Source organism: Oncorhynchus mykiss, chromosome 10 (assembly GCF_013265735.2).
Source record: "Oncorhynchus mykiss isolate Arlee chromosome 10, USDA_OmykA_1.1, whole genome shotgun sequence".
Classification (NCBI taxonomy): Eukaryota; Metazoa; Chordata; class Actinopteri; order Salmoniformes; family Salmonidae; genus Oncorhynchus; species Oncorhynchus mykiss.
Window position 1 is genome coordinate 57,394,560 of NC_048574.1, and position 53,593 is coordinate 57,448,152.

The window sequence follows — 53,593 nt, forward strand, 5'->3', positions numbered from 1 at the left end:
AGGCAGCTTTAATTTGCATACAAAATGTAATAACACAATCATATGCTCTGATGTACACACACAATTGCCTTTAGTACAACTGAGCAAGGCACATTAAATGCAAAGCTGCATTCTCATTTCTAACAAATAGCTCCAGTGGCAAATGTGAGTGAGGTATGGCTTCCTCTTCCTTCAGTTGGATTGGGGTCAGAGTCAGACTCGTGTCTCTGACCTACTGACGACACCAGCTCCCCATGAATATGCTTGTTACTGGTTTATTTCCAATATATTTTATATAAAACACAAAATCTAGCTAAATGTTTATCAAATCCATATAAACAATTGCTTGATTTAAGCGAATTGGAGTCAATTTAGCCCTGGTCATGGACCACAGTCCCACTGCTCTGCAGTCTGATCTGAGTAAAAGCTTGCTCCCTGTTTTGCACCTAGGGGCCAATTACAGGAAAGGACCCAGGGTACAAACATTCAGTTAGCTCTGGCTGCGTGGCCCTTACACAGCTTTATCGACTCTGTTTACTTGGAGAGCCACAGAAGTATAAAACGTGTAACCATTGGTGCTTTAGAGACAAAGATGGGTGAAGCTAACGCCTCATTGGGAAAGAGAGGAGTAAACGAAAGGTGGCCAATTGGGATGTCACAAAGGGGGTGAAGGAGTAACTCAGCAAGAGTTGATGTGGGTATTTTTCTTCCTCTTTCAAGAATTTACTTATCCCCAAATCCCTTCCCATGCTTACTGATAACAACAGGAGAGGGTCTTAGAGCTGAGAGAGTGTTGACTCAAATATTATATCCCGTTAATATGGGATATAAAAGGATAAGGAGACCCCCCCCCCCACCCCTACACTTTACCCATGCGGTCAAGAAAAGGTTCGGGTTAAAATGTTTAAAATTATAAAACTGTAAAAAAATAAATGTATATTGAAGCAAAAGTGTGTCGCTAAATTATTTCTAAAAGTTTTGATTAAACCCTGAACATGTACCTAATTTTAAGTTATCTTTTACCCCTTGGAGCAAAAAAACAACAAAAAACAACCTAACAAATACATGATGAGGTGGCCGAGTGGTTAAGGCGATGGACTGCTATCTATTGTGCTCTGCACACGTGGGTTTGAATCCCACCTTGTCGGTGGAAGAAATTTTAATGTAGGTGTTGTAGCTAAATTACTAAGTGTAAATGGCAAATAATGGTATCTCTCTACTACCTACTCTCCCTCAGGAGGCTGAAAAAAAATTCTGCTTGGCCACTAAGTCACTCACAAAAGTCTACAGATGCACCACCGCATTCTGTCAGGCTGTATAACCGCCTGCATTGCCAGCAACCGCAGTGCTCCCCAAAGGGGGGTGCGGTCCAACGCATCACTAGGTGCACACTGCCCGCCCGCCAGGACATCTCCAGGACCTGTGTGAATCTAAGTGTGCGTTCTCTAATTCTCTCCTTCTCTCTTTCTTTTTCTCTCTCGGAGGACCTGAGCCCTAGGACCATGCCCCAGGACTACCTGACATGATGACTCCTTGCTGTCCCCAGTCCACCTGGCCGTGCTGCTGCTCCAGTTTCAACTGACCTGAGCCCTAGGACCATGCCCCAGGACTACCTGACATGATGACTCCTTGCTGTCCCCAGTCCACCTGACCGTGCTGCTGCTCCAGTTTCAACTGTTCTGCCTTATTATTATTATTCGACCATGCTGGTCATTTATGAACATTTGAACATCTTGGCCATGTTCTGTTATAATCTCCACCCGGCACAGCCAGAAGAGGACTGGCCACCCCACATAGCCTCGTTCCTCTCTAGGTTTCTTCCTAGGTTTTGGCCTTTCTAGGGAGTTTTTCCTAGCCACCGTGCTTCTACACCTGCATTGCTTGCTGTTTGGGGTTTTAGGCTGGGTTTCTGTACATCACTTTGAGATATCAGCTGATGTACGAAGGGCTATATAAATACATTTGATTTGGTGTCACAGGAAGGCCAAGAAGATCATCAAGGACTTCAACCATCTGAAGCACAGCCTGTTCACCCTGCTAGGATCTAGAACAGTGATTTCAAACCTTTTTCGGTTACTGTACCACCAACTGAATTTTTCTCCAACAGGAGTATCCCTTAAGTACCCCCTCGTGTGCATTTTACCAGTAAGTGTATGGTGTCATGAGTCTTCTCAATTACCCCATGTAGATAGGCCCAGTACCCTTGGTTGGGAACCACTGATCTAAAAGACGAAGACAATACAAGTGCATCAAAGCTGGGAACAAGAGACTGAGAAACAGCTTTTATCTACGGGCCATTTGACTGTTAAACATTAATCACTAGCTAGCCTCCGCCCGGTACCCTGCCCTGAACCTTAGACACTGCACTCTACCCTGCACATTAGACTGCTGCCCTATGTACATAGTCATTGAACACTTGTCACTTTAATACTGTATTATTGTCATGGCTCATCCTATTTTTTTTTTTCATACAAAAACATAACATAAAAATACAAAAAAACACTGAAAACAAATGAATACATGATTGACAAGATTGGATATGATTAAGCTAGAGTTTGATGATATGAGAGTGCAAGAGACAGACAGAAAGAGAGAAAAACAAGATAGTATCAGAGAATGAAACAGAGGGTAAGAGAGATATGTTAGGTTGAATAAGGGAGCCTATAGTTACCCTACAAATTACTGACTGGAATGAATCAAATCAACATAAAAGTGATGACATACTGTATGAATAACTTCTGAATCACAGATGTCTGTGTTCATGATGCGATGCTGCATAAAGCAAGCTCAAATTGTAATTGTTCTCTTTTTGTGTTAAGGGCTAGGGTGACCACATTTAAAATGTAGGACAACAGGATGATTTTGCTGGACATTCACAGGACAGTCTCACCTACATGACATTTTCTGAGGAGGCAGCACCGACAGATGTAGCCTATTGAATGAATCTCATTATACACTGAACAAAGATATAAAAACGCAACATGCAACAATTTCAAGGATTTTACTGAGTTTACAGTTCATAAGGAAATCAGTCAATTGAAATTATTTCATTAAACCCTAATCTATGGATTTTAAATGACTGGAAATACTGATATGCATATATTGGTCACAGCTACCATAAAAACAAAGGGGCGTGGATCAGTAAACCATTCCATATTTGGTGTGACCACCATTTGCCTCATGCAGCGCAACACATCTCCTTCGCATTGATGGGTGGTGACATGCTCAATGGGTGGTGACATGTCTGGTGAGTATGCAGTCCATGGAAGAACTGGGGCATTTTCAGCTTCCAGGTATTGTGTAAAGATCCTTATGACATGGGGTCGTGCATTATCATGCTGACATAGAAAGTGATGGTAGAGGATGAATGGCATGGTAATGGGCCTCAGGATCCCATCCCATCATGCATTCAAATTACCATCGATAAAATGCAATTGTGTTCATTGTCCGTAGCTTATGCCTGCCCATACCATAACCCCACCGCCACCATGGGACACTCTGTTCACATCAGCAAACTGCTCGCCCACACGACGCCATACACGATGTCTGCCATCTGCCCGGTACAGTTGAAACCTGGATTCATCCCCGAAGAGCACACTTCTCCACTTCGCCAGTAGCATTCAAAGGTGAGCATTTGCCCACTGAAGTCGGTTACGACGCCGAACTCCAGTCAGGTCAAGACCCTGGTGAGGACGACGAGCATGCGCATGAGCTTCCCTGAGATGGCTTCTGACAGTTTGTGCAGAAATTCTTTGGTGGTTGGTCTCAGACAGGTCTCAGACAGGTGAAGAAGCCAGATGTGGAGGTCCTGGGCTGGCGTGGTTACATGTGGTCTTCCAAATTCTCTAAAACGATGTTGGAGGAGACTTATGGTAGAGAAATTAACATGACATTCTCTGGGCAACAGCTCTGGTGGACATTCCTGCAGTCAGCATGCCAATTGTACTGTGGTGTTGTTTGACAAAACTGCACATTTTAGAGTGGCCTTTTATTGTCCCCAGCACAAGGTGCACCTGTGTAATGGTCATGCTGTTAAATTAGCTTCTTGATATGGCACATCTGTCAGGTGGATGGGTTATCTTGGCAAAGCATAAATGCACACTAACAGGGATGTAAACAAATTTGTGCACAAAATTTGAGAGAAATAAGCTTTTTGTGTGTATGGAACATTTCTGGGATATTTTACTCAGCTCATGAAACATGGGACCAACACTTTACATGTTGTGTTTACATTTTTGTTCAGTGTATAATATGCATCCTCCAATTGCAACGTCTGCCTATTCCTATACATATTCTCTTAAGAACAATATAAAGCCTTCCTATATTTTGTTTCATTCCACTCACATTCTGCCTAGTGGCGCGTGCGGTTGAGTTTTGGCCACATGAGAAAACAATTGTGACTATTCAGCTAACCATTCTAAAATCTCATTAGAAATTAGGTGGTGTATTTGTGTAACAGTAACTTCCTATACAGTATTATTATATTTGTTTCTGTTATGTAGAATACTAATGAATCATCATGTGATCTTCCAAGGCGCTGATTCAGCTTTGATTTAACCTTACTCACACCATTGTAAGAAGTGGTGGAGAGACACTCAGGATGGAATCTAGTGCTGCTGGAGCACACCCATCTTTTAATATTGTGGGGTGGTTTTGTGCTCTATGGAACACTAGTCAGATTGAATAAGGTAATACAAATCTGTGGGAAGATCATTGGAGAAAGCCAGGAACCCCTCAGGGACATCTATATAAAACAAGTGATGAAAAGGGGATAAAAATATCCTTGGGCATTACACACACACTCAGGCATTGTGGACCTTCCTCCCGCTAACCGCAACCAATCAATCATGTCCCGCATTAAATCAACAAATTCAAACACCACTTATTTAGAAAAAAACAATGATTTGTCCTATATAGACGTTCCAACCTGTCTCTTGGAATCACGTTGCACTTATATATATATATATATATATAACTTGAAGTAAAATATATATTCGCCTACATATTGTATATTCCTGTTCCCTATATGTAACAATCCCTTTATTACATTGTCACTATCCAACTATACCTAACTGTCAGCCAGTATAACTTGGTTAGTATTTCACCTGTATGTAATATGCCATGTTACATCGCCTGTTTTGTACCCTTTTGGTTTAGTTATAATAAGTAGGTCTACTTTGGTTGTTGTCTAATTAGTAACACCAAATATGTTATATATGTGGTAACACCCTTGCCATTGAGGCCTAAAATGGCCGCGGCCGCCATGTACCGCATCCAATACGGCTGCCGCTTCCAGTTGTTATTATTGTCATGTGACCATTCCAAGATGGCGGCTCCCATTGCCTAGTTTATTTTAGCATGCTAACAGGAATGCTAACGTTCTAATTTATGCTTGCCTATGTATGGATTTATACTTTTTTGCTTACACTGTTCATAATGTTTTAGCCTTCTGGCTATATTAGCTTATTCCCTTCTTTAAAACTATGGGTCCACCTTACCCGGGTGGTGCTCTCCTGTCACAGAGGTTTGAAGCAGAGTTTTCAAAGGAAAAATGCCTCTCACTCAGTAGTGTTCGTCATTAATCCCCATTAATTGAAATAGGCCTACCATGGACATTGACGTGACAAACAGATATAAACCCTTCAAAGTAATTACCTAGATTATAATGGTCCACATTAACTATTATTTAGATATATGCTATAAAAAAATGCTATAAAAAAATGGTTTTATCAAGTAAAAAACTTGACGTGAGAAATGCATAGAGATTAAAATTATGTTTGATATGGCCTGAGGAGTATAAAGACCGTACTGGTTGCACTTCAGGAAAAAAAATCGCGTGGGTTATATTGCATGCAATTACTGAAATTCACAAAAGATGCGACTCCGGTGGGACTCGAACCCACAACCTTTGAATCACTCCTCAAGTGCTTGACTAGAAGTCCAATGCGCTATCCATTGCGCCACGGAGCCACCTGTTGATAAATTACGCACTACCTAATATAACGTTGCGGTGTTTTGTGTGTGTACACTCGTTACTAACAACGTTACAATGGTCGCGTCATATGTGAAGGAAGACAAGTTTATTATTATTATTACTTTTTTGGTGAAGGAAGACACGTTTAGATGTCGAATGCTGTTTGTGTACATACCATAAACAACTCAGTTCCACAAAAAAAAGATGAGTGCATTGTAAGTGAATAAAGTATAATCTACATTAGCCCAGATAATTTTGCTGTGGTATGCATTGAGTAACAATAATGCAATTTGCTGGTGGATTCTGGCCGAGATCTGAAACAGTTTAAGTTTAGCTTGCCACGGACGAGTTTTGCAGTGCAGAACAAAAAGGGACAGCTATTTCGCGTTGTCAATAGAGAAAGAATCACATGTTGTTTAGTGAAATAAGCGAATATATGGCGCTAGCTGACATTGTAACTATATGAACAGCTGGCCCTGAGACGAGGTTAGAGATTTGTTAAAATAACATACGTGGCTAGATGAAGCCAGAGCCCGGATAGCTCAGTCGGTAGAGCATCAGACTTTTAATCTGAGGGTCCAGGGTTCAAGTCCCTGTTCGGGCGATATTTTTTTTACCTGCTAAATATTGCTGGACAATCTACATTTCATTAGCTAGCTAGGCGGCTGAACGAACATTTTTCACTCACATGCGTGAGTGTTTACACTAATTTGTTAAATTCACAAGGTTCGTTTCTTATATTTGAAAATAAAAAAAGAGAACCGCACACTCTAGGAGCTCAGATGCAAAAATGTAATTACCAACGTTTCGACAGCCAAGCTGACTTCATCAGGGTATAATCACAAACACTGCGGGATGACTCGTTTATGTAGTGTCAAAAGACACAGGTATCTGTAATCGTGGCCTAATATCATTGGTTAATTATCAAATATTAAAATGGCATACAAACAACAAATTGATAATTGGTAATTACATTTTTGTGTGCGGCTCTCTTTAATTTTCAAGTTTACTCCGCTAGCCAGCACCTCGCCCAAATAGGTGTGCGTTTATTTTTCTTCTAGATCGTTTCTTATATTTACCAGTTTGAAAGGCCTCCAAGCTGTAATTATGTAATAGGGTCAATAAGAAATAAAGAATAGCAGTCTACTTTCACATTTGATTGGAATATCACTTTAAGGGCCCTCTGGTGAACGTTTCTCGATGTGGGGCTCATCTGGGCATTTCCCAAACATGCCACTATGTGGAGACATAGACCATGTACAGTCTTGTACTGTTTGTCTTTATGGGCTGACCCTTTTCAGTGCTCGACTTTCGCCTGCATAAAGTGGGTGCCCATTCAACGTAGCCTAGAATTACGTGTCTATTACTTCTGAACAAAATAACTTTGTTCTCATAGGCTTACAATGTCATTTTAACAGTCACTAAGGTTATATTTGGTGGTGATCTTTGCAAAATTATTTTGGATGTAGCAGTTGGGAGCTAGAACTCTAACGCTCATTGACAGTCTGTAGCAAAACATTTTACTTGAAGGTGACGTGTTTAATTAAGTATGCCGTTTATTTGCAATGACACGCATATTAAGCAGGACATTCATACAAGCCTTAACATTAGATGCATGCTTTTTTTGCTTCAGTTCTATGAACTCCCGTCTTCTGCACCAAACTTGCAGTAGTCACCCTAGTGTGGCAATGTTTGCAAACACAGAAAGTGGTCTATAGGCATCTTATTTCCAGCTTCTCTGATGGAACAGTATTGCTATTTTTTGGGAATCCTGCAACACAGTCTCATCGATGCATGTGTAAGTGACAGGCAAGGTTATTGAATGATAAATGAATGATTCTAACACAATATATGCAATTCAGCATACCCTTCTATTCAAATCTATTTATAGTAGAGTGCATACATTTTAATGTGGCCTTTGTGGGAATCGAACCCACGACCCTGGTGTTGGTAGCTCCACTTTCACAAATGAAATGAGTGAAAAACCATCACAAAACAGTTGAGTACAATAGAAATACTTTTAATTTGATGTTTTATCACAGGCATCAACGTTAACAAGAATTTAAAAAAAAGCTGATTTAATTCTCTCTCAGTTCAGTTCATTTCTCTCGCTCACTCACACGCGCATCCCCATACACACCCAATGGACAAAGAAAACACTGACAGATTCTGCTGGATTAAAATCATCATCAACCCTAGTAGACATCCTACTCTCTTCTGCACAAACATACGATAGTGCACGCACACGCTTCAACTGGGGTTTTCTTGATGTCTGGAGTCACTTCTACCTGGACAATGCGGAGATCCTGAGAAAGGGAGAAGGTTTTATTGTGTGAAAGTAGTGAACAGATAGGGTTACAAAGTAAATATCAGGTCGTCAAAGAAAGTGGTGTCCTAAATCCAATTCCTCCCATTCTACATTTTAGTCATTTAGGAGACGCTCTTATCCGCTAGGCTAACTACCGCCCTCATTCTTTCTGAAGTGTATGACAGAAATTCCACCTCCAACTGGGACGCAAACTCACAACAATCAACACCTTAACACAGTGTACTCAAAAAGCGTCAAGGCATTGTGCATGTGAACTTGTTTAACCCCCCCCTGCCCCATGCTTTTCAAAACATTGAATGGGGAGGGAGGAACAGCACACTTCTGGATAATTGAAAGTGGGCAAAGGACACGTGAGACTGTACTCACTGTAACTTCTCCTGCAGCAGCTCCAGCCTCTGTCGGTCTACGTAGCGCGAGAAGAGAGAGAGCAGGTTGGGAGGGGTGAAGAGAGGAGGGGACAGGGACGAGGGGGGCACATTGAGCAGCTCCCTGGTCACAGAGAACACCAACTCCGTCCTGTGAGAGAGATGAGAGGGAGGGAGGGAAAGAAAGAAGCAAAAGGACACAGACAAGGTGGAGAGAGTTAGTACACTGCAACCACAATAAACAAACCTTAGTGTTTTGAACATTAAAAACAAATATGTTACAGGTTTGTAGTTGCTGTGTGTGTTTCCGAACCCTGTCGCTAGGTGGAGACATTGACCATGCATCATTAGCTATTACCGGTACCTTGTTTTTATGGAACAATTCTAGCTAATATTGATAAAAATGTCAAATCTAACAACCATTTTAAATTTTGCCAATCAAAAAACACACACAGGTTTATGAATTAGTAAAAGGAGGGCTGTGCTCACCATCGATTGTCATCCATGAGTTGACAGTTAAGGTCGGAGCTTTGCATTCGCTCTCCTTCACTCAGGATCAGGTAAAGCAGCGTCACACCAAACTGGGAGGATGGAGAGAGGAGAAAAGGAAAGAGAGATGGTAGAAAAGGAGAGATGGGGACAGAAAGTGAGTGCACTGACTTCATGCCATCATGGGCTTATTTATCATCATTGAACCTTAACCATCATCACTGATAGACAGAGAAAGGTGCACTATTTTGCATCATTCTAACAGCAGGCAGATTGTATCAGTGCAGGTACCTTATTTTGCAACACTTTGGACAGTTGACCCTCGCTGCCTTGCAGCTCCTGCAGCAAGTCTGTGAGGGCAGCGCTAGATAGGGAAGAGATCACCACAGCAACGGGCTCCACCAACCAGCACAGCGCCTGGGGGAGATGGGAGGTGCAATTATAGACCACTTATGAGCATTATATACATCTACGTAGGTGAGTCTGTGTGGGCTTGAGCATCTCATTGAGAACAATCATTTTTTGCAATAAAGATCCGACGCTAACCAACTGTGTGTGTGTATGTTTGCCTCCATCTATACCTGGTCCTGTTTGTCTTTCTTGGCCAGGGCGTGCAGGTTCCGGGCAATCCCCATGACAACGGTGGCAGCCTGCAGCGGAGGCAGGAATGGGATGAGCCTGGAGATGAGGCGCTTTCCCTTACGCACCGACATGATCAACAGACACTGCTCGTCACTCACTCTGCGGGATGGGAGGGGGGGGGACAGTTGGAGGAGGGGGGGGGACAGTTGGAGGAGAAGGAGAGTGAGTCTGTGGTGAATATTAATGATGGGGGAAGCAAAGCCTTTCGGGACAATTAGGGGTTTCCGCCAAATAGTGCCAGGAGGAAAAATGTTGACTGAAACTTAAGTGAACATTAGTGACTGCTGGTTCGCTGATGGAGCGGTAGAGATGCAGGGTATGGGGGGGTCATATTGTCACCCCCTCCTCTCCTCCAAATAATTCCAAATCGTTCCCTAGCCCCTTCGCCCTAGGCAATTGTGTACACTACCGTTCAAAGGTTTGGGGTCATTTAGAAATGTCCTTGTTCTTGAAAAAGCTAAGCAAATTTTTTGTACGTTAAAATAACATTAAGTTGATCGGAAATACAGTGTAGACATTGTTAATGTTGTAAATTACTATTGTAGCTGGAAATGGCTGATTTTGAATGGAATATCTACATAGGCGTACAGAGGCCCATTATCAGCAACCAACACTCCTGTGTTCCAATGGCACGTTGTGTTAGCTAATCCAAGTTTATCCTTTTAAAAGGCTAATTGTTCATTAGAAAACCCTTTTGCAATTATGTTAGCACAGCTGAAAACTGTTGTGCTGATTGAAGCAATAAAACTGGCCTTTAGACTAGTTGAGTATCTGAAGCATCAACAACTGCTCAAGCAGAATAGGAGTTGATGCCTTCACACAGCACACGCGGGCTGTCCAGAGCAAAAAGAAGTGCTCGTCAATCCACTCGCTGTGCTTATTTACTTTAAGGGAAGTGAATTACAAAAGTAAACCTTCAATAGTGAACCTACTGCTGGCTGCTGATGATAGACTGCAAAAAGAACGCTAAAAAAATCCCCACCTAGCATTCGTTTTGACTAGCCTACTGGAGCCAGATAGACATCTATTTTCTGGAACGCATTAAAGGGGCAACGTCTTATTTTGAAATGCAAAACAATTACCTTCTCAAAATGACATATTTTAGAAACAAAATTATTGCAACTAATCCAATGTAATGACACTGCTTTTTCACACCATAATAACAATATGTAGCCTATTACTAGCTATATAGATATATATATATATATATATATAGAGAGAGAGAGAGAGAGAGAGAGAAAGCATGCCAACCCATAGGCCCTGCATGACCTTAATGCATTTTAACCACACCAAGTCCAGGGCCAATAGATTTTTGGCCGACTGGCCAGAAGGGGCCAGTGACAAAAAAAAAAGCTAACCTGTTGAGTGTAGGGGGCAGTATTTTGATGTTTGGATGAAAAACATACCCAAATGAAACTGGCTATTTCTCAGGCCCAGAATCTAGAATATGCATATAATTGTCAGATTATGAAAGAAAACACTCTAAAGTTACTAAAACTGTCAAAATATTGTCTGTGAGTATAACAGAACTGATATTGCAGGCGAAAACCTGAGGAAAATCCAACCCGGAAGTGCTGTCGTTTCTGAAAGCTCTGTTCCATTGCCTGCCTTCGCTCCATTTAAAGGGATATCAACCAGATTCATTTTCCTATGGCTTCCACATGTTATGAACAGTCTTTAGACAGAGTTTCAGGCTTTTATTTTGAAAAATGAGCGAGAAAGATCACATCGCGTCATTGGATGGCTGGGTGCCAGCAGCGTTTTGCATGCGCAACAGCTTGGAGCAGACATTTTCTCTCTCTCTCCTATTGAAGAAGGTACAGTACGGTTGAAATATTGTCAATTATATATTGTAAAAACAACTTGATTATAAAAAAAACGTTTAACATGTTTCTACGAACTTAACATGTTTCTACGAACTTGGTATGCTTTCGCCTAAAAGCTTTTTTGAAATCTGACACGCCAGGTAGATTAACAACAACCTACGCTGTGTTTTGCTATATTGCACTTGTGATTTCATGAAAATTAAATATTTTTAGTAATTTAATTTGAATTTGGCGCTCTGCAATTCAGAGGATGTTGACAAAAATGATCCCGCTAACGGGATGGGTGCATCAAGAAGTTAATGTTGGACCTTGCTCACCTCGTCTTCCCACTCCTTCCCCTTGAGGGAGCTGTAGAGTGTGGGTCTTGTCCCCCCCACCCACATACCCCATCCCCCAGTCTCACCTGTCGTCCCACTCCTTCTCCTTGAGGGAGGCGTAGAGCTGCAGCGTGTGGGTTTTGTGCTGCTCCAGCAGGGCCTCTCTCTGCTCCTCTGGCGTCTGCATGAAGCGCTTCTCAAAGTCCTGCACCTCCAGCAGCAGACTGTACATCTGATGGAGGAATAGAGGGGGGGAGGGAGATCACGTTAGGGTCCCCAGAGTCCGAATCTCGAGTGTTTTAGGGGGATACGTGGTAACATGAATAGTAGTGCAGCGCTTCATAGAGAATATAGGTAGTAGTAACAACTGGTTACAAATTTGAAAGAGAGAAAAAAAAGAATATATATATATATATATATATATATATATATATATATATATAAATAATATATATTTGCACACTATAAACGCTCCCAATAATTTTACAGGAATCACCAACGTTTAGGCACATAGTAACTGCTAGCTAGCTACACAAGAAGGTACTAACACAAGATGGTTACAAAGAAATAATGGAGTGTCTACAGATATAACACATGTTAAGAGTGAGAGCACTGCAGATGGTTCAAAACAGGCAGAGGAAGTTCAAACCAAGGTAACATATCATTAATACAACCACAGAGCTGTAGAGACAAGTCATTCTCCCCTTCCTTGTCTTTACCTTCTCCACAGTGTAGAGGATCTGCCGCCTCTTATTCCACACCTGTTTCTCTCTCTTCTCCTGTGTGGGACAGAGGGAGCGGTTAGAGGTGAAGAATAATGTACTTCTGCAGTGTTTCCCAACTGGGGGAACGTGTGACAGAAATGTGCAAAAAAAAAGAGGAATATATATGAAATTGGATGTTCAAGTTATTCCAATCTTAATAGCCAGGAAAACATTTACTGAGGTCACTGGTGTGGAATCTCTAGTTTATTTTATATTTATAGGCCTACTTTTTAAACTTCGGTGCGCATTGCTCGGCCCGCCTGTTGACCCTCTGCTTCACGCTAGTGGCTCACCATTTTAGTTAACAGCTAGCTTTGAGCAGAAACTAGCTATGGCTCAATGGCTAGAACGCACTGTTCCAAGCAGCAGTAGCAGCACTAGCGCCAGCTCAAGTGAACCCGTGGAAAAAAGAAAGTTCACAAGTCAAAGAAGTGTAAATTTCATGAACAGTATGTCCTCTTCGGTGTCACCTCCTGTATCCTCTGCGGCGACGTGCTCTCAAATAATAGCATGAAACCAGCCCATTTACTACAGCACATCAGCACCAAGCCTCTTTCCTGTGTGGATAAGACCAGTTTTCCGTTTTCAAAAGCGGTCAGAATTTAAGGTAAGTTGAGAAAAATGAAAGAAATCGACCAAAGCATTGGAAAGGATTCATATGCTATGTCGCTACTTGTTGCCAAGTCAAAAAAGCCATTCGCAATAGCCGAGGAGTTAATTTTGTCTGCTGCTGTTATCCTCACTGAAACTATGATCGATAAGACAGCAGCTGACACACTGAAGATAGTGCCATTGTCAAATAACACGGTGTACTGTAGAATCGATGACATGGGCATTGATATTGTTGATCAAGTGGTGCGAGAGTTAAATTCCTGTTCATTTGAGCTGCAGTTAGATGAGCGGACGGATGTCAGTTGGGAAGCCCAGTTGATTTGCGTTTGTGAGATAGAAACATTTCGGAAATTAATGAGCACCTTCGGTCCAGTGAGAAGCTAACGGGGAGAACTACAGGATGAGTTTCACGTTATTGACAGCTTTTTCTCAGAAACCCTGTGAACATGTGTGCACGGATGTCGCGGCATCAATGACTGGGAGAGTAAAAAGATGAATTGCCCGCATAAAGTCAAGCCGGACATTGAATGGAATCGCTATGAGTCACTATCAAAAAAGGCAGTGAAAGTGATGGACTTTATCCAGTCCAGTCCCATGACTGCTTGGAAGGCTCCGCGGTGACAGTGGGACTGAGTACCAGCAGCTTACTGCGTCACACCGACGTCCGTTGGCTATCCAGAGGGAAAACGCTAGAGGCTTTTTGAGCTGCGGGCCAAAGTGATCTTCTGTCTGAGCACTCGCCCTTGTGGCCGTGTTGGAGGACACAGACCGGGTACCCCGCCTTGCTGATGTGTTCGTATACTTTTTTTTACAGGTGAAGTTGACAGAGCTCCTATGGTGCAAATAGTAAGCTCACATTTATCCAAACTAAGTAAGTTCAATTCCTACTTCCCCGACATTGAAAACAAGTCTGCTAAACTTGACTGGGTGAGTAATCCTTTCATGACTGACAGCACCAACAGTCCTACCAGACTGCAGGAAAATCTTCTGTATGTGTCCTCAGACCGTGGCCTGAAGATGAGGTACTCGGAGACAACACTGTTCTGGTGTGATGTGAAGGAAATGTACACAGAATGAACTGCTGCCCTTTGGCTCTGCAGGATTATATGAAGTGATATTTTCATCCATGACCCTAATCAAGACCACATACAACAGACTTGACTTGGAGAAAAGCCCGATCACTGCCGTTGTCACCAAGACTGACAAAGATTATGAGTGAGAGACAACGTAAACTTTCCCATTGATTGGAGATGTATTGTATTGGGAGTATGTGTATAAAAGGTGATCTTTGTTTTTGTATAATTTCTCTGGAAAAAAATGTAAGAATTTATTTTTATTTCACCTTTATTTAGCCAGGTAGGCAAGTTGAGAACAAGTTCTCATTTACAATTGCGACCTGGCCAAGATAAAGCAAAGCAGATCGGCACATACAATGACAGAGTTACACATGGAGTAAAACAAACACACAGTCAATAATACAGTATAAACAAGTCTATATACGATGTGAGCAAATGAGGTGAGATAATGGAGGTAAAGGCAAAAAAGGCCATGATGGCAAAGTAAATACAATATAGCAAGTAAAACACTGGAATGGTAGATTTGCAATGGAAGAATGTACAAAGTAGAAATAAAAATAATGGGGTGCAAAGGAGCAAAATAAATAAATAAATTAAATACAGTAGGGAAAGAGGTAGTTGTTTGGGCTAAATTATAGGTGGGCTATGTACAGGTGCAGTAATATGTGAGCTGCTCTGACAGTTGGTGCTTAAAGCTAGTGAGGGAGATAAGTGTTTCCAGTTTCAGAGATTTTTGTAGTTCGTTCCAGTCATTGGCAGCAGAGAACTGGAAGGAGAGGCGGCCAAAGAAAGAATTGGTTTTGGGGGTGACTAGAGAGATATACCTGCTGGAAACAGGTGGGAGATGCTATGGTGACCAGCGAGCTGAGATAAGGGGGGACTTTACCTAGCAGGGTCTTGTAGATGACATGGAGCCAGTGGGTTTGGAGACGAGTATGAAGCGAGGGCCAGCCAACGAGAGCGTACAGGTCGCAATGGTGGGTAGTATATGGGGCTTTGGTGACAAAACGGATTGCACTGTGATAGACTGCATCCAATTTGTTGAGTAGGGTATTGGAGGCTATTTTGTAAATTACATAGCCAAATTCGAAGGATTGGTAGGATGGTCAGTTTTACAAGGGTATGTTTGGTAGCATGAGTGAAGGATGCTTTGTTGCGAAATAGGAAGCCAATTCTAAATTTAACTTTGGATTGGATATGTTTGATATGGGTCTGGAAGGAGAGTTTACAGTCTAACCAGACACCTAAGTATTTGTAGTTGTCCACTTATTCTAAGTCAGAGCCGTCCAGAGTAGTGATGTTGGACAGGCGGGCAGGTGCAGGTAGCGATCGGTTGAAGAGCATGCATTTAGTTTTACTTGTATTTAAGAGCAATTGGAGGCCACGGAAGGAGAATTGTATGGCATTGAAGCTTGCCTGGAGGGTTGTTAACACAGTGTCCAAAGAAGGGCCAGAAGTATACAGAATGGTGTCGTCTGCGTAGAGGTGGATCAGAGACTCACCAGCAGCAAGAGCGACCTCATTGATGTATACAGAGAAGAGAGTCGGTCCAAGAATTTAACCCTGTGGCACCCCCATAGAGACTGGCAGAGGTCCGGACAGCAGACCCTCCGATTTGACACACTGAACTCTATCAGAGAAGTAGTTGGTGAACCAGGCGAGGCAATCATTTGAGAAACCAAGGCTGTCGAGTCTGCCGATGAGGATGTGGTGATTGAGTCGAAAGCCTTGGCCAGAACAATGAATACGGCTGCACAGTAATGTTTCTTATCGATGGCGGTTAAGATATCGTTTAGGACCTTGAGCGTGGCTGAGGTGCACCCATGACCAGCTCTGAAACCAGATTGCATAGCAGAGAAGGTATGGTGAGATTCGAAATGGTCGGTAATCTGTTTGTTGACTTGGCTTTCGAAGACCGTAGAAAGGCATGGTAGGATAGATATAGGTCTGTAGCAGTTTGGGTCAAGAGTGTCCCCCCCTTTGAAGAGGGGGATGACCGCAGCTGCTTTCCAATCTTTGGGAATCTCCGACAACACGAAAGAGAGGTTGAACAGGCTAGTAATAGGGGTGGCAACAATTTCGGCAGATAATTTTAGAAAGAAAGGGTCCAGATTGTCTAGCCCGGCTGATTTGTAGGAGTCCAGATTTTGCAGCTCTTTCAGAACATCAGCTGAACGGATTTGGGAGAAGGAGAAATGGGGAAGGCTTGGGCGAGTTGCTGTGGGGGGTGCAGTGCTGTTGACCGGGGTAGGAGTAGCCAGGTGGAAAGCATGGCCAGCCGTAGACAAATGCTTATTGAAATTCTCAATTATGGTGGATTTATCAGTGGTGACAGTGTTTCCTATCTTTAGTGCAGTGGGCAGCTGGGAGGAGGTGTTCTTATTTTCCATGGACTTTACAGTGTCCCAGAACTTTTTTGAGTTAGTGTTGCAGGAAGCACATTTCAGCTTGAAAAAGCTAGCCTTGGCTTTTCTAACTGCCTGTGTATAATGGTTTCTAGCTTCCCTGAACAGCTGCATATCACGGGGGCTGTTCGATGCTAATGCAGAACGCCATAGGATGTTTTTGTGTTGGTTAAGGGCAGTCAGGTCTGGGGAGAACCAAGGGCTATATCTGTTCCTGGTTCTAAATTTCTTGAATGGGGCATGTTTATTTAAGATGGTTAGGAAGGCATTTAAAAAAATATCCAATACATTAGTAATACATTAGTATTATAGTAATACTTAATTCGCAGTTAAAATGACAGACTAATATTTATATTCAACATAATTTAGTCCATTTTACACCTAATCTTGGAATCACGGCGGTCGCACGCGCATGAGGGGGTACTTCAGGCAAGTTTATTTAGAGGTACAGTACCCAAAAGTGCTTGGGAACCACTCTACTACAGTATCCAAAATAATAAATGTTGTCCTGACTCCATATCAATGTAGGAACAACTGACAGTATGATCTGGAGTAGCGAGAGAAAAACTATATAATAAGAACAAAGCGTGATAAGGAACAGGGAACATACTTCAGAGACAAAAACAGCAGGAGATAGAATGGCAGAACTCATGAGACACAGGAGTTTAGAGAGATTGTGGTGTGTGTAGTAAGTACCTCGTCATCAGTGCGACTGGTCACCACTGTGTCGATCATCTTCCTGGGGTTGTTGACGCTGGACACAGTCAGCTTACCCAGTGAGCCTGCAAACTGCACTGTGTGGGGGGGGGGGGGGGGGGGGGGGTGGACGATACACACGTATGTTACAGATGCATCCTCAAAACACACAAAGGTGATGAGTATTCATTTAAATTTTAAATCAGACCTTGGTTAAAATAGTATTGGTTTTCTTTCTAATACTATATTGAGCTTGCCTGGTGCAAAGGAACCAATGCAATAGTCCCGAAAGTGCTAACCCTGCCCATTTGGTACACCAGGTAGTGTGCCAAACGCTATTTAACTGAAACAAATATATACTTTTGATCCAGGTCATTGATCATGTATCCTCCGAGTTTTCTAATAATGATTAATGAATTACCTGGTCTGTAGGTGTGTTCCAGCTTGGCCACCTGGGGGGTGATGAGTTTGGTGGTGTGCTCCTTCCTCACGCCGTCTCGGTCTCTCTCCTGCCTCTTCTCCATCTTCTCAAAGTAATTCTGCCGGCCAACACAAAATTGGCATCCATTTATTTATACATTTGTGCAGTTAATCAGCCGTGGACAGGGACAACTACTGAAAAAAAAAGTTTCCTTATCATAGAAATCCAATAAAAAAAATGTATTAGGATAATCCTAACTATTTATTAACACTCAATTAAAAAGGTGGAACTCTGACAACAAAGGCCAGCGAGACCTATCGGTCTCCAGAAGCAGGTGAACAGGGATTGGGGTAGACAGCCAAGTGGAACTAATAAAGGATCTGAATGACAGGATTGGAACAGTGGTTTCCCTGGCATACATCCTGATCTCGTTTATGACATGCTCCCTCCTTATCGGTCCATCTAGGCTGGTAGCGATCAGATAGAAATACAATGTGTAGAACCAACATGCTTTTCTGTCCATGTAAGGACGGGTGTCAGCTACATAAATTATATGTTTATTTAATCCCATTCTAGGTTGGTCAGTAGGACAGAAGGTGACGGAACAATCTGATAGAAACAGATTGTGTAGAGCCGACATGCATCTCTGCAAGAGGTTGTGTCTGGTTTATAACTAACATTTCTATCTGTCTTGTTCAGAACCTCACGCCCCTACACTGACCTGGGTGGGGTTCATTAGGGAACACCGTAGAAAAACGGCTTGCAACTAAATGACAATGAGCGTTAATTGGACAAAGTCTAGGTAGTCCCAGTTTCAACCCATTTTCTTCCATTGGTGCCTAGTGAATAAAACACTCGCTCATGTTCTTTAGGGCACACAGAATACATTTTTTTTTAAAAGTTAAAAGATTTCGCACCAGAAAACAAAAACAGAGACAAAGTACTCGATCCCAGTTTCAGTCCATTTTGTTCCGTTTGGTGCCTAATGAACAGGACCTTGACTTTTTCCATTGACTTGGCTGTACTGACCTGGTAGTAGTAGTCATCCAGGTAGGGATCAGTGCTCTGCAGCTGCATCATCTGGATCTTGGCCACCCACTCCTTCTCCCTCTGGGTCATCAAGTTACTGTAGGGGTCTCTGCTCCGCCAGTCCCCCACACGCCCGCCACGCTCACTGGGGAGAGAGATGATAGAGGGGGCAAAGTGAGAAAGAGGCTCCACAGCTGCAGGTTAGTTGAACATAATGCATTAGCAATTCAAGGAAATTTGTGAGGCAATGTATGGCAACAGCACTGTGGATGTATATGGAGATGCGGATGCTGGGACAATTCAAATTATTCACACACACTTCAGTCTACATACCCTCCTCTACTCTGCATCCTCTGGGTGAGCATGCGTCGGTGCTGGGGGTGCAGGTGCGTGGTGTTGTGCCGGATGATGGGACAGGGTACGTGGTTGTGGTGGGGACCCATCCTGTGGGGAGGGGGCTGGCCGAAGAAGGGCCTGAAGCCTCCGCCGCCAGGCAGCAACGGGGGGCCCTGACAGCCCCTGGGGAAGCCAGCAACCTAAGAGGTGGAGAAAGAGAGAGAAGGAATGAAAAAAATAGAGGAAAGGAAGGGAGGCTGGCATTGAATGTGTGTTGTGGAAATTCACCACCATGGACTCAAACTCAACGTAAATGAATCAATCTTTATTAACACGTCCGGAGAAGTTCACAAACTCAATCCAAGCTTGATGAAAACTCTGAAAAGGGCGTTCCATTTCAGTCCTTATATACAAACAGGTTATATAAGCATGATTTATTATTAACGTTGGTTCCTGCATGTGACTGACAAGGCTTCTTCTCTTAACGGGGACCGTGAAACTGAGATACTCCTTTTGGTTCCCAAAGCAATGTTCTGGGCGTCCTGCCAATTGGTCTGAGGTGGTCACAGTCATCTGCACCAACCAAGATGGAGTGAGAGGAGATTTCAATTCAAGGCTCTCTCTTCAAACAAAATGTTCCCTCACACGTGTTTATGCAAACACCCATTTTACATAACAGTATGTATAAGTTCACAGATATGTTGTACATGTGAATCATTTTTGCTCATAGGGAGTGTGAATGGGGTGTATTCCCTACGCACCAAACGGAAGCAAAAGGTCTGAAATAGGGAGGGACCAAATTACTGTTGCAACAATTTTTTCTACGGTATGCACTTATGAATGAATACACCCTGGGTGGCCTAAATTTTGAGTGAGACGGCTCAAGGGGAGTGCATTCAGGTGTACAGATGAGAACACAGGTGAGTGTTTAGTCCACTGGGGAGTTTAAATCAAATCATCTCATAGCATGTATATCTTGGTGGGGCAAATTCCCAAAACTTTTTTTTTAGATGCATACCAGCAAAGCCACAACACAATACATTCATTGGACCATAACAGTGACAAACAGTACCCACAAATTGTTAGGGCCTAAATAAAGCTGTCCCAACACCTTACCACTGTTACACCTGGCTATCAGCAGAGCCATGTCTGGCAGCGAAACTGTTCCTTCAGCCTCATTAGCTGATTTGGTTGACTTCCTTAAACAAATGTGGTTTCTACTGACAATTGAGATGTACAAAAAATGGCATAAAGGTGCGACGAGCGAATAAGAGGAAATCCGTCATTTCGATTAAGAAGTTAATGAGCGAGCGAAGACAGACGTAGTCAATATAACTATTTGTTCCGCACTTTTGAAATGTACTGCGACAGAATTCAGAACATGGGCCGTTCTTACAGTGTTCTCCCTGTACACCAAGTCAGAACCGTAGGAGAAATAAAGGGGGCATATAAGCTGACAATGAAAGCTCTTACAATATTTGACGATGACATTTCTCAAAAACAGGCTATAGGCTACATGTGCACCACCAAGTCAGAACAGTAGGCTAAATTATGAGGGGAAAATGGACCAAATAATTAGGGTGAGGCACACGGGCTACTAACAGCTTACTACACAACATACACTTAGTATTAGTTTCTAAGCTACGGCATGAATATCTTCCTGGCATATTACATCATTTATGCAGCAACATACAATTTTGTCATCAAAGTCTGGCATTCTCTGGATTCATGGTGCTTTCAAGACAACTGGGAACTCGGGGGAAAAAACAGGTCGAATCATGACGTTAGTGATCTTCAGGCCGAGCTCTAGAAAGAGGCGCGAGATCCCGACTTGGAATTCCAAGTTGGATGACCGCTCAAAATGTATTTGCCCAGTGGGAACTCGTTTTTTCCCCCGAGCTCCCAGTTGTCTTGAACTCACTGAAGCCTGAGATTTCCAGTTGTTTTGAAAGCGACAGAAGTCATGTTGAATTGACAGCATGGCCAATGTTGAATGTTTTCCTTTGAAGCTTGGGAAACAGACCCTTAAATCCAGACTTGGACCACACATCCACTCCACTGAATAGCAGGCTAGTGGTTGAATAGCAGGAATGTTTTGTAATCTTTATGTCCAGTGGCCAATGAGCATCGATACATTTTTATCTATATTTACTCTTCATATGACAAGGATTATAAAGGATGCCAGTAGGTTGTCGACTTCATTCATGATGACTGCTAACTTGATAGCTAATATTTTGAAAGTATGACGTTGACATGATCAGTCCAATCAAAGGTAAAGTGATTTGATGTCATTTTATCTGTGGTCAATACCTTGAGCCTTCTTGGATGGGCACTTCTAATGTACCTATGGCAGCACCCAAGGGGATTGAATTTACAAGTTCTCCCCATAGAGTTTGCAGTGACAGTGTCCCCATGAGTGACAGAACACTGAGCCAATCACGGTGCAACGAGAGAACATTACCAACCCCTACGCTCCATATTTTCCGCTGGCTGCCCCACCACAACAGAAAGCACCAAGTTAGGCAGAAACACCTGTATTTTGGAGTTGCCTTACTCAAGAAAGGAAAAAATTGAATGTTTGTATGCAGCTTTATTAACTCAATGATAATATATATATATATATATTTTTTTACATTGTTTGCAAACTGATATGTGACACATTAATGCCAAAACAACATGCTAAACTCTGCCCCACCTGACCTGAATGACGGGTCACCACTGGTTGAGTCTCACCTGAGAGTTGAGCATCTGGGCACGTTGGATCTGGGACAGAACGGGACCCACGCCGGCCGGGAATGGAGGACGACAAAGAGGAGAGTTCTAACACAGACAGAGAGAGAATCCAACTCAGAACCAACACTGACCTGGAACCTGCAGTGAGCTAGAGAGACCATCCATGAGCCAAGCTATTGAGCCAAAACCAAGGTAGCCGCTATGGAATAATTAATATTTTGTATTTATTTATATATCCACCCTCACGGAATTACCTGACCATGAAAAGTCAACCCTCATTCAACAATTGGTCAAAAACACCACAACAGTTCAAACAACCAAAATAAAACTTTACACTCCTCAATGTCACATGCCCCACCTAATAAAGCAAGGGAGGGCCAGAGAGCTAGTCAAAGGAGAGAGGGAGGTAGGGGGACTCACAGCCATGTTTAAGAGGGTATTGGGGGAGATGCGCTCAGGGAAGGAAGGGGGGTAGCGGTGTTGGTGGTGGACCGGGGCTCGCACATGAACGGTGGTGGGGTGGTGGATCTGCAACACACACAGGAGAGAGATTCAATACAACTAATTAGCCTATAACTGTACACAGAGAGAGGGTTATCTCTGGCTTTGCAACAGATAGAATGAGAGTAGAGGCAGAAACAGGATGATAACAGCAAGCACTAATAGTATAATAGTGGTCTCAAACTTCATGCCCGTGGGCCTCCATAGTGTGACTCGGGGGCCAGATGTGGCCCGTGAACTGGAAGTTTGAGACCACTGGTCTAATAATTATGAAAGGGAAAGGGGGATACCTAGTCAGTTGTAGAACTGAATACATTCAACTGAAATGTGTCTTGCGCATTTAACCCAACCCCTCAATCAGAGAGGTGCAGGGGGCTGCCATAATTGACATCCACATCTTCGGCGCCCGGAAAACAATGGGTTAACTGCCTTGCTCAGGGGCAGAATGACATTTTTACCTTGTCAGCTCAGGGATTCGATCCAGCAACAGTAGTTACTTCTGCAGAATAATGCCATATTATACAAAACTACATTGAGAAGGGCAAATAACTATTTTAAATATAAGTGGGAGTATTCTGCATACAGAGAGATGAGATAACAGTCCAGAATGATTACTAAAAAAAGGGAGAAAGGGACGAATTTTCTCACTGACCTGCTGCTGATGATTCATAGCATGACTCATCGGCTGCTTGGGCGGAGTCCCGATAGGCACAGCCCTCACTGGTGGGCTTCCAATCACGGGTGAGGACGAGCGAGGCGGGGGGGCCCTTTCCGAAAAGTCCCGCCCATCTTCGCTCATAACTGGCGGAGGCCGATTGGGCAGCCCCACCTCTTTGATAATGGACATAAGTGGACTGTCCTGGAAAGAAGAGAATTCAACAATCAATAAAATTGCTTTAAACTAGACCTGGTAAGTCGTTCAGAGTGCAAATGTGCCAGTTATATTGTTTTTCATGTACAGTACAGGGCCACATTCAGCAAGGTACAACGTAGCTAAACCGTTGTGCCTTGCTGAAAACCGAAAAGCAGTTCTTATTTGACAAATTCAGGAAGTACATCCCTCTTACAAAAACAGTCTTACCTCCATTTGAGTGATTAGTCCAGGGGTGACGCTCACAGGCCCAAATCCCATGTTGTTCTCCCAGATATTGTGTGAGTTCATCTAAAAGAGAGAGGCAGAGGAAGAGAAAGTGTCAGAAGGCGCCAATCCACTAGCGATGCATAATATTCGTCCCTCATTGAACCAGCTGATCATTCCTTCTCCAAACCCTATAACGCAGTTCTGCAGCATATAGAGCTACAGAATACTAGATCAGTGGTTCTCAAACCTCTCCTTGGGGACCCCCAGACATTTCAAAATGATGTGGTAACCAGTTCACCTTATTCACCTAGTCAAGACCTTGATATTCACCTGTTGCATGGGGGCACCCCCTCGGCGTAGGAGGTGCTGATGCTGCTGGTAGCTCAGCAGGGAGGGATGCAGTGGGCCCGGGGGCAGCCCTGACGGGGTCAGCTGGTGGTGGGAAGGGAGCTGGGAGGGGTGGTGCTGCTGCTGGGGCATGGAAGGGGGAGGAGGGAGACCAGTGGACCTGTCACCAGGCCCGGCTGGACCACCCACGCTGGCGATGGCCGGGTCCGCCCCGAGAATCAACATGGCTAGGGACTCGGCTAGGTCGCCTCCCCCCCTCTCCTCCAGGCCCGGAGGGGGCATCGAAGAGAGGGAGTGATGTGGTGGGGGGAGGGATGACGGGTGGGGGACGCGACTGGCAGGAGGAGGGAGTTGAACGGTGGAGGAGTCTCCACCTCCCATTCCACCCATCCCTAGTCCCCCTAGACCTAAACCTCCAAGTCCGTCGTTCTTTCGTTCTTCGAGCTCTGCGAGCCGCTTGTGCTCCTCCTGCCAGTCATCATCTGTAGGAGGTAATAAGTCATTCCATTATTACAGGTGTCATCCAGGTAATAAAGACTGACTGACAGGAGGTTCTAACAACAATAAATCTAGGACAAAAACTTTGTCTTGACATTTCATAACTAGATCATTTTGTTCATAAGTCCACGGGACAACTTATTCGTTGTCATTCTAAATGTCCTGAATAATGGAAAGGAAAATACTGTTGGGTGTGAAGCAATAGCCTACACGATTGCACACAGTGGACTAGGCGACGCACAGAAACATACGAAAACAGCCAGCAACCGTTAAGCACACCGTCAGAACGTTGTCTCGCTGATGGCACCTCAAGGTTTCCATGGGCTTCTTATCAGCCAATTGATAAGACTTTCCATAGTGGTTCCAATCACTAGTAGCGTAATAGTACTCCTCCAATCTATAGAGGGATATTCAGTACGTTGCTGACAAACAGCATGTTCAAGGCCCTCGAGCGACTTGGCCTGAGTAAGCCGCTGTCCAGAATATCTAATATAGTCAAAACTGATTCATTTTCTATCTGCACAGCGCCTTACTATTCAACGTATAGACTTATGCGGTTAGAGTCGTTTCAAGGAAATAATATTGTAGTTTTATTATATTGATCATTTGATTCTAGAGCAAATTGAAATAAAAGGGTATTTAAAAGGTTTGAGTTGTTTATTGTTATTGAAATGTGTTTGTCATGTAGCCTAGGTTTATTTGTTATTAGTATGTTTACAGATTAGATTGTTCAAGTAAACTGTCCAACCCAGTAGGATTTATTCTGTCAACACCGTAGAAACTAGATAGAAGCCTAGCTATAGTAGGCCCATAGTCAGGTTTAAACCAGTTCCCCAACCAACTGTTCTACACACACTAAATCGCAACATTTCTATTTCTATAGGCTAGCTAGTTATGTTACAAAGAGTGTCTATAAAAATAAATAAAATAAAAAATAAATGTTTTTTTTTTAAGTTGGCCTTTAACCATCCAAACATTTTACATGATATTCTGTCCATATAAACACGGTTATTTTAGGGCATAAGTGAACCAATTTCAGTAGGCTATATACACTGCTCAAAAAAATAAAGGGAACACTTAAACAACACAATGTAACTCCAAGTCAATCACACTTCTGTGAAATCAAACTGTCCACTTAGGAAGCAACACTGATTGACAATACATTTCACATGCTGTTGTGCAAATGGAATAGACAACAGGTGGAAATTATAGGCAATTAGCAAGACACCCCCAATAAAGGAGTGGTTCTGCAGGGGGTGACCACAGACCACTTCTCAGTTCCTATGCTTCCTGGCTGATGTTTTGGTCACATTTTGAATGCTGGCGGTGCTTTCACTCTAGTGGTAGCATGAGACGGAGTCTACAACCCACACAAGTGGCTCAGGTAGTGCAGCTCATCCAGGATGGGACATCAACGCGAGCTGTGGCAAGAAGGTTTGCTGTGTCTGTCAGCTTAGTGTCCAGAGCATGGAGGTGCTACCAAGAGACAGGCCAGTACATCAGGAGACGTGGAGGAGGCCGTTGGAGGGCAACAACCCAGCAGCAGGACCGCTACCTCCGCCTTTGTGCAAGGAAGAGCAGGAGGAGCACTGCCAGAGCCCTGCAAAATGACCTCCAGCAGGCCACAAATGTGCATGTGTCTGCTCAAACGGTCAGAAACAGACTCCATGAGGGTGGTATGAGGGCCCAACGTCCACAGGTGGGGGTTGTGCTTACAGCCCAACACCGTGCAGGACGTTTGGCATGTGCCAGAGAACACCAAGATTGGCAAATTCGCCACTGGTGCCCTGTGCTCTTCACAGATGAAAGCAGGTTCACACTGAGCATGTGAGACGTGACAAGAGTCTGGAGACGCCGTGGAGAACGTTCTGCTGCCTGCAACATCCTCCAGCGTGACCGGTTTGGCATTTCTTTGGGGGGCCGCACAGCCCTCCATGTGCTCGCCAGAGGTAGCCTGACTGCCATTAGCTACCGAGATGAGATCCTCAGACCCCTTGTGAGACCATATGCTGGTGCGGTTGGCCCTGGGTTCCTCCTAATGCAAGACAATGCTAGACCTCATGTGGATGGAGTGTGTCAGCAGTTCCTGCAAGAGGAAGGCATTGATGCTATGGACTGGCCCGCCCGTTCCCCAGACCTGAATCCAATTGAGCACATCTGGGACATCATGTCTCGCTCCATCCACCAACGCCACGTTGCACGTTGCACGCTTTAGGCCAGGTCTGGCAGGAGATCCCTCAGGAGACCATCCGCCACTTCATCAGGAGCATGCCCAGGTGTTGTAGGGAGGCCACACACACTACTGAGCCTCATTTTGACTTGTTTTAAGGACATTACATCAAAGTTGGATCAGCCTGTAGTGTGGTTTTCCACTTTCATTTTGAGTGTGACTCCAAATCCAGACCTCCATGGGTTGCTAAATTTGATTTCCATTGCTAATTTGTGTGTGATTTTGTTGTCAGCACATTCAACTATGTAAAGAAAAAAGTATTTAATTAAAATATTTCATTCAGATCTAGAATGTGTTATTTTAGTGTTCCCTTTATTTTTTTGAGCAGTGTACATACACACACCACACGCAATATTCTGACTTGATCAATCGCATGCAGCTCAGATTCTTTTCTTTATAGACAATGAAGAGATATCAATGTGCGAAATAATATTCATATGGCCTACTTCCCCAGCCAATCACACACACACGCGGGCGAAAGAGTCGAAGACAAAGGAGTTTGCTTCTGCTGCAGAATAGAACACGTTGCGGCGGAGCTTCAGTAAATGATAACGTCTTCTGTGCCTTTGTCATTCAGAACGAGAAGAGTTTGTGGTTGGCCCAGTCTTTCATGCCACCAAACGACCGACAGACAGACATACATAGCTAAGCTAACCATATGCCTTGCATTCTGACAGTCTCAAAACAGTAGGGCTCACCCGATTTACTCAACTGATCGATTGTTTGGTCAATAGGCTGTTGGTCGACCAAGATGATTTTGGTTGAGCAGTCTAAAATCTCAACAACAAAAAAATGTATGGCACGAGACACCCGTCGGATTCACTCCTGTCTCAGTGGACTAATTGATTGCGGAGGTTGCAGAGATGGCACACCAGTATCACCAGTAGTACATTTACCGTTAATAACCATCATTCTAAACTACAATGTTTATGTTTGGTTATAGTAATTTCTGTTAATGCATTCAATATATTATTATTACAGTCTTTTACCGTTCTCACTGTTGGAGCGGTCACGTTGTTTGCGGACCACACAACCTAGGCAACACTTGTGAGGAACAAGTTATTCTATTCATTGGTGGTTTGTTTGTAGCGCTCCTGTCAATGTTGAGTAAGGACACGTACCTGATTATACATTGAAGTAGGCCTAGGCTACCTGGTCTGTGCCTAAATGTAGGCCTATAAAATGTGCCCATTTGGGGATCCGATAGCATTCCCAAATGTCTTAACTCACCACCACTGTGGAACTTCAAACAGCAAGTAAACAAAGTCTGTTTTTACATCCATTGAGAATGACAATAGTTCTCCAACGTAGCCCATTTGAAAAATCTTGCCAGCTCTCTCTCCCTTTCGATAACCACTCAACATGAAAGGGGGAAAGCAATTGACTGCTCTGATCTGGTGGAAACGTCATGAAATAAACCTACCCGATTACTTCTTATTCCCTGTGTATGTTCAGAGCAGGAAACTCTTGAGGGTCCAGAATATTTTATTCAATGTTGCAAGTTTGCTAGTGCCAGCTTCAGGTCAACCCAAGTTAATACATTGTTTCAAGTTTGTTGGAGACAGGCATTGTGTAACCAATGTGATTTATAGGAGATTTACTTTTGATCAGGATATTTTCTACCTGCTAGCTGCAATGATTTTATTTGTTGGATTCATCTAGGCTATTTTTTTTTTACATTGTTAGCAATGGAAGTTACTTTTAGAATTTTGATTAACCACATGATAATGACTGCGATATGAAGACTATTATAAATTAAATATTATACAAATCATAACTGGCACTCGGATCGGTAGAAATGGTAAGATAAATTGAACCCCCCCCCACAGTGTGCTCAAAGCATTAGACAAACTCAGTAGCCTACATATAGTTGATTTTATTGATTGGTCGAAGGAACAGACGACTAGGTCGACCAAGATTTTTTGTTGTTGTCGGCGACAGTCTTACAAAAACATACAACTTTACAATGCGTGAACTTCCTATTCTTTATGGGCTCGTTTCTCAAACATAGCTTTCGAGAACTCATGGGGGCTTACAGCCGTTCCCCCCTTTGGGTTCTCAGATGCTCCACGTGAACTACAATCCTGACGCTCTGTTTTAACGTAATCCTTGCTTGCGGTTTTGGAAATGGTTGGAACTTAACTTTTGTACCGGCGAGAAATAATCTTTCAAATACAAAAGCTACACTTACTCTACGCTGTTTTGCAAAGTTGCACCCGGCAGCCTCTCGCTGAGCTACCACACATCCTCTCACCTTGCGCTCGCATTTCCATTAGACCATTCCATATTTCTGGTCAGAACCAGGTGTTATTCAAAACACAGCTGGGGTGCAACTTTGCTAAACTTTTGTATTAGAAAAAGTATGAAAGTGACTCTCCAAATGTTTCCAAAACTCTATTGTGTGCTAGGTGTATTTGTAATTAGACAGAGAGCATTTCCCTCACAAGGCTAAAGGAGTCATCCAACGGCCCAAGGTTATTATAGTCTTAGGTGTTTTAGTCGGTTGACGGGCAATTGTGACTCACCGATGGCTCCATCTCCGAAGGTGTCGTCGTTAAACTGGTCAATCTCATCTTCTTCTTCTACCAGCCCCTCCTCCTTCTCCAGGGTACAATCTTCATCAAGGGACTGGAGGGAGAGAGAGATGAAAGGAAGCAAGGAGTTAGGAATGAGAGAAAGGAAGGCAGGCGAGAGAGATAGGAGGGAGAAATGAGGTATGAGAGAGATATGGACAGATGACAGAGAATCTGAGAAGCAACAAGAGATGTAGATAAATGGGATATTGACTGTTGCTGAAGGGTGAGGTCATCAAGAAATGGAAAGATTTAAAAAACAAGTCTAGAATATTGTTTTTCGTCAATAAAAATATTTTCTTTACACAAATGTCATTAATAGGATTCCAGATAGAAATATTCTGGTCAGATTTTCAGATTTCTAAGCAAGCTCCTCAAGCAGAGACTGACCTTATCCGCAGATATGGCACTTGAGCACAATATTACAGATGACCCTCAATTTGACAGCGAATTATTAGAACCCCGTAGAAATACTATTGTGACTATTTCGAGAACCCACGTGGATGGGAGGTCAATTTTGCCAGCTAACGTTAGTTAGATCCACAACAAGATTGATTGGTGCCACTAGTTTAGAAGGTGGTAGCCCAAGATGTAACGTTACTTTTAAAAAGTTAGACGCTAAAGCTAAGAAAATGATAGTTTAGAAGATGTGGAAAAGAACAGTTCAGCATTTCACAGGCAGAGTGATATATGTGCCCTTTACCAATCGACTTACTTGTCAACTATTACTTGTATTTCCATTACAAAGAAGTGGCCGCACAGTCAAACATGAGCCATCTATCTAGCCATCTCATCCCCTATCAAGACAATGTTTCCCAGCCAAGATAGCGATCCAGAAAAGCTAGCTAGCTAACGTTAGCAGGAAAGGCTGCGCAAACTAGCTAACGTTAGCTTGTTACATCACACGGTATCCAAGTCGACAGTATCAAACTTGGCACATTTCCTAAAAAAATAAATGCACCATTCTTTAGTGTTTGACTTTTACGTTAGAAAAAAAGAATCAAAGCCACATAGTGTTGAGCCCGAGAGCCATGACCATACTCAGTTCACTGGACACACAGCAGGCCCGTGATGGGCGGGGGACAATATGCCAGGGAAAGCCTGGTGCTTGGTAGGCCGCACCGAGGAATTTTATCAACGGAGTCGATAAACAAAACCCCAAATCCCCCAGAAAATTGATATATTGGCCACATTTCAACTCGTCTTGAGGGAACGCTAGCTAAAATGTCTACAGAAATTGCCAGACGTAATATAAACACTGCTCACCTGAAAACGGAACATGTATCTTTAGTCCGTGAAAGGTAAAATTCTCCCAAGTGTCTCTTGAGGAAGGCTGCGCGCAAATTACGCAAGTCCGCGTGAGCGAGGCAAGGTCTATGTGCACGAGTACGTACGCAGGGAGCGGCTGCGCCGCACGGCTTGCAATTACTTTTTAGTTCATGCATTTTATTATTATTTATGACTAGATTCAAGGTGCATTGACATACATTTTAACATTGTCTTCAAATTCATGCTGGGTTAAAAGTTACATAAAACATTATTGTGCACTCGCAGTAATTTACAGTAGCACTAAATGCAGACATGAAAACACACGAAGTCCAGATCAAGGTTCTAATAACAACGTTTCAGTTTTGTTTCCTCAGCTTGAACCCATGGTAGTCCCTCCTTCTGTTACCTAGGCAACTATCAGTCAGTTACATAAATCTACTTGAATAACCAGTCTAGCAGTGGCAGACTAGTCACCACATCTTCAGAAAGTAGAGGAGAGGGAGGCCACACACCGTAAATAAGGTACTAACTTCAATGTGTGTGTATGGGTCTGTGTGTGAGTGCATGTATGTTAGTGTGTGTGTCCGTTCTTGCGTGTGTGGGTCTGTGTGTGAGTGTATGTATGTTAGTGTGTGTGTCTGTGGGTCTGTGTGTGAGTGTATGTATGTTAGTGTGTGTCCATGCTTGCGTGTGCGTAGAGTTTATCTATGCAACAGTGTGATACGAACATTATTATCTGTTGGTGGGTGTTATTAGCAACCTACTTGTTTGGAAACCGTTTTTTGATATTGGTTTTAATACTATACTGATGCCTGAATATCTCTCTCTCTCTCTAGCTATCTCTCCATCCCATCTTTTATCATCCCTACAGTTCAAGATGGTGCGGTCTGTCAGAGAAGAATGTAGTCAGCTGAGCACCATACAAGACCTGAAGGACTCTGGTTTCGGCCGTCCTCCCCCCCGACACGGCCTCAAGCTCCTCTTCTGGTTCGCCAACGAGTGCGTGGCGTTCAATCACCACGGCAACATGCTGGTAAAGTGCCACCCTGAGAGAGGCGACTTCGGCTTCCACTACTTTGGCAACTTCGAGGAGATTCTCCCAGTTATATCGCGAGACCGCAGGGAAAGCTACTTCGAGGTGGGCAACCTGAACACAGAGACCTATTCCAAAGCCGAGGACCTACCGGACTACGTGAGCCAGGACTACGGGCTTTCCCTGGGCTACCGCCTATGCAACAAGGACCGCATCATCATCAGGCTGAAGCAGGGGGATGTGAAGGCCACCTATGTCACCGAGCACAAGGAGAACGGCGGCCGGGGGGAGTTTGACTCCGAACGCACCCACCTTGTAAATCCGGATTTGATCCGCATCATCCGGGATCCTGAGCTGGAGCTAGCGACATTCCTGGACCAGACGGGCTACATGGGACTGTCTCTGAGAGAGCGCCTCCTCAGAGCTTTCAAGGTCTTCATGTTGTTTGTGTCTTCTTGGCGATTGCTTCTGTTATTTTGAGCATCTCAGGGAATTTGTAGAGAGACACGTCTGATATTAGCCGTTGTGCGTTTATAGGTTAGGTCATTGGTCATATAGTAAATACAATAGTTATATTATTATATAAATAGTTAAATAGTTATGCTACAAATATTATGTTATCATTTGTACCAGATTATATATTGTCTGTTTAAAAACATCCTTTCTGTGATTACTTTTTGTAAAAAAAAGAAAAGAAGAAGAAATACGTCTCTTGTCATTGTTTCATTATAGCAAAAAATGTAATCTCTGTTGTCGTTTCATTATAGAAAAACTCGGATGTCATCTCGTGGGAGTATGACTCCGAACCTTCCCAACCCTCAGAACGATCTGGTTCAGACCATGACACTTGGGATCTGGAGCAGGACCAGACCACCTCCCAGACGGGACTCTGCACCAGATCTTGCAAAGTCTTTAGTGTCTTTGCTGTCATCCTAATGGTTCTCCTGGTCATCACTGTGATTGTTTTGGTCATCTTAGGGAAGTTGTAGAGATAGCAGTCATTGTAGCCGTTGTGCTGCTGCTGGTCCATCAGAGTTGGGGTCAATTCCATGTAAACTCAGTCAATGCAGGAAGTAATGAGAAATTACACATTTTCAGAACAGAAAAGCTTTGGGAAATGACTGAATTGAAATCTAATTGACCCTAACCCTGAGGTTCGTAGATCGTAAATAAAATAATTGTATTATTATGTTTTATGATTATGTTAACTCAATACTTATAACACATTACTCTTGTCTTTTCTCACTGGCACTGATTTTTCACGTATTTTCTTTCCAAAGACTGTGATATGTGGTTGTCGTTACATTCCTTAGTCGAATGCACTGACTGTTAGTCACTTTGGTAAAGAGTGTCTGCTATCTTACTAAAATATGAAATGTAATGTTATTTTTTTAAACTCTTTTTGTAATCAATAAGATAATGGTTTAGAATAAAATACAAAAGAAGACAAGTTGTATAATTTGTCTTAATTTCACCTCTGTGATATATTTCTCTTCTTTATACAAATAGGGAACAGGAACCTCTCTAACACACACGCACAAGCACACGCACACGCACACGCACACACACACACACACACACACTACATAAACACTTGACCTTTGTCACCTCATTGTCATTTGGACTGAAGTCAGAGCATCACTGAGACAGACAGCATACAAAGAAATCGACAGACTATACACACAGTACCCGTTATTATCATCATCATCATTGAGATATGGAGATAGAAGAGGACATCTATGCCAATGTAGAGGAGATCAGTGTGAAAGACTGTGATGATCTGGCTGCAGGTTATGAGACTTTACACCAGAGTCCACAGGCTGGAACAAGTAAGTGTGTTTCACGGATTCTTACTGAGAGTTATGACTTGACTGACACTTTTTTTTTCTCACACACACACACACACACACACACACACAGACACAGACTTTGATAATAAATAAGAAAGTGTAAACCAGACCCACAATAAGAGCTGCTCTAAAGAGTCCAAAGACATGGCAGATTCACACATAGGTGATAGATCTGAGGGAATGGTGGATGGAATCTGGATGCTGTGGAATGTGCTGTAGAAACGGTAAAAACTATCTTGGGAAGAGACTACAGTGAAAATATGAATAACCTTTAGAGGGACACATTTACTTGATTTATACATTTGAAGCAAAACAAACAACAATGTGAAAATCAAAACGATTTGATAGTTTGAATCAGGGGCGTCCGGAGAATTTAGCATTTGTCAAACACCTGAAACAGCTTTTTCCTGTAATCTAGAGCCATAATCAATGTGCTTAATTCTATGTAAAAAAATATGTTTATTTTTCTGGCGTTAGGTTCTAATTATCAGAGTAAGAACTCGACGGACACTGTGAAAGCTTAAACCAAGGTAATTCATCCCAGAGGATCGAACAGCTGTACCGACAAAGACATGGTTCCACCAGTGGTGGTATGAATACCCCACTTTGTGTGGAGTCTCCTCCTTCTCACTAAACGTTTCATATTTTTTGCTAGGCAGGCAACTAAGTGATACGGGCAATAAACTGTTCCTTCTCCCTTAACGTGACCTGACCTGACCTCGGCCCCCTTATCCACAGCTCTCTCCCTATAAGGACACAAGGCGAGACCCAAACGCAGACACAGGAAGAGAGAAAAGGCAGAGTGGTCAGGCAGGGAGGTTCGGAGTCAGGATGGCAAGGGTCGAAACCAAGAGGACTAGAACCAAAAGAGACTGGGGAAAAAAATAGGAGCAAGGAAACAGCTGGTTGAATTGGCAAACATGACGAACTGGTACAGAGAGACAGGAAACACAGGGAATAATACATCAGGGATAATAATTGACACCTGTAGGGGGTGGAGACAAACACAAGGACAGGTGAAACAGATCAGGGTGTGACACTCCCCCTTATCAATGCCTGCCACATGCGATCGTTCTCCCTGCACTCATTACTTTCCAAGTTTAATTGCACCCACCATAACCCTTCCTCCTACAGATAACCATTAACCTCTGGTGTAGACCCTAGACTATGGCACCCCTCATGTCTCTATTATAACTAATGATGAATAATATTTAAAGTTTAGCAATCCGAACCCATCACTGCATATCTAAGCATATCTCTTGAGCTGTCTGTATCCTCCTCTCCTGACTCTTTTATGAGGTTTGGAGATTGGGAACCTATCTCGGCTAGCTAAAGTCAACTTCATAAAATTGCTAGGTGGCTAGCAGTATTATAGAGAAACAACAACAACAAATGTACAGTTTACATTTTATTTGTATTTTTACATGACATATTTGAGGGGGCATGGTACCTCTGGTTTGAATTTATTTTCAGTCATGTGGAAGTGGGACTGAGTTGAGGAAGACAGAATTATTGTTGACCACAGCATCAATTCCTCATTGTATCAGAGTAGCCTTGCTTTGTGAGGTAGAAGAGAATAGATGAGGATGAGGTCAGGTGTATGTAACCGCTTGTTTCTCTACACCTGCAGGACTGAAGCATGGGAATCAGAACTGTCAGCCTTACAAGCTGGCTACAGTTTCTCTGGGACTGCTGTGCCTTCTCCTACTAAGCACAGTCATAGGTCTCTCTGTGCTCTGTGAGTATTCCATTCTCACATGTTGGGCTTTAGGATGAGTGCAGTTATGCGTGCGTAAGAAAGTTAACAACAGAAGGATAACAGTTCTCTCTTCCGTCACAGATGACGATGACTACAATCAACTGTCCAGAACTCAGTATCTCCTAACAGCCAACCACACCACAGAGCTTCAGACTAGTTACGAAAACCTGACTAAAGAGAAAGAACAGTTGGAGAGGGAGAGAGACCAGTTACAGATCAGTTATAAAAGCTTGACTAAAGAAAGGGACCAGTCACAAACTCATTATAATACCATAACTAGAGAGAGAGACCAGTTACAAAGGAAAATTTTAGAGCAGGAGAAAAAGATATCAGAAGAACTGGGTGAGTATCAATTCCATGATAATAACTGTGAATTTGAGTTGATTATGACATGTTGAAAGTCGTTTTCTGTATGTATGACTATATTCATCACTGTACTTTCTTTCTGCAGGATGCTGCCCTGACGGTTGGAGGAGATTCGGATCTAGCTGCTATTACCTTTCAACAGAGAGTAAAACTTGGACTGAGAGCAGAGCAGACTGTACAAGGGGGGGAGCAGACCTGGTGATCATAAACAGCAGAGAGGAACAGGTGAGAGGGCGGAGGAGCAGAAAGAAAGGGGGAAATAATGAATGAGCGAGAGAGCGAGAGAGCGAGAGAGAGACAGACAGACAGACAGACAGACGGACAGACTAAACATACCAACTATGTTATTTTCAGGTGTTTCTAAACAAAATGGAAAAAGATGTGCACTTCTGGATTGGTCTGACTGACTCAGAGATGGAAGGGTTCTGGAAATGGGTGGATGGAACAACATCACCAACAACGTGAGTAATATTGACTTCTTGTTTCTTTTTGAAGCGTATTCTTTCTTGAACTAATATCATGTTGATATCATTTTCTGCTGAACTGGTTCTTAGGTTCTGGAGAAGAGGAGAGCCAAATAATGCTGATGGGGAGGAGGATTGTGTGGTTTTCAACAGGTTCATTAATCTGTCGTGGGACTGGGAAATGATTCAGTCATGGAATGACCAGCCTTGCTCAGTGAGTACTCAATGGGTATGTGAGAGCAGTGTCATAACAAATCCATCCACAACAGGAGAATAATATCTGAATTCCCTTTTGAGTTAGCAATTGTATTATCAGTTAGCAATTGTATTGTTAAAGATTATTGTTGAAGTGTAATTTAAATCAATTATAACATTAGTTATGATTTGTAATGATTGTTCTTATGATTAGTAATGATTGTTCTTATGATTAGTAATGATTGTAGTTATGATTTGTAATAATTTAATTTATATAATATAGAATGAATTATAAAGAATCATAGTATTATGAATGTGAAACTTTAACCTGAAAGCTAATGTAGTGAATTGACATGCAGGGTCAAATCTAATCTAATCATCTAACAGTGAACTGTGAACAAGGCAAGTGCCATGCTTCAATTTGTGTTTATTTCTTTGTCAGATGGGATGATAATTATAGGCTACTTACTAATTCATTTTAGCTCCTAGTGGATGATATTAAATACATATTTTGAAAGCTAACAGAAAATACATGTTTGAATTGTATTGTACATTACAGGCATAATTCCTCTGTCTATGTGATACATATTATAAACTTTTTTAAACCAAAGTGAAAATACAACTTTTATTGTATTTTTTTCCACATTGAATATTGTTGTGTTTCTTTATATGGATGTTGGGGAACAGAACTCCCATCTCTCTCTCTCGTGCCTAAACACATTTGTCACCTCATTTCAATTTGCAAATGCAGATAGTCTGGTTAGCCATTTGATTAGCTGTTAAGGAGTCTTATCTTGGTGATAAAAGCTTGGCCCCAGTGATGTACTGGGCCGTACGCACTACCCTCTGTAGTGCCTTGTAGTCGGATCTGAGGACCCATGCCAAGGCTTTGTCGTGCCCTGTTCAAGACTGTCTTGGTGTGTTTGGACCATGATAGTTTGTTGGGGATGTGGACACCAAGGAACTTAAAGCTCTCAACCTGCTCCACCACAGCCCTGTTGATGAGAATGGGGTCGTGCTCTGTCCTCCTTTTCCTGTAGTCGACAATCATCTCCTTTGTGTTGATCGCGTTGCGGGAGAGGTTGTTATCCTGCCACCACACGGCCAGGTCTCTGACCTCCTCCCTATAGGCTGTCTAGTTGTTGTCGGTGATCAGACCAACCACTATTGTGTCGTCAGGCAAACTTAATTATGGTGTACAGGAGGGGAATAAGCACGCACCCTATGGGGCCCCCTCGTTGAGGATCAGCATTGCAGTTGTGTTGTTGCCTACCCTTACCACCTGGGGATGGCCAGTCAGGAAGTCCGGGATCCAGTTGCAGAGGGAAGTGTTTAGTGCCAGGGTCCTTAGCTTAGTGATGAGCTTTGAGGGCACTATGGTGTGGTATGCAAATTGGAGTGGGTCTAGGGTTTCTGGGATAATGGTGTTGTGAGCCATGACCAGCCTTTTCAAGACATTATAAAAAACTGCGATGGGGACATAGGGACATTTTATCAACACATTGCACTGAGAAAAGGAAACACATTGCTGTTGGATATAAATGGAAATAAATGTGTAGTCAAATGAAAGATGTACTACATACAGAGGAGACATGGAGACATGTTGCTGACACTAACACACTGCTAATACTAAAGACATGTATAATATTATCAGCTGTTGGAAGTATGTATGAAACGCTGCAATGTTTTATAAATCAATAAATCAATCAGAATCATGTTTTATATTATCATACTTTGTCTTTCTATGTAGTAATGACACATTTCACACAAAACAAATTAATTTTGAATTGGAACCCAATTATTTCCTGGAAATGGTAGTAGAGGAGGACAGAATTGCTGTTACTGTCTGTCTGTGTGTGGTTGAAGACCACAGCCGATAAAATATAATATTAGGAAGGTGTTCCAAATGTTTTGTACACTCAGTGTATATTTAATAAACTAAGAGAACAGCAGTGATTGAATTCATTGTGTCCTAAATGATTCTATTATTGTATCCAGCATTCTGAAAGTAAATGCATGGATTGTTTTTTGTTGTTGCATATACAGTTGAAGTCGGGTGTTTACATACACCTTCTTCACCAAATACATTTAAACTCAGTTTTTCACAATTCCTGACATTTAATCCTAGTAAGAATTCCCTGTCTTAAGTCAGTTAGGATCCCCACTTCATTTTAAGAATGTGAAATGTCAGTATAATAGTAGAGAGAATTATTTACTTCAGCTTTAATTTCTTTCATCACATTTCCATGGGTCAGAAGTTTACATACTAATTGAGTGTATTTGGTAGCATTGCCTTTAAATTGTTTAACTTGGGTCAAACGTTTTGGGTAGCCTTCCACAAGCTTCCCACAATATGTTGGGTGAATTTTGGCCCATTCCTCCTGACAGAGCTAGTGTAACTGAATCAAGTTTGTAGGCCTCCTTGCTCGCACATGCTTTTTCAGTTCTGCCCACAAATTTTCTTTAGGATTGAGGTTAGGGCTGTGATGGCCACTCCAATACCTTGACTTTGTTGTCCTTAAGCCATTTTGCCACAACTTTGGAAGTATGCTTGAGGTCATGGTCCATTTGGAAGACCCATTTGACCGAAGACCCAAGCTTTAACTTCCTGACTGATGCCATCTGTTTTGTGAACTGCACCAGTCTCTCCTGCAGCAAAGCACCCCCACAACATAATGCTGCCATCCACGTGCATCACGGTTGGGATGGGGTTCTTGGGCTTGCAAGCCTCCCCCATTTTCCTCCAAACATAACAATGGTCATTATGGCCAAACAGTTCTATTTTTGTTTCATCAGACCAGCAGACATTTCTCCAAAAACGACAATCTTTGTCCCCATGTGCAGTTGCAAACCGTAGTCTGGCTTTTTTATGGTGGTTTTGGGGCAGTGGCTTCTTCTTTGCTGAGCGGCCTTTCAGGTTATGTCGATATAGGACTCGTTTTACTGTGGATATAGATACTTTGGCACCTGTTTCCTCCAGCATCTTCACAAGGTCCTTTGCTGTTGTTTAGGGATTCATTTGCACTTTTCACACCAATGTACATTCATCTCTAGGAGACAGAAAGTGTCTCCTTCCTGAGCTGTTGTCACAATGTTCATAATAATGAATGTCGGACCAAGGCGCAGCGTACAATGAGTTCCACATAATTTGAATGAATAAAGTGAAACTTAAGCAAAGACAAAACGAATAAAGAATAAACGAACCGTGACGACAATGCAGTGCTAACAGGCAACTAAACATAAACAATATCCCATAACCCACAGGTGGAAAAAATGCTACTTAAGTATGATCCCCAATGAACCCCACATAGAAAATATAAACTAGACTAAATCCCTAGTCACGCCCTGACCTACTCTACCAAAAAAAGTAAAGGCTCCCTATGGTCAGGACGTGACAGTACCCCCCCCCCCCCCCAAAGGTGAGGACTTCGACCGCAAAACCTGAAACACAAAGGGAGGTTTAGTTGGGGGGGGGGGGGGGGTCTAGTGTTGGTGGCGGCCGAAGTACCCGCTCATCCGCCAGCATCGGGGGTGGCTCTGCTGCGGGATGAAGAATCCGCTCAGCTCTCGGATCCTCCATCTTTGGTGGTGGCTCTGGTGTGAGCAGAAGAACCTGCTCATCCCGTGGATCCAGCCATGGACCCAGGCTGAACACTGTACCTGGATTGGACCTTGGTGCAGAAGAAGGCTCCTGGAGCTGGACCGGATGCCGTGCCTGGACTGGGCACCTGCGCAGAGGAAGACTCCGGCCTTGGAGCGGGACTGGACGCCGTGCTCAGACTGGGCATCGGCGCAAGGGAAGGCTCCGGCTCTGGACTGGGAACTGTCACCGGAAGCTCTGGACTGGGAACCGTCGCCGGAAGCTCTGGACTGGGAACCGTCACCGGAAGCTCTGGACTGGGAACCGTCGCCGGAAGCTCTGGACTGGGAACCGTCGCCGGAAGCTCTGGACTGGGAACCGTCGCAGGAAGGCTGGTGACACGCACCTCAGGGCGAGCGCGAGGATTAGGCACAGGACGTACTGGACTGGGGAGGCGCACTGGAGGCCTGATGCATGGGGCCGGTACAGTTGGCACCAGGATGGTGACATGCACCTCAGGGCGAGTGCGGGGAGGAGGCACAGGGCGTACTGGACTGGGGACACGCACTTCAGGCAAAGTGCGAGAAGCAGGCACAGTAGGTACCTGACTGGGAAGACACACTTGAGGGAGAGTGAGAGGAGCAGGCACAGGACGTACCAGGCTGTGGAGGCGCACTGGAGATCTGGAGCGTAAAGGTGGCACAACGTGTCCTGGACAGATGACAACCTTCACACGGCAAGTGCGGGGAGGTGGCACAGGACGTACCGGGCTCTGGAGGCGCACTGGAGACACGGTGTGTAGAACCGGCACACATCGTACCGGAACGATGACACTCTCCTCAAAGCGAGTGCGGAGAGCTGACACAGGTGGCATCGGACGGCTAACACGCTCCTCAGGGCGACTGTCTTGCCTCTCCAGCCAAACCAACAGCTATCTCTCATCACTCTCCTCAACTTTCGCCAACCACTCCTCGCTCAATCTGTCCCAATATTCCTCCTCGTCTCTGACTCACCCCTCAGCGTCGCCGACACCCCGTGTGCCGACACCCCTTGTGCCTTCCCCCCAAAAAATTGGGCTGTCTTTTGGGCTTGCGTCATGGCTGCGAACCCTGGGGTCGTCGCTGTCCTTCCCTCACCGCTTGCGTCTGCTTCCATGGAAGACTTTCGTCCCCAGCCATAATTTCCTCCCAAGTCCAGAATGTCTTCTCCTCCTGAGTACGCTGCTTGGTCCTGTTTTGATGGGATATTCTGTCACGATGTTCGTAATGATGAATGTCGGACCAAGGCGCAGCGTACTTTGAGTCCCACAAAATTTTAATGAATAAAGTGAAACTTAAGCAAAGACAAAACAAATAAAGAATAAACAAACCGTGACGACAATGCAGTGCTAACAGGCAACTAAACATAAACAATATCCCATAACCCACAGGTGGAAAAAATGCTACTTAAGTATGATCCCCAATTAGAGACAATGATAGCCAGCTGCCTCTAATTGAGAATCACACCAAAACACCAACATAGAAAAAACAAACTAGAACCCCACATAGAAAATATAAACTAGACTAAATCCCTTGTCACGCCCTGATTTACTCTACCATAGAAAATAAAGGCTTCCTATGGTCAGGACGTGACAGCTGTATGACCGCTGCATGGTCCCATGGTATTTATACTTGCATACTATTGTTTGTACAGATGAACGTGGTACCGTCAGGCATTTGCAAATTCCTTCCAAGGATGAACTAGACTTGTGGACGTCTACAATTGTTTTTCTGAAGTCTTGGCTGATTTCATTCGATTTTCCCAAGATGTCAAGCAAAGAGGCACTGAGTTTGAAGTTAGGCCTTGAAATACATCCACAGGTACACCTCCGATTGACACAAATGATGTCAATTAGCCTATCAGAAGCTTCTAAAGCCATGACATAATTTTCTCGAATTTCACAAGCTGTTTAAAGGCACAGTCAACTTAGTGTATGTAAACTTCTGACCCACTGGAATTGTGATACAGTGAATTATAAGTGAAATAATCTGTCTGTAAACAATTGTTGGAAAAATTACTTATGTAATGCACAAAGTAGACGTCCTAACCGACTTGTTAAAACTATAATTTGTTAACAAGAAATTTGTGGAGTGGTTGAAAAATGAGTTTTAATGACTCCAACCTAAGTGTATGTAAACTTCCGACATCAACTGTACGTATTTGTAAGTCTGTCACCATATAAAACACACCTAATAGTTTTAAAGTTATATTAATAAGTTATGGCGTGTACACTATATTTTATTCTGGCATTGGGGAAACAAACTCACAAGGATTGGGAGAGAGTGAGTGTGGCGGATATTGACCAATTCATGTGTGGGCGTTGAGGGTCAGTGCACGCTGGGTCAAACAGTTCTTGAATCTCAATAGTCTCCTTTCCTTCATCTGAATTCATGTGGGTAAAAAACAGAATAAATCCACAATATTGCTTTCACCTGTCCCATGTTTCAGATCAGTGCATTTGAAGCAGAGGAGAGGAAGCCACTGAGGACTATTGAGATACACCCAGTGAAGGAGGTTAGCTTCAAGACAGAGTTTGTCTCTGTGGGTAGTCTACATTACTGTTAGACCCAGCACAAGCTCAGATCATTAATTTACTGTAAGGTGATTTCTGTGAAGCTGTTTGTCTCAGAGCCTGACTTAACAGGATAGACCTAAAGTGTTAGCTAAAACTATCTGGAAATAGATTTGGACAAAGAGAGGACAGAGATCCAGTAAGAACACACACTTGCTGGCACAGACACACACCACCCCAATGGATAACAATCAGAAAACCCAATATTTTTCAATTATCTGTTTTAAAGTTAATTTGAAAGTCAATTGAACTTTATACACATTTGTTTGTGTTTCAACTCCACATTCGGTGATCAACCTCATGTTCTAGCAGTTATGATTGCAAATGACGCCGCTTTAGGGTCCGTGTGATCATGGTCCAGTCTATGTGCACGAGTATACACACAGGGAGAGGCTGCAACGCACTTTTAAGTGCATGCAGTTTTTACATTTAAAAAAAATCAATATTTACCCTTCCACCAACCCCCCTCTTTAGAGGACACATATCTTCATTTTTCTTAACAGTTTTTTTGCTGCATAGAAATACCTTTTACATATACATTTGACATATACATTTGACATATACATTTGACATACATGGTACTTTTACATGGTACTTGATTATCGAAAACTTCAACAAGCATTTCTCAACAGCTGGCCATGCCTTCCGCCTGGCTACTCCAACCTCGGCCAACAGCTCCCCCCCCCCCCCCCCCCCCCCCAACCTCGGCCAACAGCTCCCCCCCCCGCAGCTACTCGCCCAAGCCTCTCCAGGTTCTCCTTTACCCAAATCCAGATAGCAGATGTTCTGAAAGAGCTGCAAAACCTGGACCCGTACAAATCAGCTGGGCTTGACAATCTGGACCCTCTATTCCTGAAACTATCCGCCGCCATTGTCGCAACCCCTATTACCAGCCTGTTCAACCTCTCTTTCATATCGTCTGAGATCCCCAAGGATTGGAAAGCTGCCGCAGTCATCCCCCTCTTCAAAGGGGGCGACACCCTGGACCCAAACTGTTACAGACCTATATCCATCCTGCCCTGCCTATCTAAGGTCTTCGAAAGCCAAGTCAACAAACAGGTCACTGACCATCTCGAATCCCACCGTACCTTCTCCGCTGTGCAATCTGGTTTCCGAGCCGGTCACGGGTGTACCTCAGCCACACTCAAGGTACTAAACGATATCATAACCGCCATCGATAAAAGACAGTACTGTGCAGCCGTCTTCATAGACCTTGCCAAGGCTTTCGACTCTGTCAATCACCGTATTCTTATCGGCGGACTCAGTAGCCTCGGTTTTTCGGATGACTGCCTTGCCTGGTTCACCAATTACTTTGCAGACAGAGTTCAGTGTGTCAAATCGGAGGGCATGCTGTCCGGTCCTCTGGCAGTCTCTATGGGGGTGCCACAGGGTTCAATTCTCGGGCCGACTCTTTTCTCTGTATATATCAATGATGTTTCTCATGCTGCGGGCGATTCCCTGATCCACCTCTAGGCAGACGACACCATTGTATATACTTCCGGCCCGTACTTGGACACTGTGCTATCTAACCTCCAAACGAGCTTCAATGCCATACAGCACTCCTTCCGTGGCCTCCAACTGCTCTTAAACGCTAGTAAAAACAAATGCATGCTTTTCAACCGTTCGCTGCCTGCACCCGCACGCCTGACCAGCATCACCACCCTGGATGGTTCCGACCTTGAATATGTGGACATCTATAAGTACCTAGGTGTCTGGCTAGACTCTAAACTCTCCTTCCAGACCCCAATCAAAAATCAAATCAAGAGTCGGCTTTCTATTCCGCAATAAAGCCTCCTTCACTCACGCCGCCAAACTTACCCTAGTAAAACTGACTGTCCTACCGATCCTCGACTTCGGCGATGTCATCTACAAAATTGCTTCCAACACTCTACTCAGCAAACTGGATGCAGTTTATCACAGTGCCATCCGTTTTGTCACTAAAGCACCTTATACCACCCACCACTGCGACTTGTATGCTCTAGTCGGCTGGCCCTCGCTACATATTCGTCGCCAGACCCACTGGCTCCAGGTCATCTACAAGTCCATGCTAGGTAAAGCTCCGCCTTATCTCAGTTCACTGGTTACGATGGCAACACCCATCTGTAGCACGCGCTCCAGCAGGTGTATCTCACTGATCATCCCTAAAGCCAACACCTCATTTGGCCGCCTTTCATTCCAGTTCTCTGCTGCCTGTGACTGGAACGAATTGCAAAAATCGCTGAAGTTGGAGACTTTTATCTCCCTCACCAACTTCAAACATCTGCTATCTGATCAGCTAACCGATCGCTGCAGCTGAACATAGTCTATTGGTAAATAGCCCACCCATTTTCACCTACCTCATCCCCATACTGTTTTTATTTTATTTATTTTTCTGCTCTTTTGCACACCAATATCAATACCTGTACATAACCATCTGATCATTTATCACTCCAGTGTTAATCTGCATAATTGTAATTATTCACCTACCTTCTCATGTCTTTTGCACACAATGTATATAGACTCCCCTTTTTTCTACTGTGTTATTGACTTGTTAATTGTTTACTCCATGTGTAACTCTGTGTTGTCAGTTCACACTGCTATGCCTTATCTTGGCCAGGTCGCAGTTGCAAATGAGAACTTGTTCTCAACTAGCCTACCTGGTTAAATAAAGGTGAAATAAAATTTTTTTTAAATAAAGCAGTCACATAACAATAACACATTACCAAACATAAACTCTTCAATCCCAACCCTCAGCCACTCTCAGCCCATCCCACCTATCACCATAGACCACCCTCGTTTGGTTTCCATGTGCCATATGTTTTTAAATTGTGCTGTGATGTTTTACAAGATTTTTTTAACCTTTCTAGTCGTATATTATCCACAGATTGTGAGCTAAAAATCTGCCGATTTTGCAGGGTTTCCCACTTGCAAAGCATGTAGAGGTCTGTAATTTTTTATCATAGATACACTTCAACTGTGAGAGACGGAATCTAAAACCAAAATCCAGAACATCACATTGTATGATTTTTAAGTAATTCATTTGCATTTTATTTGACGCATATAGATTAATTAGCTAGCATATTTTAAATAATCCATCTTCCTTGCGGATCTGTTTGCACAATGAGGTCAAAATTTGTTTTCATTTGTATAATCATCCCTTTTGCCCATGACAAAAATATATTTCTCCCCCACAGTCCTTTTTCCACCCAAACTCATCTATATTTGTAGAATGAGTTTCCTGTAAACAATAGATATTATAGTATTTTTCTTTTAGCCATTTAAAATGGATCTTCTTTTTGTATGATCTGCTAAGCCATTACAATTATAACTTGCTATATACTTATATCCCCACATAATGACAACCAAGTTTGAATTATACTTACCACAACCAATGTTTGTAAACTTACCATTAAAAAGCACCATGATGATTAAGTGTCCATATAGTTGTACCATAATAATTTGCACTGTTAAGCATACTGTAGCTGCAACTTTGTAAACCTCCAATTGTACTAACATTACACCCACTAAAACCTTCCCCCATATCTAGGTCTGTTGTCACTAAGACCATCAGACCATCTCCCTGAATCATGACACACCTTTGCGTCCTAAGGCAAACCCTTGGCCGCCAAATGGCGTTGGCCAGAGGGAAACATGGGCAGTCCCATGATAACATCATTATCTATGAGGATGCTTAAGAGAACTAACCAAATAACATGGAAAACAGTCAGAAAGAAATGAGTAACAATAATAGATCATATTAATATAAATAATAACAGCACAATCTTATACATGCATGCTCATGTTTGAAAGTCCGAGCAAGGCTATATGCATGTCAGCCCAGCCTGCTCAGTTCATTGGATTCAATTGTTCGATTTTTTATTTTTTTTACGAAGAGAAAACAACCTAAATATATCGCAACGCAAGACGATTCTTTTTTATGTCCATTACATGCAATACCTATTTCACGTAGTCTTCATTATGTCCTGTTGTATTCCGACAAAAAAAGGAATAAGGAAAATGGAACACAGATTCTAACGGCCGCTAATGACTGCAAGTAAAAATACGCTTTAGGCATCACATTATATCCTGTTGTATCGTGCCATGGCTCTGCCAGAGCCGACCGCAAGCCAACCCCGGGCACTCCCTTAAGGGAAGGCATACTCAAGTTAAACTCACCGTCGAATCCGACACAGCCACCGCACGCCAGCCAAGAACACGTGCAGTACTGACAATCCAGAGGAAGTAAACCTGTAAAACCGACCCTCTCTCCACCCATACACATTATGTTTTTTTTATTCCAGGGTCGTTGCTCTATCACCTCAGCTGTTTTACACCTAGGCCTATATCATTATGATCAAGAATATAAAAGGTAGGATAAATAGTTTATATAGAAATATATAATCTACCTTTCTCTCGCTTAGAGAAGTGCTTCCATAAGCCAATTATTGTGTTAGTTCTACCGTTAACTTTAATCACTTTATCCCAGTGTTAACCAGCCCGCCACACAGTAGAGACACCAACCTTTCTCTCGCTTAGAGAAGTGCTTCCATAAGCCAATTATTGTGTTAGTTCTACCGTTAACTTTAATCACTTTATCCCAGTGTTAACCAGCCCGCCACACAGTAGAGACACCAACCCTGTTGACAATACCTAATCTATCCATTTGCCGGTGTGTATCAGAAGAATATTAATCCTTTACTTTTTTATATTAAGATTTATTTTATAAAAGGGCAATTACAAATTATTTTAGGATCGTCTAGGCCTATTCCAATAGAGAACCTAGGCAGGTTTTAAATTATATAATCCTTTTTCCTAGCCCTATAATACATCTATTCATATTTGTTAAGTTTGATCTAAAAAGCTGCTCGTTCGGATTCACACGGCGAACAAGGCCCGCACTATATAACAGCTTTTATGTCATAATATACTCGACCTCTACAAATTAGACATATCATATTAAACAACAACAAAAAACGAAGTTGGTATTTCTAATGTACAATCTTCAAATTAAATACATAAAAAAATCATGAAGAAAAAAAAGTCAGCCTTACCCATCCTTGCCTTCCCCTAAATCAAAACCGGATATTACATCCATATAGTCCACAGTTCCATATTGCCTGAATAGAAAAATGATAAATTCATCATACCCATTCAGCATTACCATGAATCCAAAGGTATTGTTCATGCAAAAAAAAGTTTTTGTAAAAAAACAAATTCATCCATATTTATACTGTGTAAATATGCATCGGCGACTACTTCAACAGGAGGTAGCTATCGCTCACAGCCACGTTGTAATCTTTGAGTCCTTGAACATTTGGTTGTTTACATATAATTTATCGACCACTAGAAGAACATTCTAAATGCTAAATCTAAATACTACATCTAAATGCTAAATCTAAATGCTGAATTCTAAATTCTAAACTAAATGCAAGCTCTTCAACCGATCGCTGCGCAGACCTGCCTGCCCGTCCAGCATCACTACTCTGGACGTTCTGATTTACAATATGTGGACAATTACAAATACCTAGGTGTCTGGTTAGACTGTAAACTCTCCTTCCAGACTCAAATTAAGCATCTCCAATCCAAAATGAAATCTAGAATCGACTTTCTATTTCGCAACAAAGCATCCTACACTCATGCTGCCAAACATCCTCATTAAAACTGATTATTCTACTGATCCTTGACTTCGGTGATGTCATTTATAAAATATCCTCCAACACTCTACTCAGCAAATTGGATGCAGTCAATCACAGTGCCATCCGTTTTGTCACCAAAACCCCATATACTACCCACCACTGCGACCTGTATGCTCTTGTTGGCTGGTCCACACAACATATTCAGCACGTGCTCTAGCAGGTATATTTCACTGGTCACCCCCAATGCCAATTCCTCCCTTGGCCGTCTTTCCTTCCAGTTCTCTGCTGCCAATGACTGGAACAAATTGAAAAAAATCACTGAAGGTGGAGACTAATTTCTCCCTCACTAACTTTAAGCATCAGCTGTCATATAGCAGCTCACAGATCACTGCACCTGTACATAGCCCATCTGTATATAGCCCATCCAACTACCTCATCCCCATATTGTTTTTTCTTTTGCACCCCAGTATCTCTACTTGCACATTCATCTTCTGCACATCTATCACTCCAGTGTTTAATTGCTAAATTGTAATTACTTCGCCACTATGGCCTATTTATTGCCTTACCTCCCTAATCTCACCTCATTTGCACACACTGTATATAGATCCCCCCCCCCCCCCCCCCCCCACTATTGTGTTATTGACTGTATGTTTGTTTATTCCATGTATAACTCTGTGTTATTGTTTGTGTCGCACTGCTTTGCTTTATCTTGGCCAGGTCACACTTGTAAATGAGAACTTGTTCTCAACTGGCCCATCTGGTTAAATAAAGGTGAAATAAAATTTACAAAATAATCTGCTTCTCTGCTTGGAGCCTTTTGAAAGTAGGCTACAGGGCACTATTTTATGAGGAAATTGTTCATTAATAGAGAATGGGGTGTTCTTCAATTCCCTACCTTGTTGTAACATGGCAATTTTCATTTTGTAGTGGGTCAGCATAGCTACGATCAGACGGGGCCTTCCCTCTGCTCAGCCACCGAAACAGTGAGCTTTTTTGTAAATCATTTGTTTCCAACTGTTCGCCCGTTATCTTGAGTTGACGTTTCATTGACGACTTTTTCCTCCTTTGACTGATAGTTTTCATTTTCATCCTCCTTTATTCCCATTGTAACAATATTATTTGTCATACTTCTGCACTTTAGATCAAGTAATTCGGCTTTCATTGTTTTATTATCATACTGCATGCATATGCATGCAATTTATTATTATGTGTGACTATGTGCAAGGTCCATTGACCTACATTTTAATCTTGCCTTCAAAGTTACATAAAACATGATTGTGCACTCACAGTAATCTACAGTAGCGCTAATGCAGACATGAAAACACACGTAGTCCCCAGCAGAGTTCTTATGACAATGTTTGAGTTTGGTTTCCTCAGCCCGAAGAACCCTTGCATGGCAGTCCCTCCTTCTCACCTCTTACTTAGGCAACAATCAGTCATGTGAATAATCTGTCATGTACTGTCATGTTGTGTCTTGTCTCTGTCCTTTCCCTTCACCCTGTCTCCCTCTGCTGGTCGTTGTTAGGTTACCTTTTCTCCCCTTCTTTCCCCCAGCTGTGCCTTGTCTCCTCCTAACCACCTCGTCACCCCTTTTCCCACCTGTTCCCTTTTTCCCTCTGATTAGTCCCCTATATCTCTCTCTGTTTTTGTTCCTGTCCTTGTCGGATTCTTGTTTGTTGTGTTTCATGCCTGAACCAGACTGTCGTCATGTTTGCTGTAACCTTGTCTTGTCCTGTCGGAATCTGCCGGTCCGTCTGAGCCTACCTATGTTTGGTAATTAAAGAAGCTCTGTTTAAGTTAATTCGCTTTTGGGTCCTCATTCACGCACCGTAACAGAAGAATCCGACCAAGAATGGACCCAGCGACTTCGGATCCTCTCCACTCAGCCGTCGGGATCCAGGGAGCGATGCTAGGCAGACACGAGCAGGAAGTGTCTGCTGCTCGACATGCCGTTGAGACCCTGGCCACCCAAGTCTCCAACCTCACAGAACAGGTTCACCATCTCCGCCTCGATCCACCGGCCACTTCCAGGGCTTTCGAATCTCCGGAGCCCAGAATCAATAACCCGCCGTGTTACTCTGGGGAGCCCACTGAATGCCGCTCGTTCCTCACCCAGTGTGATATTGTGTTTTCTCTCCAGCCCAACACTTACTCCAGGAGCACTGCTCGTGTCGCCTACGTCATATCTCTCCTTATTGGACGGGCTCGTGAGTGGGGCACGGCAATCTGGGAGGCAAGGGCTGAGTGTACTAACCAGTATCAGGACTTTAAGGAGGAGATGATACGGGTTTTTGATCGATCTGTTTTTGGGGAGGAGGCTTCCAGGGCCCTGTCTTCCCTATGTCAAGGCAATCGATCCATAACAGACTACTCTATTGAGTTTCGCACTCTTGCTGTCTCCAGTGGCTGGAACGAGCCGGCCTTGCTCGCTCGTCTTCTGGAGGGTCTCCGCGCAGAGGTAAAGGATGAGATTCTCTCCCGGGAGGTTCCTTCCAGCGTGGATTCCTTGATTGAACTCGCTATTCGCATTGAGCGACGGGTTGATCTTCGTCACCGAGCTCGTGGAAAGGAGCTCGCGCTCTCCGTCGCCCCCCTCTCCGCATCACTACCATCTTCCTCTGCCGGCTCGGGTGCTGAGCCCATGCAGCTGGGAGGTATCCTGGCTCCCTGCAGGATCTCGAAGGAGAGGGAACGGAGAATCACCAACCGCCTCTGTCTCTATTGCGGTTCCGCTGGTCATTTTGTCACTTCATGTCCAGTAAAAGGCCAGAGCTCGTCAGTAAGCGGAGGGCTACTGGTGAGCGCTACTACTCCTGTCTCTCCTTCAAGATCCTGCACTACCTTGTCGGTCCATCTACGCTGGACCGGTTCGTCAGCTTCCTGCAGTGCCTTAATAGACTCTGGGGCGGAGGGCTGTTTTATGGACGAGACCTGGGCTCGGGAACATGACATTCCTCTCAGACAGTTAAAGGAGCCCACGGCCTTGTTCGCCCTGGATGGTAGTCCTCTCCCCAGGATTCAGCGTGAGACGCTACCTTTAACCCTCACTGTTTCTGGTAATCATAGTGAAACCATTTCTTTTTTAATTTTTCGTTCACCTTTTACACCTGTTGTTTTGGGCCATCCCTGGCTAGTTTGTCATAATCCTTCCATTAATTGGTCTAGTAATTCTATCCTCTCCTGGAACGTCTCTTGTCATGTGAAATGTTTAATGTCTGCTATCCCTCCTGTTTCCTCTGTCTCTTCTTCACAGGAGGAGCCTGGTGATTTGACAGGGGTGCCGGAGCACCCCCCCCCCGGGGTAGACTATACTCTCTGTCGGCTCCCGAACGTAAGGCTCTCGAAGATTATTTGTCTGTAGCTCTTGACGCCGGTACCATAGTCCCCTCCTCCTCTCCCGCCGGAGCGGGGTTTTTTTTTGTCAAGAAGAAGGACGGGTCTCTGCGCCCCTGCATAGATTATCGAGGGCTGAATGACATAACAGTGAAGAATCGTTATCCGCTTCCTCTTATGTCTTCAGCCTTCGAGATCCTGCAGGGAGCCAGGTTTTTCACTAAGTTGGACCTTCGTAACGCTTACCATCTCGTGCGCATCAGGGAGGGGGACGAGTGGAAGACGGCGTTTAACACTCCGTTAGGGCACTTTGAATACCGGGTTCTTCCTTTCGGCCTCGCTAACGCTCCAGCTGTCTTTCAGGCATTAGTCAATGATGTCCTGAGAGACATGCTGAACATCTTTGTTTTCGTTTACCTTGACGATATCCTGATTTTTTCACCGTCACTCCAGATTCATGTTCAGCACGTTCGACGTGTCCTCCAGCGCCTTTTAGAGAATTGTCTTTTTGTGAAGGCTGAGAAGTGCACTTTTCATGCCTCCTCCGTCACATTTCTCGGTTCTGTTATTTCCGCTGAAGGCATTAAGATGGATCCCGCTAAGGTCCAAGCTGTCATTGATTGGCCCGTCCCTAAGTCACGCGTCGAGCTGCAGCGCTTTCTCGGCTTCGCGAACTTCTATCGTCGTTTCTTCCGTAATTTCGGTCAGGTGGCAGCTCCTCTCACAGCCCTTACTTCTGTCAAGACGTGCTTTAAGTGGTCCGTTTCCGCCCAGGGAGCTTTTGATCTCCTCAAGAATCGTTTTACATCCGCTCCTATCCTTGTTACACCTGACGTCTCTAGACAGTTCGTTGTCGAGGTTGACGCGTCAGAGGTGGGCGTGGGAGCCATTCTTTCTCAGCGCTCCCTCTCTGACGACAAGGTCCACCCATGCGCGTATTTTTCTCATCGCCTGTCGCCGTCGGAACGTAACTATGATGTGGGTAACCGCGAACTGCTCGCCATCCGGTTAGCCCTAGGCGAATGGCGACAGTGGTTGGAGGGGGCGACCGTTCCTTTTGTCGTTTGGACTGACCATAGGAACCTTGAGTACATCCGTTCTGCCAAACGACTTAATGCGCGTCAGGCGCGTTGGGCGCTGTTTTTCGCTCGTTTCGAGTTCGTGATTTCTTATCGTCCGGGCTCTAAGAACACCAAGCCTGATGCTTTGTCTCGTCTCTTCAGTTCTTCAGTAGCCTCCACTGACCCCGAGGGGATTCTCCCTGAGGGGCGTGTTGTCGGGTTGACTGTCTGGGGAATTGAGAGGCAGGTAAAACAAGCGCTCACTCACACTCCGTCGCCGCGCGCTTGTCCTAGGAACCTTCTTTTCGTTCCCGTTCCTACTCGTCTGGCCGTTCTTCAGTGGGCTCACTCTGCCAAGTTAGCCGGCCACCCTGGCGTTCGGGGTACGCTTGCTTCCATTCGCCAGCGTTTTTGGTGGCCCACCCGGGAGCATGACACGCGTCGTTTCGTGGCTGCTTGTTCGGTCTGCGCGCAGACTAAGTCCGGTAACTCTCCTCCTGCCGGCCGTCTCAGGCCGCTTCCTATTCCCTCTCGACCGTGGTCTCACATCGCCTTAGATTTTGTCACCGGACTGCCTTCGTCAGCGGGGAAGACTGTTATTCTTACGGTTGTCGATAGGTTCTCTAAGGCGGCTCATTTCATTCCCCTTGCTAAGCTTCCTTCTGCTAAAGAGACGGCACAAATCATCATCGAGAATGTTTTCAGAATTCATGGCCTTCCGTCAGACGTCGTTTCGGACAGAGGTCCGCAATTCACGTCTCAATTTTGGAGGGAGTTTTGCCGTTTGATTGGGGCTTCCGTCAGTCTCTCTTCCGGCTTTCACCCCCAGTCTAACGGTCAAGCAGAACGGGCCAATCAGACTATTGGTCGCATCTTACGCAGTCTTTCTTTTCGTAACCCTGCGTCTTGGTCAGAACAGCTCCCCTGGGCAGAATACGCCCACAACTCGCTTACTTCGTCTGCGACCGGGCTATCTCCTTTTCAGAGTAGCCTCGGGTACCAGCCTCCGCTGTTCTCATCTCAGTTCGCCGAGTCCAGCGTCCCCTCCGCTCAGGCTTTTGTCCAACGTTGCGAGCGCACCTGGAAGAGGGTCAGGTCTGCACTTTGCCGTTATAGGACGCAGACTGTGAGGGCTGCTAATAAGCGTAGAACTAAGAGTCCTAGATATTGTCGCGGTCAGAGAGTTTGGCTCTCCACTCAGAACCTTCCCCTTAAGACGGCTTCTCGCAAGTT

At 43.8% G+C, this 53,593-nt stretch overlaps 3 protein-coding genes and 2 non-coding genes across 5 annotated transcripts; 3 read left to right on the forward strand and 2 right to left on the reverse strand.

Moving 5' to 3' along the window:
- Positions 1-5,857: 5,857 nt before the first annotated feature.
- Positions 5,858-5,949, reverse strand: trnar-ucu. Its single transcript is given in 2 exon segments — positions 5,858-5,893; positions 5,913-5,949. It is a non-coding gene; the product is annotated as a tRNA-Arg (tRNA).
- A 535-nt stretch (positions 5,950-6,484) lies between these two features.
- Positions 6,485-6,557, forward strand: trnak-uuu. The gene has a single exon. It is a non-coding gene; the product is annotated as a tRNA-Lys (tRNA).
- A 1,400-nt stretch (positions 6,558-7,957) lies between these two features.
- On the reverse strand, positions 7,958-30,647 carry patl1 (PAT1 homolog 1, processing body mRNA decay factor). Its single transcript, XM_021619133.2, has 18 exons — positions 30,491-30,647; positions 29,177-29,279; positions 23,906-24,405; positions 23,576-23,656; positions 23,147-23,353; positions 22,414-22,521; positions 21,994-22,080; positions 19,258-19,460; positions 18,925-19,069; positions 17,896-18,013; positions 17,475-17,572; positions 12,641-12,700; positions 12,008-12,153; positions 9,718-9,877; positions 9,428-9,553; positions 9,137-9,228; positions 8,649-8,798; positions 7,958-8,259 (listed from the first exon to the last, which is right to left on the reverse strand). Exons 1-18 carry the CDS (start codon positions 30,503-30,505, stop codon positions 8,238-8,240), a joined length of 2,421 nt encoding a protein of 806 aa, XP_021474808.1. The 5' UTR covers positions 30,506-30,647; the 3' UTR covers positions 7,958-8,237.
- Positions 30,648-30,858: 211 nt separating this feature from the next.
- Positions 30,859-32,973, forward strand: LOC110534341. The gene is made up of 3 exons (XM_021619134.2): positions 30,859-31,015; positions 31,330-31,958; positions 32,294-32,973. Exons 2-3 carry the CDS (start codon positions 31,371-31,373, stop codon positions 32,513-32,515), a joined length of 810 nt encoding a protein of 269 aa, XP_021474809.1. The 5' UTR covers positions 30,859-31,015; positions 31,330-31,370; the 3' UTR covers positions 32,516-32,973.
- Positions 32,974-33,104: 131 nt separating this feature from the next.
- Positions 33,105-36,836, forward strand: LOC110534342 (CD209 antigen-like protein 2). The gene is made up of 6 exons (XM_021619135.2): positions 33,105-33,355; positions 35,007-35,114; positions 35,217-35,477; positions 35,587-35,726; positions 35,856-35,962; positions 36,056-36,836. The coding sequence occupies exons 1-6, from the start codon at positions 33,244-33,246 to the stop codon at positions 36,240-36,242; spliced, it is 915 nt and encodes a 304-aa protein (XP_021474810.2). The 5' UTR covers positions 33,105-33,243; the 3' UTR covers positions 36,243-36,836.
- Positions 36,837-53,593: the final 16,757 nt, after the last annotated feature.

What these genes read in the sequence shown, in the direction of transcription:
- patl1 (XM_021619133.2), bottom strand. An exon ending in CCCAGATGCTCAACTCTCAG is followed by an intron (nt 19,461 to 21,993) that starts GTGAGACTCAAC and finishes TCCACCTCTTAG; the next exon opens with GTTGCTGGCTTCCCCAGGGG. An exon ending in GAGAAGGAGTGGGACGACAG is followed by an intron (nt 9,878 to 12,007) that starts GTGAGACTGGGG and finishes CCCATCCCGCAG; the next exon opens with AGTGAGTGACGAGCAGTGTC.
- LOC110534341 (XM_021619134.2), top strand. Translation starts at nt 31,371, where the DNA reads ATGGTGCGGTCTGTCAGAGAAGAATGTAGTCAGCTGAGCACCATACAA. An exon ending in GCCTCCTCAGAGCTTTCAAG is followed by an intron (nt 31,959 to 32,293) that starts GTCTTCATGTTG and finishes GTTTCATTATAG; the next exon opens with AAAAACTCGGATGTCATCTC.
- LOC110534342 (XM_021619135.2), top strand. Translation starts at nt 33,244, where the DNA reads ATGGAGATAGAAGAGGACATCTATGCCAATGTAGAGGAGATCAGTGTG. An exon ending in AAAGATATCAGAAGAACTGG is followed by an intron (nt 35,478 to 35,586) that starts GTGAGTATCAAT and finishes TTCTTTCTGCAG; the next exon opens with GATGCTGCCCTGACGGTTGG. An exon ending in GGAACAACATCACCAACAAC is followed by an intron (nt 35,963 to 36,055) that starts GTGAGTAATATT and finishes ACTGGTTCTTAG; the next exon opens with GTTCTGGAGAAGAGGAGAGC.